Below are 70,160 nucleotides of genomic sequence, written 5' to 3'. Positions count from 1 at the left end.
AACTGCACTTTTCTGACCTCTGATCTCACTGGACGGTCCGCCAAACCTTTTTTTACATCTCTTGGGCTTATCCGAGAGTGTGGCGTTGTAGGGGAGGTGTCCCCGCACGCGTGCGTATGTCAGAAGTGTCGGCAGTGTCCGCCGGCGCCGGTCCAGTGTCCACCGTTGTCTGAAAACTGCACTTTTCTGACCTCTGACCTCACTGGACGGTCCGCCACACTTTTCTTTACACCTCTCGGGCTTATCCGAGAGTCTGGCGTTGTAGGGGAGGTGTCCCCGCACGCGTGCGTATGTCAGAAGTGTCGGCAGTGTCCGCCGGCGCCGGTCCAGTGTCCACCGTTGTCTGAAAACTGCACTTTTCTGACCTCTGACCTCACTGGACGGTCCGCCACACTTTTTTTTACATCTCTCGGGCTTATCCGAGAGTGTGGCGTTGTAGGGGAGGTGTCCCCGCACGCGTGCGTATGTCAGAAGTGTCGGCAGTGTCCGCCGGCACCGGTCCAGTGTCCACCGTTGTCTGAAAACTGCACTTTTATGACCTCTGACCTCACTGGACGGTCCGCCACACTTTTCTTTACACCTCTTGGGCTTATCCGAGAGTGTGGCGTTGTAGGGGAGGTGTCCCCGCACGCGTGCGTATGTCAGAAGTGTCGGCAGTGTCCGCCGGTGCTTGTCCAGTGTCCACTGTTGTCTGAAAACGGCACTTTTCTGACCTCTGACCTCACTGGACGGTCCGCCACACTTTTTTTTACACCTCTCGGGCTTATCCGAGAGTGTGGCGTTGTAGGGGAGGTGTCCCCGCACGCGTGCGTATGTCAGAAGTGTCGGCAGTGTCCGCCGGCGCCGGTCCAGTGTCCACCGTTGTCTGAAAACTGCACTTTTCTGACCTCTGACCTCACTGGACGGTCCGCCACACTTTTTTTTACATCTCTCGGGCTTATCCGAGAGTGTGGCGTTGTAGGGGAGGTGTCCCCGCACGCGTGCGTATGTCAGAAGTGTCGGCAGTGTCCGCCGGCGCCGGTCCAGTGTCCACCGTTGTCTGAAAACTGCACTTTTCTGACCTCTGACCTCACTGGACGGTCCGCCACACTTTTTTTTACACCTCTCGGGCTTATCCGAGAGTGTGGCGTTGTAGGGGAGGTGTCCCCGCACGCGTGCGTATGTCAGAAGTGTCGGCAGTGTCCGCCGGCGCCGGTCCAGTGTCCACCGTTGTCTGAAAACTGCACTTTTCTGACCTCTGACCTCACTGGACGGTCCGCCACACTTTTCTTTACACCTCTCGGGCTTATCCGAGAGTCTGGCGTTGTAGGGGAGGTGTCCCCGCACGCGTGCGTATGTCAGAAGTGTCGGCAGTGTCCGCCGGCGCCGGTCCAGTGTCCACCGTTGTCTGAAAACTGCACTTTTCTGACCTCTGACCTCACTGGACGGTCCGCCACACTTTTCTTTACACCTCTCGGGCTTATCCGAGAGTCTGGCGTTGTAGGGGAGGTGTCCCCGCACGCGTGCGTATATCAGAAGTGTCGGCAGTGTCCGCCCGCGCCGGTCCAGTGTCCACCGTTGTCTGAAAACTGCACTTTTCTGACCTCTGACCTCACTGGACGGTCCGCCACACTTTTCTTTACACCTCTCGGGCTTATCCGAGAGTCTGGCGTTGTAGGGGAGGTGTCCCCGCACGCGTGCGTATGTCAGAAGTGTCGGCAGTGTCCGCCGGCGCCGGTCCAGTGTCCACCGTTGTCTGAAAACTGCACTTTTCTGACCTCTGATCTCACTGGACGGTCCGCCAAACTTTTTTTTACATCTCTCGGGCTTATCCGAGAGTGTGGCGTTGTAGGGGAGGTGTCCCCGCACGCGTGCGTATGTCAGAAGTGTCGGCAGTGTCCGCCGGCGCCGGTCCAGTGTCCACCGTTGTCTGAAAACTGCACTTTTCTGACCTCTGACCTCACTGGACGGTCCGCCACACTTTTCTTTACACCTCTCGGGCTTATCCGAGAGTCTGGCGTTGTAGGGGAGGTGTCCCCGCACGCGTGCGTATGTCAGAAGTGTCGGCAGTGTCCGCCGGCGCCGGTCCAGTGTCCACCGTTGTCTGAAAACTGCACTTTTCTGACCTCTGATCTCACTGGACGGTCCGCCAAACTTTTTTTTACATCTCTCGGGCTTATCCGAGAGTGTGGCGTTGTAGGGGAGGTGTCCCCGCACGCGTGCGTATGTCAGAAGTGTCGGCAGTGTCCGCCGGCGCCGGTCCAGTGTCCACCGTTGTCTGAAAACTGCACTTTTCTGACCTCTGACCTCACTGGACGGTCCGCCACACTTTTTTTTACACCTCTCGGGCTTATCCGAGAGTCTGGCGTTGTAGGGGAGGTGTCCCCGCACGCGTGCGTATGTCAGAAGTGTCGGCAGTGTCCGCCGGCGCCGGTCCAGTGTCCACCGTTGTCTGAAAACTGCACTTTTCTGACCTCTGATCTCACTGGACGGTCCGCCAAACTTTTTTTTACATCTCTCGGGCTTATCCGAGAGTGTGGCGTTGTAGGGGAGGTGTCCCCGCACGCGTGCGTATGTCAGAAGTGTCGGCAGTGTCCGCCGGCGCCGGTCCAGTGTCCACCGTTGTCTGAAAACTGCACTTTTCTGACCTCTGACCTCACTGGACGGTCCGCCACACTTTTCTTTACACCTCTCGGGCTTATCCGAGAGTCTGGCGTTGTAGGGGAGGTGTCCCCGCACGCGTGCGTATGTCAGAAGTGTCGGCAGTGTCCGCCGGCGCCGGTCCAGTGTCCACCGTTGTCTGAAAACTGCACTTTTCTGACCTCTGATCTCACTGGACGGTCCGCCACACTTTTCTTTACACCTCTCGGGCTTATCCGAGAGTCTGGCGTTGTAGGGGAGGTGTCCCCGCACGCGTGCGTATGTCAGAAGTGTCGGTAGTGTCCGCCGGCGCCGGTCCAGTGTCCACCGTTGTCTGAAAACTGCACTTTTCTGACCTCTGACCTCACTGGACGGTCCGCCACACTTTTCTTTACACCTCTCGGGCTTATCCGAGAGTGTGGCGTTGTAGGGGAGGTGTCCCCGCACGCGTGCGTATGTCAGAAGTGTCGGCAGTGTCCGCCCGCGCCGGTCCAGTGTCCACCGTTGTCTGAAAACTGCACTTTTCTGACCTCTGACCTCACTGGACGGTCCGCCACACTTTTTTTTACATCTCTCGGGCTTATCCGAGAGTGTGGCGTTGTAGGGGAGGTGTCCCCGCACGCGTGCGTATGTCAGAAGTGTCGGCAGTGTCCGCCGGCGCCGGTCCAGTGTCCACCGTTGTCTGAAAACTGCACTTTTATGACCTCTGACCTCACTGGACGGTCCGCCACACTTTTCTTTACACCTCTTGGGCTTATCCGAGAGTGTGGCGTTGTAGGGGAGGTGTCCCCGCACGCGTGCGTATGTCAGAAGTGTCGGCAGTGTCCGCCGGCGCCGGTCCAGTGTCCACCGTTGTCTGAAAACTGCACTTTTCTGACCTCTGACCTCACTGGACGGTCCGCCACACTTTTCTTTACACCTCTCGGGCTTATCCGAGAGTGTGGCGTTGTAGGGGAGGTGTCCCCGCACGCGTGCGTATGTCAGAAGTGTCGGCAGTGTCCGCCGGCGCCGGTCCAGTGTCCACCGTTGTCTGAAAACTGCACTTTTCTGACCTCTGACCTCACTGGACGGTCCGCCACACTTTTCTTTACACCTCTCGGGCTTATCCGAGAGTCTGGCGTTGTAGGGGAGGTGTCCACGCACGCGTGCGTATGTCAGAAGTGTCGGCAGTGTCCGCCGGCGCCGGTCCAGTGTCCACCGTTGTCTGAAAACTGCACTTTTCTGACCTCTGACCTCACTGGACGGTCCGCCACACTTTTCTTTACACCTCTCGGGCTTATCCGAGAGTGTGGCGTTGTAGGGGAGGTGTCCCCGCACGCGTGCGTATGTCAGAAGTGTCGGCAGTGTCCGCCGGCGCCAGTCCAGTGTCCACCGTTGTCTGAAAACTGCACTTTTCTGACCTCTGACCTCACTGGACGGTCCGCCACACTTTTCTTTACACCTCTCGGGCTTATCCGAGAGTCTGGCGTTGTAGGGGAGGTGTCCCCGCACGCGTGCGTATGTCAGAAGTGTCGGCAGTGTCCGCCGGCGCCGGTCCAGTGTCCACCGTTGTCTGAAAACTGCACTTTTCTGACCTCTGATCTCACTGGACGGTCCGCCAAACTTTTTTTTACATCTCTCGGGCTTATCCGAGAGTGTGGCGTTGTAGGGGAGGTGTCCCCGCACGCGTGCGTATGTCAGAAGTGTCGGCAGTGTCCACCGGTGCCTGTCCAGTGTCCACTGTTGTCTGAAAACGGCACTTTTCTGACCTCTGAACTCACTGGACGGTCCGCCACACTTTTTTTTACACCTCTCGGGCTTATCCGAGAGTGTGGCGTTGTAGGGGAGGTGTCCCCGCACGCGTGCGTATGTCAGAAGTGTCGGCAGTGTCCGCCGGCGCCGGTCCAGTGTCCACCGTTGTCTGAAAACTGCACTTTTCTGACCTCTGATCTCACTGGACGGTCCGCCAAACTTTTTTTTACATCTCTCGGGCTTATCCGAGAGTGTGGCGTTGTAGGGGAGGTGTCCCCGCACGCGTGCGTATGTCAGAAGTGTCGGCAGTGTCCGCCGGCGCCGGTCCAGTGTCCACCGTTGTCTGAAAACTGCACTTTTCTGACCTCTGACCTCACTGGACGGTCCGCCACACTTTTCTTTACACCTCTCGGGCTTATCCGAGAGTCTGGCGTTGTAGGGGAGGTGTCCCCGCACGCGTGCGTATGTCAGAAGTGTCGGCAGTGTCCGCCGGCGCCGGTCCAGTGTCCACCGTTGTCTGAAAACTGCACTTTTCTGACCTCTGATCTCACTGGACGGTCCGCCAAACTTTTTTTTACATCTCTCGGGCTTATCCGAGAGTGTGGCGTTGTAGGGGAGGTGTCCCCGCACGCGTGCGTATGTCAGAAGTGTCGGCAGTGTCCGCCGGCGCCGGTCCAGTGTCCACCGTTGTCTGAAAACTGCACTTTTCTGACCTCTGACCTCACTGGACGGTCCGCCACACTTTTCTTTACACCTCTCGGGCTTATCCGAGAGTCTGGCGTTGTAGGGGAGGTGTCCCCGCACGCGTGCGTATGTCAGAAGTGTCGGCAGTGTCCGCCGGCGCCGGTCCAGTGTCCACCGTTGTCTGAAAACTGCACTTTTCTGACCTCTGATCTCACTGGACGGTCCGCCACACTTTTCTTTACACCTCTCGGGCTTATCCGAGAGTCTGGCGTTGTAGGGGAGGTGTCCCCGCACGCGTGCGTATGTCAGAAGTGTCGGTAGTGTCCGCCGGCGCCGGTCCAGTGTCCACCGTTGTCTGAAAACTGCACTTTTCTGACCTCTGACCTCACTGGACGGTCCGCCACACTTTTCTTTACACCTCTCGGGCTTATCCGAGAGTGTGGCGTTGTAGGGGAGGTGTCCCCGCACGCGTGCGTATGTCAGAAGTGTCGGCAGTGTCCGCCCGCGCCGGTCCAGTGTCCACCGTTGTCTGAAAACTGCACTTTTCTGACCTCTGACCTCACTGGACGGTCCGCCACACTTTTTTTTACATCTCTCGGGCTTATCCGAGAGTGTGGCGTTGTAGGGGAGGTGTCCCCGCACGCGTGCGTATGTCAGAAGTGTCGGCAGTGTCCGCCGGCGCCGGTCCAGTGTCCACCGTTGTCTGAAAACTGCACTTTTCTGACCTCTGATCTCACTGGACGGTCCGCCAAACTTTTTTTTACATCTCTCGGGCTTATCCGAGAGTGTGGCGTTGTAGGGGAGGTGTCCCCGCACGCGTGCGTATGTCAGAAGTGTCGGCAGTGTCCACCGGTGCCTGTCCAGTGTCCACTGTTGTCTGAAAACGGCATTTTTCTGACCTCTGACCTCACTGGACGGTCCGCCACACTTTTTTTTACACCTCTCGGGCTTATCCGAGAGTGTGGCGTTGTAGGGGAGGTGTCCCCGCACGCGTGCGTATGTCAAAAGTGTCGGCAGTGTCCGCCGGCGCCGGTCCAGTGTCCACCGTTGTCTGAAAACTGCACTTTTCTGACCTCTGACCTCACTGGACGGTCCGCCACACTTTTTTTTACACCTCTCGGGCTTATCCGAGAGTGTGGCGTTGTAGGGGAGGTGTCCCCGCACGCGTGCGTATGTCAAAAGTGTCGGCAGTGTCCGCCGGCGCCGGTCCAGTGTCCACCGTTGTCTGAAAACTGCACTTTTCTGACCTCTGACCTCACTGGACGGTCCGCCACACTTTTTTTTACATCTCTCGGGCTTATCCGAGAGTGTGGCGTTGTAGGGGAGGTGTCCCCGCACGCGTGCGTATGTCAGAAGTGTCGGCAGTGTCCGCCGGCGCCGGTCCAGTGTCCACCGTTGTCTGAAAACTGCACTTTTCTGACCTCTGACCTCACTGGACGGTCCGCCACACTTTTTTTTACACCTCTCGGGCTTATCCGAGAGTGTGGCGTTGTAGGGGAGGTGTCCCCGCACGCGTGCGTATGTCAGAAGTGTCGGCAGTGTCCGCCGGCGCCGGTCCAGTGTCCACCGTTGTCTGAAAACTGCACTTTTCTGACCTCTGACCTCACTGGACGGTCCGCCACACTTTTCTTTACACCTCTCGGGCTTATCTGAGAGTCTGGCGTTGTAGGGGAGGTGTCCCCGCACGCGTGCGTATGTCAGAAGTGTCGGCAGTGTCCGCCGGCGCCGGTCCAGTGTCCACCGTTGTCTGAAAACTGCACTTTTCTGACCTCTGACCTCACTGGACGGTCCGCCACACTTTTCTTTACACCTCTCGGGCTTATCCGAGAGTGTGGCGTTGTAGGGGAGGTGTCCCCGCACGCGTGCGTATGTCAGAAGTGTCGGCAGTGTCCGCCCGCGCCGGTCCAGTGTCCACCGTTGTCTGAAAACTGCACTTTTCTGACCTCTGACCTCACTGGACGGTCCGCCACACTTTTCTTTACACCTCTCGGGCTTATCCGAGAGTGTGGCGTTGTAGGGGAGGTGTCCCCGCACGCGTGCGTATGTCAGAAGTGTCGGCAGTGTCCGCCGGCGCCGGTCCAGTGTCCACCGTTGTCTGAAAACTGCACTTTTCTGACCTCTGACCTCACTGGACGGTCCGCCACACTTTTTTTTACATCTCTCGGGCTTATCCGAGAGTGTGGCGTTGTAGGGGAGGTGTCCCCGCACGCGTGCGTATGTCAGAAGTGTCGGCAGTGTCCGCCGGCGCCGGTCCAGTGTCCACCGTTGTCTGAAAACTCTGACCTCACTGGACGGTCCGCCACACTTTTTTTTACACCTCTCGGGCTTATCCGAGAGTGTGGCGTTGTAGGGGAGGTGTCCCCGCACGCGTGCGTATGTCAGAAGTGTCGGCAGTGTCCGCCGGCGCCGGTCCAGTGTCCACCGTTGTCTGAAAACTGCACTTTTCTGACCTCTGCTCTCACTGGACGGTCCGCCAAACTTTTTTTTACATCTCTCGGGCTTATCCGAGAGTGTGGCGTTATAGGGGAGGTGTCCCCGCACGCGTGCGTATGTCAGAAGTGTCGGCAGTGTCCGCCGGCGCCGGTCCAGTGTCCACCGTTGTCTGAAAACTGCACTTTTCTGACCTCTGACCTCACTGGACGGTCCGCCACACTTTTCTTTACACCTCTCGGGCTTATCCGAGAGTCTGGCGTTGTAGGGGAGGTGACCCCGCACGCGTGCGTATGTCAGAAGTGTCGGCAGTGTCCGCCGGCGCCGGTCCAGTGTCCACCGTTGTCTGAAAACTGCACTTTTCTGACCTCTGATCTCACTGGACGGTCCGCCAAACTTTTTTTTACATCTCTCGGGCTTATCCGAGAGTGTGGCGTTGTAGGGGAGGTGTCCCCGCACGCGTGCGTATGTCAGAAGTGTCGGCAGTGTCCGCCGGCGCCGGTCCAGTGTCCACCGTTGTCTGAAAACTGCACTTTTCTGACCTCTGACCTCACTGGACGGTCCGCCACACTTTTCTTTACACCTCTCGGGCTTATCCGAGAGTCTGGCGTTTTAGGGGAGGTGTCCCCGCACGCGTGCGTATGTCAGAAGTGTCGGCAGTGTCCGCCGGCGCCGGTCCAGTGTCCACCGTTGTCTGAAAACTGCACTTTTCTGACCTCTGATCTCACTGGACGGTCCGCCAAACTTTTTTTTACATCTCTCGGGCTTATCCGAGAGTGTGGCGTTGTAGGGGAGGTGTCCCCGCACGCGTGCGTATGTCAGAAGTGTCGGCAGTGTCCGCCGGCGCCGGTCCAGTGTCCACCGTTGTCTGAAAACTGCACTTTTCTGACCTCTGACCTCACTGGACGGTCCGCCACACTTTTCTTTACACCTCTCGGGCTTATCCGAGAGTCTGGCGTTGTAGGGGAGGTGTCCCCGCACGCGTGCGTATGTCAGAAGTGTCGGCAGTGTCCGCCGGCGCCGGTCCAGTGTCCACCGTTGTCTGAAAACTGCACTTTTCTGACCTCTGACCTCACTGGACGGTCCGCCACACTTTTCTTTACACCTCTCGGGCTTATCCGAGAGTCTGGCGTTGTAGGGGAGGTGTCCCCGCACGCGTGCGTATGTCAGAAGTGTCGGCAGTGTCCGCCGGCGCCGGTCCAGTGTCCACCGTTGTCTGAAAACTGCACTTTTCTGACCTCTGACCTCACTGGACGGTCCGCCACACTTTTCTTTACACCTCTCGGGCTTATCCGAGAGTGTGGCGTTGTAGGGGAGGTGTCCCCGCACGCGTGCGTATGTCAGAAGTGTCGGCAGTGTCCGCCCGCGCCGGTCCAGTGTCCACCGTTGTCTGAAAACTGCACTTTTCTGACCTCTGACCTCACTGGACGGTCCGCCACACTTTTCTTTACACCTCTCGGGCTTATCCGAGAGTGTGGCGTTGTAGGGGAGGTGTCCCCGCACGCGTGCGTATGTCAGAAGTGTCGGCAGTGTCCGCCGGCGCCGGTCCAGTGTCCACCGTTGTCTGAAAACTGCACTTTTCTGACCTCTGACCTCACTGGACGGTCCGCCACACTTTTTTTTACATCTCTCGGGCTTATCCGAGAGTGTGGCGTTGTAGGGGAGGTGTCCCCGCACGCGTGCGTATGTCAGAAGTGTCGGCAGTGTCCGCCGGCGCCGGTCCAGTGTCCACCGTTGTCTGAAAACTGCACTTTTCTGACCTCTGACCTCACTGGACGGTCCGCCACACTTTTTTTTACACCTCTCGGGCTTATCCGAGAGTGTGGCGTTGTAGGGGAGGTGTCCCCGCACGCGTGCGTATGTCAGAAGTGTCGGCAGTGTCCGCCGGCGCCGGTCCAGTGTCCACCGTTGTCTGAAAACTGCACTTTTCTGACCTCTGACCTCACTGGACGGTCCGCCACACTTTTCTTTACACCTCTCGGGCTTATCCGAGAGTCTGGCGTTGTAGGGGAGGTGTCCCCGCACGCGTGCGTATGTCAGAAGTGTCGGCAGTGTCCGCCGGCGCCGGTCCAGTGTCCACCGTTGTCTGAAAACTGCACTTTTCTGACCTCTGACCTCACTGGACTTTTCTTTACACCTCTCGGGCTTATCCGAGAGTGTGGCGTTGTAGGGGAGGTGTCCCCGCACGCGTGCGTATGTCAGAAGTGTCGGCACTGTCCGCCGGCGCCGGTCCAGTGTCCACCGTTGTCTGAAAACTGCACTTTTCTGACCTCTGATCTCACTGGACGGTCCGCCAAACTTTTTTTTACATCTCTCGGGCTTATCCGAGAGTGTGGCGTTGTAGGGGAGGTGTCCCCGCACGCGTGCGTATGTCAGAAGTGTCGGCAGTGTCCGCCGGCGCCGGTCCAGTGTCCACCGTTGTCTGAAAACTGCACTTTTCTGACCTCTGATCTCACTGGACGGTCCGCCAAACTTTTTTTTACATCTCTCGGGCTTATCCGAGAGTGTGGCGTTGTAGGGGAGGTGTCCCCGCACGCGTGCGTATATCAGAAGTGTCGGCAGTGTCCGCCGGCGCCGGTCCAGTGTCCACCGTTGTCTGAAAACTGCACTTTTCTGACCTCTGACCTCACTGGACGGTCCGCCACACTTTTCTTTACACCTCTCGGGCTTATCCGAGAGTCTGGCGTTGTAGGGGAGGTGTCCCCGCACGCGTGCGTATGTCAGAAGTGTCGGCAGTGTCCGCCGGCGCCGGTCCAGTGTCCACCGTTGTCTGAAAACTGCACTTTTCTGACCTCTGATCTCACTGGACGGTCCGCGAAACTTTTTTTTACATCTCTCTGGCTTATCCGAGAGTGTGGCGTTGTAGGGGAGGTGTCCCCGCACGCGTGCGTATGTCAGAAGTGTCGGCAGTGTCCGCCGGCGCCGGTCCAGTGTCCACCGTTGTCTGAAAACTGCACTTTTCTGACCTCTGATCTCACTGGACGGTCCGCCAAACTTTTTTTTACATCTCTCGGGCTTATCCGAGAGTGTGGCGTTGTAGGGGAGGTGTCCCCGCACGCGTGCGTATGTCAGAAGTGTCGGCAGTGTCCGCCGGCGCCGGTCCAGTGTCCACCGTTGTCTGAAAACTGCACTTTTCTGACCTCTGACCTCACTGGACGGTCCGCCACACTTTTCTTTACACCTCTCGGGCTTATCCGAGAGTGTGGCGTTGTAGGGGAGGTGTCCCCGCACGCGTGCGTATGTCAGAAGTGTCGGCAGTGTCCGCCGGCGCCGGTCCAGTGTCCACCGTTGTCTGAAAACTGCACTTTTCTGACCTCTGACCTCACTGGACGGTCCGCCACACTTTTCTTTACACCTCTCGGGCTTATCCGAGAGTGTGGCGTTGTAGGGGAGGTGTCCCCGCACGCGTGCGTATGTCAGAAGTGTCGGCAGTGTCCGCCGGCGCCGGTCCAGTGTCCACCGTTGTCTGAAAACTGTACTTTTCTGACCTCTGACCTCACTGGACGGTCCGCCACACTTTTCTTTACACCTCTCGGGCTTATCCGAGAGTGTGGCGTTGTAGGGGAGGTGTCCCCGCACGCGTGCGTATGTCAGAAGTGTCGGCAGTGTCCACCGGTGCCTGTCCAGTGTCCACTGTTGTCTGAAAACGGCACTTTTCTGACCTCTGACCTCACTGGACGGTCCGCCACACTTTTTTTTACACCTCTCGGGCTTATCCGAGAGTGTGGCGTTGTAGGGGAGGTGTCCCCGCACGCGTGCGTATGTCAGAAGTGTCGGCAGTGTCCGCCGGCGCCGGTCCAGTGTCCACCGTTGTCTGAAAACTGCACTTTTCTGACCTCTGCTCTCACTGGACGGTCCGCCAAACTTTTTTTTACATCTCTCGGGCTTATCCGAGAGTGTGGCGTTGTAGGGGAGGTGTCCCCGCACGCGTGCGTATGTCAGAAGTGTCGGCAGTGTCCGCCGGCGCCGGTCCAGTGTCCACCGTTGTCTGAAAACTGCACTTTTCTGACCTCTGACCTCACTGGACGGTCCGCCACACTTTTCTTTACACCTCTCGGGCTTATCCGAGAGTGTGGCGTTGTAGGGGAGGTGTCCCTGCACGCGTGCGTATGTCAGAAGTGTCGGCAGTGTCCGCCGGCGCCGGTCCAGTGTCCACCGTTGTCTGAAAACTGCACTTTTCTGACCTCTGACCTCACTGGACGGTCCGCCACACTTTTTTTTACATCTCTCGGGCTTATCCGAGAGTGTGGCGTTGTAGGGGAGGTGTCCCCGCACGCGTGCGTATGTCAGAAGTGTCGGCAGTGTCCGCCGGCGCCGGTCCAGTGTCCACCGTTGTCTGAAAACTGCACTTTTCTGACCTCTGACCTCACTGGACGGTCCGCCACACTTTTTTTTACACCTCTCGGGCTTATCCGAGAGTGTGGCGTTGTAGGGGAGGTGTCCCCGCACGCGTGCGTATGTCAGAAGTGTCGGCAGTGTCCGCCGGCGCCGGTCCAGTGTCCACCGTTGTCTGAAAACTGCACTTTTCTGACCTCTGACCTCACTGGACGGTCCGCCACACTTTTCTTTACACCTCTCGGGCTTATCCGAGAGTCTGGCGTTGTAGGGGAGGTGTCCCCGCACGCGTGCGTATGTCAGAAGTGTCGGCAGTGTCCGCCGGCGCCGGTCCAGTGTCCACCGTTGTCTGAAAACTGCACTTTTCTGACCTCTGACCTCACTGGACGGTCCGCCACACTTTTCTTTACACCTCTCGGGCTTATCCGAGAGTCTGGCGTTGTAGGGGAGGTGTCCCCGCACGCGTGCGTATGTCAGAAGTGTCGGCAGTGTCCGCCGGCGCCGGTCCAGTGTCCACCGTTGTCTGAAAACTGCACTTTTCTGACCTCTGATCTCACTGGACGGTCCGCGAAACTTTTTTTTACATCTCTCTGGCTTATCCGAGAGTGTGGCGTTGTAGGGGAGGTGTCCCCGCACGCGTGCGTATGTCAGAAGTGTCGGCAGTGTCCGCCGGCGCCGGTCCAGTGTCCACCGTTGTCTGAAAACTGCACTTTTCTGACCTCTGATCTCACTGGACGGTCCGCCAAACTTTTTTTTACATCTCTCGGGCTTATCCGAGAGTGTGGCGTTGTAGGGGAGGTGTCCCCGCACGCGTGCGTATGTCAGAAGTGTCGGCAGTGTCCGCCGGCGCCGGTCCAGTGTCCACCGTTGTCTGAAAACTGCACTTTTCTGACCTCTGACCTCACTGGACGGTCCGCCACACTTTTCTTTACACCTCTCGGGCTTATCCGAGAGTGTGGCGTTGTAGGGGAGGTGTCCCCGCACGCGTGCGTATGTCAGAAGTGTCGGCAGTGTCCGCCGGCGCCGGTCCAGTGTCCACCGTTGTCTGAAAACTGCACTTTTCTGACCTCTGACCTCACTGGACGGTCCGCCACACTTTTCTTTACACCTCTCGGGCTTATCCGAGAGTGTGGCGTTGTAGGGGAGGTGTCCCCGCACGCGTGCGTATGTCAGAAGTGTCGGCAGTGTCCGCCGGCGCCGGTCCAGTGTCCACCGTTGTCTGAAAACTGTACTTTTCTGACCTCTGACCTCACTGGACGGTCCGCCACACTTTTCTTTACACCTCTCGGGCTTATCCGAGAGTGTGGCGTTGTAGGGGAGGTGTCCCCGCACGCGTGCGTATGTCAGAAGTGTCGGCAGTGTCCGCCGGCGCCGGTCCAGTGTCCACCGTTGTCTGAAAACTGCACTTTTCTGACCTCTGACCTCACTGGACGGTCCGCCACACTTTTTTTTACATCTCTCGGGCTTATCCGAGAGTGTGGCGTTGTAGGGGAGGTGTCCCCGCACGCGTGCGTATGTCAGAAGTGTCGGCAGTGTCCGCCGGCGCCGGTCCAGTGTCCACCGTTGTCTGAAAACTGCACTTTTCTGACCTCTGACCTCACTGGACGGTCCGCCACACTTTTTTTTACACCTCTCGGGCTTATCCGAGAGTGTGGCGTTGTAGGGGAGGTGTCCCCGCACGCGTGCGTATGTCAGAAGTGTCGGCAGTGTCCGCCGGCGCCGGTCCAGTGTCCACCGTTGTCTGAAAACTGCACTTTTCTGACCTCTGACCTCACTGGACGGTCCGCCACACTTTTCTTTACACCTCTCGGGCTTATCCGAGAGTCTGGCGTTGTAGGGGAGGTGTCCCCGCACGCGTGCGTATGTCAGAAGTGTCGGCAGTGTCCGCCGGCGCCGGTCCAGTGTCCACCGTTGTCTGAAAACTGCACTTTTCTGACCTCTGACCTCACTGGACGGTCCGCCACACTTTTCTTTACACCTCTCGGGCTTATCCGAGAGTCTGGCGTTGTAGGGGAGGTGTCCCCGCACGCGTGCGTATGTCAGAAGTGTCGGCAGTGTCCGCCGGCGCCGGTCCAGTGTCCACCGTTGTCTGAAAACTGCACTTTTCTGACCTCTGATCTCACTGGACGGTCCGCGAAACTTTTTTTTACATCTCTCTGGCTTATCCGAGAGTGTGGCGTTGTAGGGGAGGTGTCCCCGCACGCGTGCGTATGTCAGAAGTGTCGGCAGTGTCCGCCGGCGCCGGTCCAGTGTCCACCGTTGTCTGAAAACTGCACTTTTCTGACCTCTGATCTCACTGGACGGTCCGCCAAACTTTTTTTTACATCTCTCGGGCTTATCCGAGAGTGTGGCGTTGTAGGGGAGGTGTCCCCGCACGCGTGCGTATGTCAGAAGTGTCGGCAGTGTCCGCCGGCGCCGGTCCAGTGTCCACCGTTGTCTGAAAACTGCACTTTTCTGACCTCTGACCTCACTGGACGGTCCGCCACACTTTTCTTTACACCTCTCGGGCTTATCCGAGAGTGTGGCGTTGTAGGGGAGGTGTCCCCGCACGCGTGCGTATGTCAGAAGTGTCGGCAGTGTCCGCCGGCGCCGGTCCAGTGTCCACCGTTGTCTGAAAACTGCACTTTTCTGACCTCTGACCTCACTGGACGGTCCGCCACACTTTTCTTTACACCTCTCGGGCTTATCCGAGAGTGTGGCGTTGTAGGGGAGGTGTCCCCGCACGCGTGCGTATGTCAGAAGTGTCGGCAGTGTCCGCCGGCGCCGGTCCAGTGTCCACCGTTGTCTGAAAACTGTACTTTTCTGACCTCTGACCTCACTGGACGGTCCGCCACACTTTTCTTTACACCTCTCGGGCTTATCCGAGAGTGTGGCGTTGTAGGGGAGGTGTCCCCGCACGCGTGCGTATGTCAGAAGTGTCGGCAGTGTCCACCGGTGCCTGTCCAGTGTCCACTGTTGTCTGAAAACGGCACTTTTCTGACCTCTGACCTCACTGGACGGTCCGCCACACTTTTTTTTACACCTCTCGGGCTTATCCGAGAGTGTGGCGTTGTAGGGGAGGTGTCCCCGCACGCGTGCGTATGTCAGAAGTGTCGGCAGTGTCCGCCGGCGCCGGTCCAGTGTCCACCGTTGTCTGAAAACTGCACTTTTCTGACCTCTGCTCTCACTGGACGGTCCGCCAAACTTTTTTTTACATCTCTCGGGCTTATCCGAGAGTGTGGCGTTGTAGGGGAGGTGTCCCCGCACGCGTGCGTATGTCAGAAGTGTCGGCAGTGTCCGCCGGCGCCGGTCCAGTGTCCACCGTTGTCTGAAAACTGCACTTTTCTGACCTCTGATCTCACTGGACGGTCCGCCAAACTTTTTTTTACATCTCTCGGGCTTATCCGAGAGTGTGGCGTTGTAGGGGAGGTGTCCCCGCACGCGTGCGTATGTCAGAAGTGTCGGCAGTGTCCGCCGGCGCCGGTCCAGTGTCCACCGTTGTCTGAAAACTGCACTTTTCTGACCTCTGACCTCACTGGACGGTCCGCCACACTTTTCTTTACACCTCTCGGGCTTATCCGAGAGTCTGGCGTTGTAGGGGAGGTGTCCCCGCACGCGTGCGTATGTCAGAAGTGTCGGCAGTGTCCGCCGGCGCCGGTCCAGTGTCCACCGTTGTCTGAAAACTGCACTTTTCTGACCTCTGACCTCACTGGACGGTCCGCCACACTTTTTTTTACATCTCTCGGGCTTATCCGAGAGTGTGGCGTTGTAGGGGAGGTGTCCCCGCACGCGTGCGTATGTCAGAAGTGTCGGCAGTGTCCGCCGGCGCCGGTCCAGTGTCCACCGTTGTCTGAAAACTGCACTTTTCTGACCTCTGACCTCACTGGACGGTCCGCCACACTTTTCTTTACACCTCTCGGGCTTATCCGAGAGTGTGGCGTTGTAGGGGAGGTGTCCCCGCACGCGTGCGTATGTCAGAAGTGTCGGCAGTGTCCGCCGGCGCCGGTCCAGTGTCCACCGTTGTCTGAAAACTGTACTTTTCTGACCTCTGACCTCACTGGACGGTCCGCCACACTTTTCTTTACACCTCTCGGGCTTATCCGAGAGTGTGGCGTTGTAGGGGAGGTGTCCCCGCACGCGTGCGTATGTCAGAAGTGTCGGCAGTGTCCACCGGTGCCTGTCCAGTGTCCACTGTTGTCTGAAAACGGCACTTTTCTGACCTCTGACCTCACTGGACGGTCCGCCACACTTTTTTTTACACCTCTCGGGCTTATCCGAGAGTGTGGCGTTGTAGGGGAGGTGTCCCCGCACGCGTGCGTATGTCAGAAGTGTCGGCAGTGTCCGCCGGCGCCGGTCCAGTGTCCACCGTTGTCTGAAAACTGCACTTTTCTGACCTCTGCTCTCACTGGACGGTCCGCCAAACTTTTTTTTACATCTCTCGGGCTTATCCGAGAGTGTGGCGTTGTAGGGGAGGTGTCCCCGCACGCGTGCGTATGTCAGAAGTGTCGGCAGTGTCCGCCGGCGCCGGTCCAGTGTCCACCGTTGTCTGAAAACTGCACTTTTCTGACCTCTGATCTCACTGGACGGTCCGCCAAACTTTTTTTTACATCTCTCGGGCTTATCCGAGAGTGTGGCGTTGTAGGGGAGGTGTCCCCGCACGCGTGCGTATGTCAGAAGTGTCGGCAGTGTCCGCCGGCGCCGGTCCAGTGTCCACCGTTGTCTGAAAACTGCACTTTTCTGACCTCTGACCTCACTGGACGGTCCGCCACACTTTTCTTTACACCTCTCGGGCTTATCCGAGAGTCTGGCGTTGTAGGGGAGGTGTCCCCGCACGCGTGCGTATGTCAGAAGTGTCGGCAGTGTCCGCCGGCGCCGGTCCAGTGTCCACCGTTGTCTGAAAACTGCACTTTTCTGACCTCTGACCTCACTGGACGGTCCGCCACACTTTTTTTTACATCTCTCGGGCTTATCCGAGAGTGTGGCGTTGTAGGGGAGGTGTCCCCGCACGCGTGCGTATGTCAGAAGTGTCGGCAGTGTCCGCCGGCGCCGGTCCAGTGTCCACCGTTGTCTGAAAACTCTGACCTCACTGGACGGTCCGCCACACTTTTCTTTACACCTCTCGGGCTTATCCGAGAGTGTGGCGTTGTAGGGGAGGTGTCCCCGCACGCGTGCGTATGTCAGAAGTGTCGGCAGTGTCCGCCCGCGCCGGTCCAGTGTCCACCGTTGTCTGAAAACTGCACTTTTCTGACCTCTGACCTCACTGGACGGTCCGCCACACTTTTTTTTACATCTCTCGGGCTTATCCGAGAGTGTGGCGTTGTAGGGGAGGTGTCCACGCACGCGTGCGTATGTCAGAAGTGTCGGCAGTGTCCGCCGGCGCCGGTCCAGTGTCCACCGTTGTCTGAAAACTGCACTTTTATGACCTCTGACCTCACTGGACGGTCCGCCACACTTTTCTTTACACCTCTTGGGCTTATCCGAGAGTTTGGCGTTGTAGGGGAGGTGTCCCCGCACGCGTGCGTATGTCAGAAGTGTCGGCAGTGTCCGCCGGCGCCGGTCCAGTGTCCACCGTTGTCTGAAAACTGCACTTTTCTGACCTCTGACCTCACTGGACGGTCCGCCACACTTTTCTTTACACCTCTCGGGCTTATCCGAGAGTGTGGCGTTGTAGGGGAGGTGTCCCCGCACGCGTGCGTATGTCAGAAGTGTCGGCAGTGTCCGCCGGCGCCGGTCCAGTGTCCACCGTTGTCTGAAAACTGCACTTTTCTGACCTCTGACCTCACTGGACGGTCCGCCACACTTTTCTTTACACCTCTCGGGCTTATCCGAGAGTCTGGCGTTGTAGGGGAGGTGTCCCCGCACGCGTGCGTATGTCAGAAGTGTCGGCAGTGTCCGCCGGCGCCGGTCCAGTGTCCACCGTTGTCTGAAAACTGCACTTTTCTGACCTCTGACCTCACTGGACGGTCCGCCACACTTTTCTTTACACCTCTCGGGCTTATCCGAGAGTGTGGCGTTGTAGGGGAGGTGTCCCCGCACGCGTGCGTATGTCAGAAGTGTCGGCAGTGTCCGCCCGCGCCGGTCCAGTGTCCACCGTTGTCTGAAAACTGCACTTTTCTGACCTCTGACCTCACTGGACGGTCCGCCACACTTTTCTTTACACCTCTCGGGCTTATCCGAGAGTCTGGCGTTGTAGGGGAGGTGTCCCCGCACGCGTGCGTATGTCAGAAGTGTCGGCAGTGTCCGCCGGCGCCGGTCCAGTGTCCACCGTTGTCTGAAAACTGCACTTTTCTGACCTCTGATCTCACTGGACGGTCCGCCAAACTTTTTTTTACACCTCTCGGGCTTATCCGAGAGTGTGGCGTTGTAGGGGAGGTGTCCCCGCACGCGTGCGTATGTCAGAAGTGTCGGCAGTGTCCGCCGGCGCCGGTCCAGTGTCCACCGTTGTCTGAAAACTGCACTTTTCTGACCTCTGACCTCACTGGACGGTCCGCCACACTTTTCTTTACACCTCTCGGGCTTATCCGAGAGTCTGGCGTTGTAGGGGAGGTGTCCCCGCACACGTGCGTATGTCAGAAGTGTCGGCAGTGTCCGCCGGCGCCGGTCCAGTGTCCACCGTTGTCTGAAAACTGCACTTTTCTGACCTCTGATCTCACTGGACGGTCCGCCAAACTTTTTTTTACATCTCTCGGGCTTATCCGAGAGTGTGGCGTTGTAGGGGAGGTGTCCCCGCACGCGTGCGTATGTCAGAAGTGTCGGCAGTGTCCGCCGGCGCCGGTCCAGTGTCCACCGTTGTCTGAAAACTGCACTTTTCTGACCTCTGACCTCACTGGACGGTCCGCCACACTTTTCTTTACACCTCTCGGGCTTATCCGAGAGTCTGGCATTGTAGGGGAGGTGTCCCTGCACGCGTGCGTATGTCAGAAGTGTCGGCAGTGTCCGCCGGCGCCGGTCCAGTGTCCACCGTTGTCTAAAAACTGCACTTTTCTGACCTCTGATCTCACTGGACGGTCCGCCAAACTTTTTTTTACATCTCTCGGGCTTATCCGAGAGTGTGGCGTTGTAGGGGAGGTGTCCCCGCACGCGTGCGTATGTCAGAAGTGTCGGCAGTGTCCGCCGGCGCCGGTCCAGTGTCCACCGTTGTCTGAAAACTGCACTTTTATGACCTCTGACCTCACTGGACGGTCCGCCACACTTTTCTTTACACCTCTTGGGCTTATCCGAGAGTGTGGCGTTGTAGGGGAGGTGTCCCCGCACGCGTGCGTATGTCAGAAGTGTCGGCAGTGTCCGCCGGCACCGGTCCAGTGTCCACCGTTGTCTGAAAACTGCACTTTTCTGACCTCTGACCTCACTGGACGGTCCGCCACACTTTTCTTTACACCTCTCGGGCTTATCCGAGAGTCTGGCGTTGTAGGGGAGGTGTCCCCGCACGCGTGCGTATGTCAGAAGTGTCGGCAGTGTCCGCCGGCGCCGGTCCAGTGTCCACCGTTGTCTGAAAACTGCACTTTTCTGACCTCTGACCTCACTGGACGGTCCGCCACACTTTTTTTTACATCTCTCGGGCTTATCCGAGAGTGTGGCGTTGTAGCGGAGGTGTCCCCGCACGCGTGCGTATGTCAGAAGTGTCGGCAGTGTCCGCCGGCGCCGGTCCAGTGTCCACCGTTGTCTGAAAACTGCACTTTTATGACCTCTGACCTCACTGGACGGTCCGCCACACTTTTCTTTACACCTCTTGGGCTAATCCGAGAGTGTGGCGTTGTAGGGGAGGTGTCCCCGCACGCGTGCGTATGTCAGAAGTGTCGGCAGTGTCCACCGGTGCCTGTCCAGTGTCCACTGTTGTCTGAAAACGGCACTTTTCTGACCTCTGACCTCACTGGACGGTCCGCCACACTTTTTTTTACACCTCTCGGGCTTATCCGAGAGTGTGGCGTTGTAGGGGAGGTGTCCCCGCACGCGTGCGTATGTCAGAAGTGTCGGCAGTGTCCGCCGGCGCCGGTCCAGTGTCCACCGTTGTCTGAAAACTGCACTTTTCTGACCTCTGACCTCACTGGACGGTCCGCCACACTTTTCTTTACACCTCTCGGGCTTATCCGAGAGTGTGGCGTTGTAGGGGAGGTGTCCCCGCACGCGTGCGTATGTCAGAAGTGTCGGCAGTGTCCGCCGGCGCCGGTCCAGTGTCCACCGTTGTCTGAAAACTGCACTTTTCTGACCTCTGACCTCACTGGACGGTCCGCCACACTTTTCTTTACACCTCTCGGGCTTATCCGAGAGTCTGGCGTTGTAGGGGAGGTGTCCCCGCACGCGTGCGTATGTCAGAAGTGTCGGCAGTGTCCGCCGGCGCCGGTCCAGTGTCCACCGTTGTCTGAAAACTGCACTTTTCTGACCTCTGACCTCACTGGACGGTCCGCCACACTTTTCTTTACACCTCTCGGGCTTATCCGAGAGTGTGGCGTTGTAGGGGAGGTGTCCCCGCACGCGTGCGTATGTCAGAAGTGTCGGCAGTGTCCGCCCGCGCCGGTCCAGTGTCCACCGTTGTCTGAAAACTGCACTTTTCTGACCTCTGACCTCACTGGACGGTCCGCCACACTTTTCTTTACACCTCTCGGGCTTATCCGAGAGTCTGGCGTTGTAGGGGAGGTGTCCCCGCACGCGTGCGTATGTCAGAAGTGTCGGCAGTGTCCGCCGGCGCCGGTCCAGTGTCCACCGTTGTCTGAAAACTGCACTTTTCTGACCTCTGATCTCACTGGACGGTCCGCCAAACTTTTTTTTACACCTCTCGGGCTTATCCGAGAGTGTGGCGTTGTAGGGGAGGTGTCCCCGCACGCGTGCGTATGTCAGAAGTGTCGGCAGTGTCCGCCGGCGCCGGTCCAGTGTCCACCGTTGTCTGAAAACTGCACTTTTCTGACCTCTGACCTCACTGGACGGTCCGCCACACTTTTCTTTACACCTCTCGGGCTTATCCGAGAGTCTGGCGTTGTAGGGGAGGTGTCCCCGCACACGTGCGTATGTCAGAAGTGTCGGCAGTGTCCGCCGGCGCCGGTCCAGTGTCCACCGTTGTCTGAAAACTGCACTTTTCTGACCTCTGATCTCACTGGACGGTCCGCCAAACTTTTTTTTACATCTCTCGGGCTTATCCGAGAGTGTGGCGTTGTAGGGGAGGTGTCCCCGCACGCGTGCGTATGTCAGAAGTGTCGGCAGTGTCCGCCGGCGCCGGTCCAGTGTCCACCGTTGTCTGAAAACTGCACTTTTCTGACCTCTGACCTCACTGGACGGTCCGCCACACTTTTCTTTACACCTCTCGGGCTTATCCGAGAGTCTGGCATTGTAGGGGAGGTGTCCCTGCACGCGTGCGTATGTCAGAAGTGTCGGCAGTGTCCGCCGGCGCCGGTCCAGTGTCCACCGTTGTCTAAAAACTGCACTTTTCTGACCTCTGATCTCACTGGACGGTCCGCCAAACTTTTTTTTACATCTCTCGGGCTTATCCGAGAGTGTGGCGTTGTAGGGGAGGTGTCCCCGCACGCGTGCGTATGTCAGAAGTGTCGGCAGTGTCCGCCGGCGCCGGTCCAGTGTCCACCGTTGTCTGAAAACTGCACTTTTATGACCTCTGACCTCACTGGACGGTCCGCCACACTTTTCTTTACACCTCTTGGGCTTATCCGAGAGTGTGGCGTTGTAGGGGAGGTGTCCCCGCACGCGTGCGTATGTCAGAAGTGTCGGCAGTGTCCGCCGGCACCGGTCCAGTGTCCACCGTTGTCTGAAAACTGCACTTTTCTGACCTCTGACCTCACTGGACGGTCCGCCACACTTTTCTTTACACCTCTCGGGCTTATCCGAGAGTCTGGCGTTGTAGGGGAGGTGTCCCCGCACGCGTGCGTATGTCAGAAGTGTCGGCAGTGTCCGCCGGCGCCGGTCCAGTGTCCACCGTTGTCTGAAAACTGCACTTTTCTGACCTCTGACCTCACTGGACGGTCCGCCACACTTTTTTTTACATCTCTCGGGCTTATCCGAGAGTGTGGCGTTGTAGCGGAGGTGTCCCCGCACGCGTGCGTATGTCAGAAGTGTCGGCAGTGTCCGCCGGCGCCGGTCCAGTGTCCACCGTTGTCTGAAAACTGCACTTTTATGACCTCTGACCTCACTGGACGGTCCGCCACACTTTTCTTTACACCTCTTGGGCTAATCCGAGAGTGTGGCGTTGTAGGGGAGGTGTCCCCGCACGCGTGCGTATGTCAGAAGTGTCGGCAGTGTCCACCGGTGCCTGTCCAGTGTCCACTGTTGTCTGAAAACGGCACTTTTCTGACCTCTGACCTCACTGGACGGTCCGCCACACTTTTTTTTACACCTCTCGGGCTTATCCGAGAGTGTGGCGTTGTAGGGGAGGTGTCCCCGCACGCGTGCGTATGTCAGAAGTGTCGGCAGTGTCCGCCGGCGCCGGTCCAGTGTCCACCGTTGTCTGAAAACTGCACTTTTCTGACCTCTGACCTCACTGGACGGTCCGCCACACTTTTCTTTACACCTCTCGGGCTTATCCGAGAGTGTGGCGTTGTAGGGGAGGTGTCCCCGCACGCGTGCGTATGTCAGAAGTGTCGGCAGTGTCCGCCGGCGCCGGTCCAGTGTCCACCGTTGTCTGAAAACTGCACTTTTCTGACCTCTGACCTCACTGGACGGTCCGCCACACTTTTCTTTACACCTCTCGGGCTTATCCGAGAGTCTGGCGTTGTAGGGGAGGTGTCCCCGCACGCGTGCGTATGTCAGAAGTGTCGGCAGTGTCCGCCGGCGCCGGTCCAGTGTCCACCGTTGTCTGAAAACTGCACTTTTCTGACCTCTGACCTCACTGGACGGTCCGCCACACTTTTCTTTACACCTCTCGGGCTTATCCGAGAGTGTGGCGTTGTAGGGGAGGTGTCCCCGCACGCGTGCGTATGTCAGAAGTGTCGGCAGTGTCCGCCCGCGCCGGTCCAGTGTCCACCGTTGTCTGAAAACTGCACTTTTCTGACCTCTGACCTCACTGGACGGTCCGCCACACTTTTCTTTACACCTCTCGGGCTTATCCGAGAGTCTGGCGTTGTAGGGGAGGTGTCCCCGCACGCGTGCGTATGTCAGAAGTGTCGGCAGTGTCCGCCGGCGCCGGTCCAGTGTCCACCGTTGTCTGAAAACTGCACTTTTCTGACCTCTGATCTCACTGGACGGTCCGCCAAACTTTTTTTTACACCTCTCGGGCTTATCCGAGAGTGTGGCGTTGTAGGGGAGGTGTCCCCGCACGCGTGCGTATGTCAGAAGTGTCGGCAGTGTCCGCCGGCGCCGGTCCAGTGTCCACCGTTGTCTGAAAACTGCACTTTTCTGACCTCTGACCTCACTGGACGGTCCGCCACACTTTTCTTTACACCTCTCGGGCTTATCCGAGAGTCTGGCGTTGTAGGGGAGGTGTCCCCGCACACGTGCGTATGTCAGAAGTGTCGGCAGTGTCCGCCGGCGCCGGTCCAGTGTCCACCGTTGTCTGAAAACTGCACTTTTCTGACCTCTGATCTCACTGGACGGTCCGCCAAACTTTTTTTTACATCTCTCGGGCTTATCCGAGAGTGTGGCGTTGTAGGGGAGGTGTCCCCGCACGCGTGCGTATGTCAGAAGTGTCGGCAGTGTCCGCCGGCGCCGGTCCAGTGTCCACCGTTGTCTGAAAACTGCACTTTTCTGACCTCTGACCTCACTGGACGGTCCGCCACACTTTTCTTTACACCTCTCGGGCTTATCCGAGAGTCTGGCATTGTAGGGGAGGTGTCCCTGCACGCGTGCGTATGTCAGAAGTGTCGGCAGTGTCCGCCGGCGCCGGTCCAGTGTCCACCGTTGTCTAAAAACTGCACTTTTCTGACCTCTGATCTCACTGGACGGTCCGCCAAACTTTTTTTTACATCTCTCGGGCTTATCCGAGAGTGTGGCGTTGTAGGGGAGGTGTCCCCGCACGCGTGCGTATGTCAGAAGTGTCGGCAGTGTCCGCCGGCGCCGGTCCAGTGTCCACCGTTGTCTGAAAACTGCACTTTTATGACCTCTGACCTCACTGGACGGTCCGCCACACTTTTCTTTACACCTCTTGGGCTTATCCGAGAGTGTGGCGTTGTAGGGGAGGTGTCCCCGCACGCGTGCGTATGTCAGAAGTGTCGGCAGTGTCCGCCGGCACCGGTCCAGTGTCCACCGTTGTCTGAAAACTGCACTTTTCTGACCTCTGACCTCACTGGACGGTCCGCCACACTTTTCTTTACACCTCTCGGGCTTATCCGAGAGTCTGGCGTTGTAGGGGAGGTGTCCCCGCACGCGTGCGTATGTCAGAAGTGTCGGCAGTGTCCGCCGGCGCCGGTCCAGTGTCCACCGTTGTCTGAAAACTGCACTTTTCTGACCTCTGACCTCACTGGACGGTCCGCCACACTTTTTTTTACATCTCTCGGGCTTATCCGAGAGTGTGGCGTTGTAGCGGAGGTGTCCCCGCACGCGTGCGTATGTCAGAAGTGTCGGCAGTGTCCGCCGGCGCCGGTCCAGTGTCCACCGTTGTCTGAAAACTGCACTTTTATGACCTCTGACCTCACTGGACGGTCCGCCACACTTTTCTTTACACCTCTTGGGCTAATCCGAGAGTGTGGCGTTGTAGGGGAGGTGTCCCCGCACGCGTGCGTATGTCAGAAGTGTCGGCAGTGTCCACCGGTGCCTGTCCAGTGTCCACTGTTGTCTGAAAACGGCACTTTTCTGACCTCTGACCTCACTGGACGGTCCGCCACACTTTTTTTTACACCTCTCGGGCTTATCCGAGAGTGTGGCGTTGTAGGGGAGGTGTCCCCGCACGCGTGCGTATGTCAGAAGTGTCGGCAGTGTCCGCCGGCGCCGGTCCAGTGTCCACCGTTGTCTGAAAACTGCACTTTTCTGACCTCTGACCTCACTGGACGGTCCGCCAAACTTTTTTTTACATCTCTCGGGCTTATCCGAGAGTGTGGCGTTGTAGGGGAGGTGTCCCCGCACGCGTGCGTATGTCAGAAGTGTCGGCAGTGTCCGCCGGCGCCGGTCCAGTGTCCACCGTTGTCTGAAAACTGCACTTTTCTGACCTCTGACCTCACTGGACGGTCCGCCACACTTTTCTTTACACCTCTCGGGCTTATCCGAGAGTCTGGCATTGTAGGGGAGGTGTCCCCGCACGCGTGCGTATGTCAGAAGTGTCGGCAGTGTCCGCCGGCGCCGGTCCAGTGTCCACCGTTGTCTGAAAACTGCACTTTTCTGACCTCTGATCTCACTGGACGGTCCGCCAAACTTTTTTTTACATCTCTCGGGCTTATCCGAGAGTGTGGCGTTGTAGGGGAGGTGTCCCCGCACGCGTGCGTATGTCAGAAGTGTCGGCAGTGTCCGCCGGCGCCGGTCCAGTGTCCACCGTTGTCTGAAAACTGCACTTTTCTGACCTCTGACCTCACTGGACGGTCCGCCACACTTTTCTTTACACCTCTCGGGCTTATCCGAGAGTCTGGCGTTGTAGGGGAGGTGTCCCCGCACGCGTGCGTATGTCAGAAGTGTCGGCAGTGTCCGCCGGCGCCGGTCCAGTGTCCACCGTTGTCTGAAAACTGCACTTTTCTGACCTCTGATCTCACTGGACGGTCCGCCACACTTTTCTTTACACCTCTCGGGCTTATCCGAGAGTCTGGCGTTGTAGGGGAGGTGTCCCCGCACGCGTGCGTATGTCAGAAGTGTCGGTAGTGTCCGCCGGCGCCGGTCCAGTGTCCACCGTTGTCTGAAAACTGCACTTTTCTGACCTCTGACCTCACTGGACGGTCCGCCACACTTTTCTTTACACCTCTCGGGCTTATCCGAGAGTGTGGCGTTGTAGGGGAGGTGTCCCCGCACGCGTGCGTATGTCAGAAGTGTCGGCAGTGTCCGCCCGCGCCGGTCCAGTGTCCACCGTTGTCTGAAAACTGCACTTTTCTGACCTCTGACCTCACTGGACGGTCCGCCACACTTTTTTTTACATCTCTCGGGCTTATCCGAGAGTGTGGCGTTGTAGGGGAGGTGTCCCCGCACGCGTGCGTATGTCAGAAGTGTCGGCAGTGTCCGCCGGCGCCGGTCCAGTGTCCACCGTTGTCTGAAAACTGCACTTTTATGACCTCTGACCTCACTGGACGGTCCGCCACACTTTTCTTTACACCTCTTGGGCTTATCCGAGAGTTTGGCGTTGTAGGGGAGGTGTCCCCGCACGCGTGCGTATGTCAGAAGTGTCGGCAGTGTCCGCCGGCGCCGGTCCAGTGTCCACCGTTGTCTGAAAACTGCACTTTTCTGACCTCTGACCTCACTGGACGGTCCGCCACACTTTTCTTTACACCTCTCGGGCTTATCCGAGAGTGTGGCGTTGTAGGGGAGGTGTCCCCGCACGCGTGCGTATGTCAGAAGTGTCGGCAGTGTCCGCCGGCGCCGGTCCAGTGTCCACCGTTGTCTGAAAACTGCACTTTTCTGACCTCTGACCTCACTGGACGGTCCGCCACACTTTTCTTTACACCTCTCGGGCTTATCCGAGAGTCTGGCGTTGTAGGGGAGGTGTCCCCGCACGCGTGCGTATGTCAGATGTGTCGGCAGTGTCCGCCGGCGCCGGTCCAGTGTCCACCGTTGTCTGAAAACTGCACTTTTCTGACCTCTGACCTCACTGGACGGTCCGCCACACTTTTCTTTACACCTCTCGGGCTTATCCGAGAGTGTGGCGTTGTAGGGGAGGTGTCCCCGCACGCGTGCGTATGTCAGAAGTGTCGGCAGTGTCCGCCCGCGCCGGTCCAGTGTCCACCGTTGTCTGAAAACTGCACTTTTCTGACCTCTGACCTCACTGGACGGTCCGCCACACTTTTCTTTACACCTCTCGGGCTTATCCGAGAGTCTGGCGTTGTAGGGGAGGTGTCCCCGCACGCGTGCGTATGTCAGAAGTGTCGGCAGTGTCCGCCGGCGCCGGTCCAGTGTCCACCGTTGTCTGAAAACTGCACTTTTCTGACCTCTGATCTCACTGGACGGTCCGCCAAACTTTTTTTTACACCTCTCGGGCTTATCCGAGAGTGTGGCGTTGTAGGGGAGGTGTCCCCGCACGCGTGCGTATGTCAGAAGTGTCGGCAGTGTCCGCCGGCGCCGGTCCAGTGTCCACCGTTGTCTGAAAACTGCACTTTTCTGACCTCTGACCTCACTGGACGGTCCGCCACACTTTTCTTTACACCTCTCGGGCTTATCCGAGAGTCTGGCGTTGTAGGGGAGGTGTCCCCGCACACGTGCGTATGTCAGAAGTGTCGGCAGTGTCCGCCGGCGCCGGTCCAGTGTCCACCGTTGTCTGAAAACTGCACTTTTCTGACCTCTGATCTCACTGGACGGTCCGCCAAACTTTTTTTTACATCTCTCGGGCTTATCCGAGAGTGTGGCGTTGTAGGGGAGGTGTCCCCGCACGCGTGCGTATGTCAGAAGTGTCGGCAGTGTCCGCCGGCGCCGGTCCAGTGTCCACCGTTGTCTGAAAACTGCACTTTTCTGACCTCTGACCTCACTGGACGGTCCGCCACACTTTTCTTTACACCTCTCGGGCTTATCCGAGAGTCTGGCATTGTAGGGGAGGTGTCCCCGCACGCGTGCGTATGTCAGAAGTGTCGGCAGTGTCCGCCGGCGCCGGTCCAGTGTCCACCGTTGTCTAAAAACTGCACTTTTCTGACCTCTGATCTCACTGGACGGTCCGCCAAACTTTTTTTTACATCTCTCGGGCTTATCCGAGAGTGTGGCGTTGTAGGGGAGGTGTCCCCGCACGCGTGCGTATGTCAGAAGTGTCGGCAGTGTCCGCCGGCGCCGGTCCAGTGTCCACCGTTGTCTGAAAACTGCACTTTTATGACCTCTGACCTCACTGGACGGTCCGCCACACTTTTCTTTACACCTCTTGGGCTTATCCGAGAGTGTGGCGTTGTAGGGGAGGTGTCCCCGCACGCGTGCGTATGTCAGAAGTGTCGGCAGTGTCCGCCGGCGCCGGTCCAGTGTCCACCGTTGTCTGAAAACTGCACTTTTCTGACCTCTGACCTCACTGGACGGTCCGCCACACTTTTCTTTACACCTCTCGGGCTTATCCGAGAGTCTGGCGTTGTAGGGGAGGTGTCCCCGCACGCGTGCGTATGTCAGAAGTGTCGGCAGTGTCCGCCGGCGCCGGTCCAGTGTCCACCGTTGTCTGAAAACTGCACTTTTCTGACCTCTGACCTCACTGGACGGTCCGCCACACTTTTTTTTACATCTCTCGGGCTTATCCGAGAGTGTGGCGTTGTAGCGGAGGTGTCCCCGCACGCGTGCGTATGTCAGAAGTGTCGGCAGTGTCCGCCGGCGCCGGTCCAGTGTCCACCGTTGTCTGAAAACTGCACTTTTATGACCTCTGACCTCACTGGACGGTCCGCCACACTTTTCTTTACACCTCTTGGGCTTATCCGAGAGTGTGGCGTTGTAGGGGAGGTGTCCCCGCACGCGTGCGTATGTCAGAAGTGTCGGCAGTGTCCACCGGTGCCTGTCCAGTGTCCACTGTTGTCTGAAAACGGCACTTTTCTGACCTCTGACCTCACTGGACGGTCCGCCACACTTTTTTTTACACCTCTCGGGCTTATCCGAGAGTGTGGCGTTGTAGGGGAGGTGTCCCCGCACGCGTGCGTATGTCAGAAGTGTCGGCAGTGTCCGCCGGCGCCGGTCCAGTGTCCACCGTTGTCTGAAAACTGCACTTTTCTGACCTCTGACCTCACTGGACGGTCCGCCACACTTTTTTTTACATCTCTCGGGCTTATCCGAGAGTGTGGCGTTGTAGGGGAGGTGTCCCCGCACGCGTGCGTATGTCAGAAGTGTCGGCAGTGTCCGCCGGCGCCGGTCCAGTGTCCACCGTTGTCTGAAAACTGCACTTTTCTGACCTCTGACCTCACTGGACGGTCCGCCACACTTTTCTTTACACCTCTCGGGCTTATCCGAGAGTCTGGCATTGTAGGGGAGGTGTCCCCGCACGCGTGCGTATGTCAGAAGTGTCGGCAGTGTCCGCCGGCGCCGGTCCAGTGTCCACCGTTGTCTGAAAACTGCACTTTTATGACCTCTGACCTCACTGGACGGTCCGCCACACTTTTCTTTACACCTCTTGGGCTTATCCGAGAGTGTGGCGTTGTAGGGGAGGTGTCCCCGCACGCGTGCGTATGTCAGAAGTGTCGGCAGTGTCCGCCGGCGCCGGTCCAGTGTCCACCGTTGTCTGAAAACTGCACTTTTATGACCTCTGACCTCACTGGACGGTCCGCCACACTTTTCTTTACACCTCTTGGGCTTATCCGAGAGTGTGGCGTTGTAGGGGAGGTGTCCCCGCACGCGTGCGTATGTCAGAAGTGTCGGCAGTGTCCACCGGTGCCTGTCCAGTGTCCACTGTTGTCTGAAAACGGCACTTTTCTGACCTCTGACCTCACTGGACGGTCCGCCACACTTTTTTTTACACCTCTCGGGCTTATCCGAGAGTGTGGCGTTGTAGGGGAGGTGTCCCCGCACGCGTGCGTATGTCAGAAGTGTCCGCCGGCGCCGGTCCAGTGTCCACCGTTGTCTGAAAACTGCACTTTTCTGACCTCTGATCTCACTGGACGGTCCGCCAAACTTTTTTTTACATCTCTCGGGCTTATCCGAGAGTGTGGCGTTGTAGGGGAGGTGTCCCCGCACGCGTGCGTATGTCAGAAGTGTCGGCAGTGTCCACCGGTGCCTGTCCAGTGTCCACTGTTGTCTGAAAACGGCACTTTTCTGACCTCTGACCTCACTGGACGGTCCGCCACACTTTTCTTTACACCTCTCGGGCTTATCCGAGAGTCTGGCATTGTAGGGGAGGTGTCCCCGCACGCGTGCGTATGTCAGAAGTGTCGGCAGTGTCCGCCGGCGCCGGTCCAGTGTCCACCGTTGTCTGAAAACTGCACTTTTCTGACCTCTGATCTCACTGGACGGTCCGCCAAACTTTTTTTTACACCTCTCGGGCTTATCCGAGAGTGTGGCGTTGTAGGGGAGGTGTCCCCGCACGCGTGCGTATGTCAGAAGTGTCGGCAGTGTCCGCCGGCGCCGGTCCAGTGTCCACCGTTGTCTGAAAACTGCACTTTTCTGACCTCTGACCTCACTGGACGGTCCGCCACACTTTTCTTTACACCTCTCGGGCTTATCCGAGAGTCTGGCGTTGTAGGGGAGGTGTCCCCGCACACGTGCGTATGTCAGAAGTGTCGGCAGTGTCCGCCGGCGCCGGTCCAGTGTCCACCGTTGTCTGAAAACTGCACTTTTCTGACCTCTGATCTCACTGGACGGTCCGCCAAACTTTTTTTTACATCTCTCGGGCTTATCCGAGAGTGTGGCGTTGTAGGGGAGGTGTCCCCGCACGCGTGCGTATGTCAGAAGTGTCGGCAGTGTCCGCCGGCGCCGGTCCAGTGTCCACCGTTGTCTGAAAACTGCACTTTTCTGACCTCTGACCTCACTGGACGGTCCGCCACACTTTTCTTTACACCTCTCGGGCTTATCCGAGAGTCTGGCATTGTAGGGGAGGTGTCCCCGCACGCGTGCGTATGTCAGAAGTGTCGGCAGTGTCCGCCGGCGCCGGTCCAGTGTCCACCGTTGTCTAAAAACTGCACTTTTCTGACCTCTGATCTCACTGGACGGTCCGCCAAACTTTTTTTTACATCTCTCGGGCTTATCCGAGAGTGTGGCGTTGTAGGGGAGGTGTCCCCGCACGCGTGCGTATGTCAGAAGTGTCGGCAGTGTCCGCCGGCGCCGGTCCAGTGTCCACCGTTGTCTGAAAACTGCACTTTTATGACCTCTGACCTCACTGGACGGTCCGCCACACTTTTCTTTACACCTCTTGGGCTTATCCGAGAGTGTGGCGTTGTAGGGGAGGTGTCCCCGCACGCGTGCGTATGTCAGAAGTGTCGGCAGTGTCCGCCGGCGCCGGTCCAGTGTCCACCGTTGTCTGAAAACTGCACTTTTCTGACCTCTGACCTCACTGGACGGTCCGCCACACTTTTCTTTACACCTCTCGGGCTTATCCGAGAGTCTGGCGTTGTAGGGGAGGTGTCCCCGCACGCGTGCGTATGTCAGAAGTGTCGGCAGTGTCCGCCGGCGCCGGTCCAGTGTCCACCGTTGTCTGAAAACTGCACTTTTCTGACCTCTGACCTCACTGGACGGTCCGCCACACTTTTTTTTACATCTCTCGGGCTTATCCGAGAGTGTGGCGTTGTAGCGGAGGTGTCCCCGCACGCGTGCGTATGTCAGAAGTGTCGGCAGTGTCCGCCGGCGCCGGTCCAGTGTCCACCGTTGTCTGAAAACTGCACTTTTATGACCTCTGACCTCACTGGACGGTCCGCCACACTTTTCTTTACACCTCTTGGGCTTATCCGAGAGTGTGGCGTTGTAGGGGAGGTGTCCCCGCACGCGTGCGTATGTCAGAAGTGTCGGCAGTGTCCACCGGTGCCTGTCCAGTGTCCACTGTTGTCTGAAAACGGCACTTTTCTGACCTCTGACCTCACTGGACGGTCCGCCACACTTTTTTTTACACCTCTCGGGCTTATCCGAGAGTGTGGCGTTGTAGGGGAGGTGTCCCCGCACGCGTGCGTATGTCAGAAGTGTCGGCAGTGTCCGCCGGCGCCGGTCCAGTGTCCACCGTTGTCTGAAAACTGCACTTTTCTGACCTCTGACCTCACTGGACGGTCCGCCACACTTTTTTTTACATCTCTCGGGCTTATCCGAGAGTGTGGCGTTGTAGGGGAGGTGTCCCCGCACGCGTGCGTATGTCAGAAGTGTCGGCAGTGTCCGCCGGCGCCGGTCCAGTGTCCACCGTTGTCTGAAAACTGCACTTTTCTGACCTCTGACCTCACTGGACGGTCCGCCACACTTTTCTTTACACCTCTCGGGCTTATCCGAGAGTCTGGCATTGTAGGGGAGGTGTCCCCGCACGCGTGCGTATGTCAGAAGTGTCGGCAGTGTCCGCCGGCGCCGGTCCAGTGTCCACCGTTGTCTGAAAACTGCACTTTTATGACCTCTGACCTCACTGGACGGTCCGCCACACTTTTCTTTACACCTCTTGGGCTTATCCGAGAGTGTGGCGTTGTAGGGGAGGTGTCCCCGCACGCGTGCGTATGTCAGAAGTGTCGGCAGTGTCCGCCGGCGCCGGTCCAGTGTCCACCGTTGTCTGAAAACTGCACTTTTATGACCTCTGACCTCACTGGACGGTCCGCCACACTTTTCTTTACACCTCTTGGGCTTATCCGAGAGTGTGGCGTTGTAGGGGAGGTGTCCCCGCACGCGTGCGTATGTCAGAAGTGTCGGCAGTGTCCACCGGTGCCTGTCCAGTGTCCACTGTTGTCTGAAAACGGCACTTTTCTGACCTCTGACCTCACTGGACGGTCCGCCACACTTTTTTTTACACCTCTCGGGCTTATCCGAGAGTGTGGCGTTGTAGGGGAGGTGTCCCCGCACGCGTGCGTATGTCAGAAGTGTCCGCCGGCGCCGGTCCAGTGTCCACCGTTGTCTGAAAACTGCACTTTTCTGACCTCTGATCTCACTGGACGGTCCGCCAAACTTTTTTTTACATCTCTCGGGCTTATCCGAGAGTGTGGCGTTGTAGGGGAGGTGTCCCCGCACGCGTGCGTATGTCAGAAGTGTCGGCAGTGTCCACCGGTGCCTGTCCAGTGTCCACTGTTGTCTGAAAACGGCACTTTTCTGACCTCTGACCTCACTGGACGGTCCGCCACACTTTTCTTTACACCTCTCGGGCTTATCCGAGAGTCTGGCATTGTAGGGGAGGTGTCCCCGCACGCGTGCGTATGTCAGAAGTGTCGGCAGTGTCCGCCGGCGCCGGTCCAGTGTCCACCGTTGTCTGAAAACTGCACTTTTCTGACCTCTGATCTCACTGGACGGTCCGCCAAACTTTTTTTTACATCTCTCGGGCTTATCCGAGAGTGTGGCGTTGTAGGGGAGGTGTCCCCGCACGCGTGCGTATGTCAGAAGTGTCGGCAGTGTCCGCCGGCGCCGGTCCAGTGTCCACCGTTGTCTGAAAACTGCACTTTTCTGACCTCTGACCTCACTGGACGGTCCGCCACACTTTTCTTTACACCTCTCGGGCTTATCCGAGAGTCTGGCTTTGTTGGGATGTGTCCCCGCACGCGTGCGTATGTCAGAAGTGTCGGCAGTGTCCGCCGGCGCCGGTCCAGTGTCCACCGTTGTCTGAAAACTGCACTTTTCTGACCTCTGATCTCACTGGACGGTCCGCCACACTTTTCTTTACACCTCTCGGGCTTATCCGAGAGTCTGGCGTTGTAGGGGAGGTGTCCCCGCACGCGTGCGTATGTCAGAAGTGTCGGTAGTGTCCGCCGGCGCCGGTCCAGTGTCCACCGTTGTCTGAAAACTGCACTTTTCTGACCTCTGACCTCACTGGACGGTCCGCCACACTTTTCTTTACACCTCTCGGGCTTATCCGAGAGTGTGGCGTTGTAGGGGAGGTGTCCCCGCACGCGTGCGTATGTCAGAAGTGTCGGCAGTGTCCGCCCGCGCCGGTCCAGTGTCCACCGTTGTCTGAAAACTGCACTTTTCTGACCTCTGACCTCACTGGACGGTCCGCCACACTTTTTTTTACATCTCTCGGGCTTATCCGAGAGTGTGGCGTTGTAGGGGAGGTGTCCCCGCACGCGTGCGTATGTCAGAAGTGTCGGCAGTGTCCGCCGGCGCCGGTCCAGTGTCCACCGTTGTCTGAAAACTGCACTTTTATGACCTCTGACCTCACTGGACGGTCCGCCACACTTTTCTTTACACCTCTTGGGCTTATCCGAGAGTTTGGCGTTGTAGGGGAGGTGTCCCCGCACGCGTGCGTATGTCAGAAGTGTCGGCAGTGTCCGCCGGCGCCGGTCCAGTGTCCACCGTTGTCTGAAAACTGCACTTTTCTGACCTCTGACCTCACTGGACGGTCCGCCACACTTTTCTTTACACCTCTCGGGCTTATCCGAGAGTGTGGCGTTGTAGGGGAGGTGTCCCCGCACGCGTGCGTATGTCAGAAGTGTCGGCAGTGTCCGCCGGCGCCGGTCCAGTGTCCACCGTTGTCTGAAAACTGCACTTTTCTGACCTCTGACCTCACTGGACGGTCCGCCACACTTTTCTTTACACCTCTCGGGCTTATCCGAGAGTCTGGCGTTGTAGGGGAGGTGTCCCCGCACGCGTGCGTATGTCAGATGTGTCGGCAGTGTCCGCCGGCGCCGGTCCAGTGTCCACCGTTGTCTGAAAACTGCACTTTTCTGACCTCTGACCTCACTGGACGGTCCGCCACACTTTTCTTTACACCTCTCGGGCTTATCCGAGAGTGTGGCGTTGTAGGGGAGGTGTCCCCGCACGCGTGCGTATGTCAGAAGTGTCGGCAGTGTCCGCCCGCGCCGGTCCAGTGTCCACCGTTGTCTGAAAACTGCACTTTTCTGACCTCTGACCTCACTGGACGGTCCGCCACACTTTTCTTTACACCTCTCGGGCTTATCCGAGAGTCTGGCGTTGTAGGGGAGGTGTCCCCGCACGCGTGCGTATGTCAGAAGTGTCGGCAGTGTCCGCCGGCGCCGGTCCAGTGTCCACCGTTGTCTGAAAACTGCACTTTTCTGACCTCTGATCTCACTGGACGGTCCGCCAAACTTTTTTTTACACCTCTCGGGCTTATCCGAGAGTATGGCGTTGTAGGGGAGGTGTCCCCGCACGCGTGCGTATGTCAGAAGTGTCGGCAGTGTCCGCCGGCGCCGGTCCAGTGTCCACCGTTGTCTGAAAACTGCACTTTTCTGACCTCTGACCTCACTGGACGGTCCGCCACACTTTTCTTTACACCTCTCGGGCTTATCCGAGAGTCTGGCGTTGTAGGGGAGGTGTCCCCGCACACGTGCGTATGTCAGAAGTGTCGGCAGTGTCCGCCGGCGCCGGTCCAGTGTCCACCGTTGTCTGAAAACTGCACTTTTCTGACCTCTGATCTCACTGGACGGTCCGCCAAACTTTTTTTTACATCTCTCGGGCTTATCCGAGAGTGTGGCGTTGTAGGGGAGGTGTCCCCGCACGCGTGCGTATGTCAGAAGTGTCGGCAGTGTCCGCCGGCGCCGGTCCAGTGTCCACCGTTGTCTGAAAACTGCACTTTTCTGACCTCTGACCTCACTGGACGGTCCGCCACACTTTTCTTTACACCTCTCGGGCTTATCCGAGAGTCTGGCATTGTAGGGGAGGTGTCCCCGCACGCGTGCGTATGTCAGAAGTGTCGGCAGTGTCCGCCGGCGCCGGTCCAGTGTCCACCGTTGTCTAAAAACTGCACTTTTCTGACCTCTGATCTCACTGGACGGTCCGCCAAACTTTTTTTTACATCTCTCGGGCTTATCCGAGAGTGTGGCGTTGTAGGGGAGGTGTCCCCGCACGCGTGCGTATGTCAGAAGTGTCGGCAGTGTCCGCCGGCGCCGGTCCAGTGTCCACCGTTGTCTGAAAACTGCACTTTTATGACCTCTGACCTCACTGGACGGTCCGCCACACTTTTCTTTACACCTCTTGGGCTTATCCGAGAGTGTGGCGTTGTAGGGGAGGTGTCCCCGCACGCGTGCGTATGTCAGAAGTGTCGGCAGTGTCCGCCGGCGCCGGTCCAGTGTCCACCGTTGTCTGAAAACTGCACTTTTCTGACCTCTGACCTCACTGGACGGTCCGCCACACTTTTCTTTACACCTCTCGGGCTTATCCGAGAGTCTGGCGTTGTAGGGGAGGTGTCCCCGCACGCGTGCGTATGTCAGAAGTGTCGGCAGTGTCCGCCGGCGCCGGTCCAGTGTCCACCGTTGTCTGAAAACTGCACTTTTCTGACCTCTGACCTCACTGGACGGTCCGCCACACTTTTTTTTACATCTCTCGGGCTTATCCGAGAGTGTGGCGTTGTAGCGGAGGTGTCCCCGCACGCGTGCGTATGTCAGAAGTGTCGGCAGTGTCCGCCGGCGCCGGTCCAGTGTCCACCGTTGTCTGAAAACTGCACTTTTATGACCTCTGACCTCACTGGACGGTCCGCCACACTTTTCTTTACACCTCTTGGGCTTATCCGAGAGTGTGGCGTTGTAGGGGAGGTGTCCCCGCACGCGTGCGTATGTCAGAAGTGTCGGCAGTGTCCACCGGTGCCTGTCCAGTGTCCACTGTTGTCTGAAAACGGCACTTTTCTGACCTCTGACCTCACTGGACGGTCCGCCACACTTTTTTTTACACCTCTCGGGATTATCCGAGAGTGTGGCGTTGTAGGGGAGGTGTCCCCGCACGCGTGCGTATGTCAGAAGTGTCGGCAGTGTCCGCCGGCGCCGGTCCAGTGTCCACCGTTGTCTGAAAACTGCACTTTTCTGACCTCTGACCTCACTGGACGGTCCGCCACACTTTTTTTTACATCTCTCGGGCTTATCCGAGAGTGTGGCGTTGTAGGGGAGGTGTCCCCGCACGCGTGCGTATGTCAGAAGTGTCGGCAGTGTCCGCCGGCGCCGGTCCAGTGTCCACCGTTGTCTGAAAACTGCACTTTTCTGACCTCTGACCTCACTGGACGGTCCGCCACACTTTTCTTTACACCTCTCGGGCTTATCCGAGAGTCTGGCATTGTAGGGGAGGTGTCCCCGCACGCGTGCGTATGTCAGAAGTGTCGGCAGTGTCCGCCGGCGCCGGTCCAGTGTCCACCGTTGTCTGAAAACTGCACTTTTATGACCTCTGACCTCACTGGACGGTCCGCCACACTTTTCTTTACACCTCTTGGGCTTATCCGAGAGTGTGGCGTTGTAGGGGAGGTGTCCCCGCACGCGTGCGTATGTCAGAAGTGTCGGCAGTGTCCGCCGGCGCCGGTCCAGTGTCCACCGTTGTCTGAAAACTGCACTTTTATGACCTCTGACCTCACTGGACGGTCCGCCACACTTTTCTTTACACCTCTTGGGCTTATCCGAGAGTGTGGCGTTGTAGGGGAGGTGTCCCCGCACGCGTGCGTATGTCAGAAGTGTCGGCAGTGTCCACCGGTGCCTGTCCAGTGTCCACTGTTGTCTGAAAACGGCACTTTTCTGACCTCTGACCTCACTGGACGGTCCGCCACACTTTTTTTTACACCTCTCGGGCTTATCCGAGAGTGTGGCGTTGTAGGGGAGGTGTCCCCGCACGCGTGCGTATGTCAGAAGTGTCGGCAGTGTCCGCCGGCGCCGGTCCAGTGTCCACCGTTGTCTGAAAACTGCACTTTTCTGACCTCTGACCTCACTGGACGGTCCGCCACACTTTTTTTTACATCTCTCGGGCTTATCCGAGAGTGTGGCGTCGTAGGGGAGGTGTCCCCGCACGCGTGCGTATGTCAGAAGTGTCGGCAGTGTCCGCCGGCGCCGGTCCAGTGTCCACCGTTGTCTGAAAACTGCACTTTTCTGACCTCTGACCTCACTGGACGGTCCGCCACACTTTTTTTTACATCTCTCGGGCTTATCCGAGAGTGTGGCGTCGTAGGGGAGGTGTCCCCGCACGCGTGCGTATGTCAGAAGTGTCGGCAGTGTCCGCCGGCGCCGGTCCAGTGTCCACCGTTGTCTGAAAACTGCACTTTTCTGACCTCTGACCTCACTGGACGGTCCGCCACACTTTTCTTTACACCTCTCGGGCTTATCCGAGAGTCTGGCATTGTAGGGGAGGTGTCCCCGCACGCGTGCGTATGTCAGAAGTGTCGGCAGTGTCCGCCGGCGCCGGTCCAGTGTCCACCGTTGTCTGAAAACTGCACTTTTCTGACCTCTGATCTCACTGGACGGTCCGCCAAACTTTTTTTTACATCTCTCGGGCTTATCCGAGAGTGTGGCGTTGTAGGGGAGGTGTCCCCGCACGCGTGCGTATGTCAGAAGTGTCGGCAGTGTCCGCCGGCGCCGGTCCAGTGTCCACCGTTGTCTGAAAACTGCACTTTTCTGACCTCTGACCTCACTGGACGGTCCGCCACACTTTTCTTTACACCTCTCGGGCTTATCCGAGAGTCTGGCGTTGTAGGGGAGGTGTCCCCGCACGCGTGCGTATGTCAGAAGTGTCGGCAGTGTCCGCCGGCGCCGGTCCAGTGTCCACCGTTGTCTGAAAACTGCACTTTTCTGACCTCTGACCTCACTGGACGGTCCGCCACACTTTTTTTTACATCTCTCGGGCTTATCCGAGAGTGTGGCGTTGTAGGGGAGGTGTCCCCGCACGCGTGCGTATGTCAGAAGTGTCGGCAGTGTCCGCCGGCGCCGGTCCAGTGTCCACCGTTGTCTGAAAACTGCACTTTTATGACCTCTGACCTCACTGGACGGTCCGCCACACTTTTCTTTACACCTCTTGGGCTTATCCGAGAGTGTGGCGTTGTAGGGGAGGTGTCCCCGCACGCGTGCGTATGTCAGAAGTGTCGGCAGTGTCCGCCGGCGCCGGTCCAGTGTCCACCGTTGTCTGAAAACTGCACTTTTATGACCTCTGACCTCACTGGACGGTCCGCCACACTTTTCTTTACACCTCTTGGGCTTATCCGAGAGTGTGGCGTTGTAGGGGAGGTGTCCCCGCACGCGTGCGTATGTCAGAAGTGTCGGCAGTGTCCACCGGTGCCTGTCCAGTGTCCACTGTTGTCTGAAAACGGCACTTTTCTGACCTCTGACCTCACTGGACGGTCCGCCACACTTTTTTTTACACCTCTCGGGCTTATCCGAGAGTGTGGCGTTGTAGGGGAGGTGTCCCCGCACGCGTGCGTATGTCAGAAGAAGTCACAATACCAGAGGGAGCGTTAACAACAATTTGGTACCACCCACCCATAAATCAAACATGGGCAAATTCTCCTTCTACAGCACTGCCACCCAGGATTGGAATAGTCTAACTCCATCCCTCAAAAAATGCAGTTCGCTGGGCTCATTTAAAAGAGCCTTAAAAAATCACCTTTCAGGAGGCCAAAGGTGGAGGTAGTACCATTTTCCCGTTAGACAGCAGACCCCCCCCCCCCCTGTTCTTGTACATATTATTTTTTTCCCCTCTTTTTTATTTTTTTTGTTGTACATAGTGTTATATATTGTTTTTGGCTGTTTATTTTGTAATGATATTTGAACTGTGGTGCCACTATATATGCCTATGAATTAAATACCAAGGCCCTCATTGGAAACAAGTCCGCAAGGACTTTTATGAACGGACCTGTTAGACAAAGTATTTTAAATGTAACTGTGCTGTTTTACATTTTTTGCCTAATAAAATATTCAATTCAATTCAAATTCAATTCAAAAAATTCAAAAAAGAAGTGTCGGCAGTGTCCGCCGGCGCCGGTCCAGTGTCCACCGTTGTCTGAAAACTGCACTTTTCTGACCTCTGACCTCACTGGACGGTCCGCCACACTTTTTTTTACATCTCTCGGGCTTATCCGAGAGTGTGGCGTTGTAGGGGAGGTGTCCCCGCACGCGTGCGTATGTCAGAAGTGTCGGCAGTGTCCGCCGGCGCCGGTCCAGTGTCCACCGTTGTCTGAAAACTGCACTTTTCTGACCTCTGACCTCACTGGACGGTCCGCCACACTTTTCTTTACACCTCTCGGGCTTATCCGAGAGTCTGGCATTGTAGGGGAGGTGTCCCCGCACGCGTGCGTATGTCAGAAGTGTCGGCAGTGTCCGCCGGCGCCGGTCCAGTGTCCACCGTTGTCTGAAAACTGCACTTTTCTGACCTCTGATCTCACTGGACGGTCCGCCAAACTTTTTTTTACATCTCTCAGGCTTATCCGAGAGTGTGGCATTGTAGGGGAGGTGTCCCCGCACGCGTGCGTATGTCAGAAGTGTCGGCAGTGTCCGCCGGCGCCGGTCCAGTGTCCACCGTTGTCTGAAAACTGCACTTTTCTGACCTCTGACCTCACTGGACGGTCCGCCACACTTTTCTTTACACCTCTCGGGCTTATCCGAGAGTCTGGCGTTGTAGGGGAGGTGTCCCCGCACGCGTGTGTATGTCAGAAGTGTCGGCAGTGTCCGCCGGCGCCGGTCCAGTGTCCACCGTTGTCTGAAAACTGCACTTTTCTGACCTCTGACCTCACTGGACGGTCCGCCACACTTTTTTTTACATCTCTCGGGCTTATCCGAGAGTGTGGCGTTGTAGGGGAGGTGTCCCCGCACGCGTGCGTATGTCAGAAGTGTCGGCAGTGTCCGCCGGCGCCGGTCCAGTGTCCACCGTTGTCTGAAAACTGCACTTTTATGACCTCTGACCTCACTGGACGGTCCGCCACACTTTTCTTTACACCTCTTGGGCTTATCCGAGAGTGTGGCGTTGTAGGGGAGGTGTCCCCGCATGCGTGCGTATGTCAGAAGTGTCGGCAGTGTCCACCGGTGCCTGTCCAGTGTCCACTGTTGTCTGAAAACGGCACTTTTCTGACCTCTGACCTCACTGGACGGTCCGCCACACTTTTTTTTACACCTCTCGGGCTTATCCGAGAGTGTGGCGTTGTAGGGGAGGTGTCCCCGCACGCGTGCGTATGTCAGAAGTGTCGGCAGTGTCCGCCGGCGCCGGTCCAGTGTCCACCGTTGTCTGAAAACTGCACTTTTCTGACCTCTGACCTCACTGGACGGTCCGCCACACTTTTTTTTACATCTCTCGGGCTTATCCGAGAGTGTGGCGTTGTAGGGGAGGTGTCCCCGCACGCGTGCGTATGTCAGAAGTGTCGGCAGTGTCCGCCGGCACCGGTCCAGTGTCCACCGTTGTCTGAAAACTGCACTTTTCTGACCTCTGACCTCACTGGACGGTCCGCCACACTTTTTTTTACATCTCTCGGGCTTATCCGAGAGTGTGGCGTTGTAGGGGAGGTGTCCCCGCACGCGTGCGTATGTCAGAAGTGTCGGCAGTGTCCGCCGGCGCCGGTCCAGTGTCCACCGTTGTCTGAAAACTGCACTTTTCTGACCTCTGACCTCACTGGACGGTCCGCCACACTTTTCTTTACACCTCTCGGGCTTATCCGAGAGTCTGGCATTGTAGGGGAGGTGTCCCCGCACGCGTGCGTATGTCAGAAGTGTCGGCAGTGTCCGCCGGCGCCGGTCCAGTGTCCACCGTTGTCTGAAAACTGCACTTTTCTGACCTCTGATCTCACTGGACGGTCCGCCAAACTTTTTTTTACATCTCTCGGGCTTATCCGAGAGTGTGGCGTTGTAGGGGAGGTGTCCCCGCACGCGTGCGTATGTCAGAAGTGTCGGCAGTGTCCGCCGGCGCCGGTCCAGTGTCCACCGTTGTCTGAAAACTGCACTTTTCTAACCTCTGACCTCACTGGACGGTCCGCCACACTTTTCTTTACACCTCTCGGGCTTATCCGAGAGTCTGGCGTTGTAGGGGAGGTGTCCCCGCACGCGTGCGTATGTCAGAAGTGTCGGCAGTGTCCGCCGGCGCCGGTCCAGTGTCCACCGTTGTCTGAAAACTGCACTTTTCTGACCTCTGACCTCACTGGACGGTCCGCCACACTTTTTTTTACATCTCTCGGGCTTATCCGAGAGTGTGGCGTTGTAGGGGAGGTGTCCACGCACGCGTGCGTATGTCAGAAGTGTCGGCAGTGTCCGCCGGCGCCGGTCCAGTGTCCACCGTTGTCTGAAAACTGCACTTTTATGACCTCTGACCTCACTGGACGGTCCGCCACACTTTTCTTTACACCTCTTGGGCTTATCCGAGAGTGTGGCGTTGTAGGGGAGGTGTCCCCGCACGCGTGCGTATGTCAGAAGTGTCGGCAGTGTCCGCCGGCGCCGGTCCAGTGTCCACCGTTGTCTGAAAACTGCACTTTTATGACCTCTGACCTCACTGGACGGTCCGCCACACTTTTCTTTACACCTCTTGGGCTTATCCGAGAGTCTGGCGTTGTAGGGGAGGTGTCCCCGCACGCGTGCGTATGTCAGAAGTGTCGGCAGTGTCCACCGGTGCCTGTCCAGTGTCCACTGTTGTCTGAAAACGGCACTTTTCTGACCTCTGACCTCACTGGACGGTCCGCCACACTTTTTTTTACACCTCTCGGGCTTATCCGAGAGTGTGGCGTTGTAGGGGAGGTGTCCCCGCACGCGTGCGTATGTCAGAAGTGTCGGCAGTGTCCGCCGGCGCCGGTCCAGTGTCCACCGTTGTCTGAAAACTGCACTTTTCTGACCTCTGACCTCACTGGACGGTCCGCCACACTTTTTTTTACATCTCTCGGGCTTATCCGAGAGTGTGGCGTTGTAGGGGAGGTGTCCCCGCACGCGTGCGTATGTCAGAAGTGTCGGCAGTGTCCGCCGGCGCCGGTCCAGTGTCCACCGTTGTCTGAAAACTGCACTTTTCTGACCTCTGACCTCACTGGACGGTCCGCCACACTTTTCTTTACACCTCTCGGGCTTATCCGAGAGTCTGGCATTGTAGGGGAGGTGTCCCCGCACGCGTGCGTATGTCAGAAGTGTCGGCAGTGTCCGCCGGCGCCGGTCCAGTGTCCACCGTTGTCTGAAAACTGCACTTTTCTGACCTCTGATCTCACTGGACGGTCCGCCAAACTTTTTTTTACATCTCTCGGGCTTATCCGAGAGTGTGGCGTTGTAGGGGAGGTGTCCCCGCACGCGTGCGTATGTCAGAAGTGTCGGCAGTGTCCGCCGGCGCCGGTCCAGTGTCCACCGTTGTCTGAAAACTGCACTTTTCTGACCTCTGACCTCACTGGACGGTCCGCCACACTTTTTTTTACATCTCTCGGGCTTATCCGAGAGTGTGGCGTTGTAGGGGAGGTGTCCCCGCACGCGTGCGTATGTCAGAAGTGTCGGCAGTGTCCGCCGGCGCCGGTCCAGTGTCCACCGTTGTCTGAAAACTGCACTTTTATGACCTCTGACCTCACTGGACGGTCCGCCACACTTTTCTTTACACCTCTTGGGCTTATCCGAGAGTGTGGCGTTGTAGGGGAGGTGTCCCCGCACGCGTGCGTATGTCAGAAGTGTCGGCAGTGTCCGCCGGCGCCGGTCCAGTGTCCACCGTTGTCTGAAAACTGCACTTTTATGACCTCTGACCTCACTGGACGGTCCGCCACACTTTTCTTTACACCTCTTGGGCTTATCCGAGAGTGTGGCGTTGTAGGGGAGGTGTCCCCGCACGCGTGCGTATGTCAGAAGTGTCGGCAGTGTCCACCGGTGCCTGTCCAGTGTCCACTGTTGTCTGAAAACGGCACTTTTCTGACCTCTGACCTCACTGGACGGTCCGCCACACTTTTTTTTACACCTCTCGGGCTTATCCGAGAGTGTGGCGTTGTAGGGGAGGTGTCCCCGCACGCGTGCGTATGTCAGAAGTGTCGGCAGTGTCCGCCGGCGCCGGTCCAGTGTCCACCGTTGTCTGAAAACTGCACTTTTCTGACCTCTGACCTCACTGGACGGTCCGCCACACTTTTTTTTACATCTCTCGGGCTTATCCGAGAGTGTGGCGTTGTAGGGGAGGTGTCCCCGCACGCGTGCGTATGTCAGAAGTGTCGGCAGTGTCCGCCGGCGCCGGTCCAGTGTCCACCGTTGTCTGAAAACTGCACTTTTCTGACCTCTGATCTCACTGGACGGTCCGCAAAACTTTTTTTTACATCTCTCGGGCTTATCCGAGAGTGTGGCGTTGTAGGGGAGGTGTCCCCGCACGCGTGCGTATGTCAGAAGTGTCGGCAGTGTCCGCCGGCGCCGGTCCAGTGTCCACCGTTGTCTGAAAACTGCACTTTTCTGACCTCTGACCTCACTGGACGGTCCGCCACACTTTTCTTTACACCTCTCGGGCTTATCCGAGAGTCTGGCGTTGTAGGGGAGGTGTCCCCGCACGCGTGCGTATGTCAGAAGTGTCGGCAGTGTCCGCCGGCGCCGGTCCAGTGTCCACCGTTGTCTGAAAACTGCACTTTTCTGACCTCTGACCTCACTGGACGGTCCGCCACACTTTCTTTTACATCTCTCGGGCTTATCCGAGAGTGTGGCGTTGTAGCGGAGGTGTCCCCGCACGCGTGCGTATGTCAGAAGTGTCGGCAGTGTCCGCCGGCGCCGGTCCAGTGTCCACCGTTGTCTGAAAACTGCACTTTTATGACCTCTGACCTCACTGGACGGTCCGCCACACTTTTCTTTACACCTCTTGGGCTTATCCGAGAGTGTGGCGTTGTAGGGGAGGTGTCCCCGCACGCGTGCGTATGTCAGAAGTGTCGGCAGTGTCCACCGGTGCCTGTCCAGTGTCCACTGTTGTCTGAAAACGGCACTTTTCTGACCTCTGACCTCACTGGACGGTCCGCCACACTTTTTTTTACACCTCTCGGGCTTATCCGAGAGTGTGGCGTTGTAGGGGAGGTGTCCCCGCACGCGTGCGTATGTCAAAAGTGTCGGCAGTGTCCGCCGGCGCCGGTCCAGTGTCCACCGTTGTCTGAAAACTGCACTTTTCTGACCTCTGACCTCACTGGACGGTCCGCCACACTTTTTTTTACATCTCTCGGGCTTATCCGAGAGTGTGGCGTTGTAGGGGAGGTGTCCCCGCACGCGTGCGTATGTCAGAAGTGTCGGCAGTGTCCGCCGGCGCCGGTCCAGTGTCCACCGTTGTCTGAAAACTGCACTTTTCTGACCTCTGACCTCACTGGACGGTCCGCCACACTTTTTTTTACATCTCTCGGGCTTATCCGAGAGTGTGGCGTTGTAGCGGAGGTGTCCCCGCACGCGTGCGTATGTCAGAAGTGTCGGCAGTGTCCGCCGGCGCCGGTCCAGTGTCCACCGTTGTCTGAAAACTGCACTTTTATGACCTCTGACCTCACTGGACGGTCCGCCACACTTTTCTTTACACCTCTTGGGCTTATCCGAGAGTGTGGCGTTGTAGGGGAGGTGTCCCCGCACGCGTGCGTATGTCAGAAGTGTCGGCAGTGTCCACCGGTGCCTGTCCAGTGTCCACTGTTGTCTGAAAACGGCACTTTTCTGACCTCTGACCTCACTGGACGGTCCGCCACACTTTTTTTTACACCTCTCGGGCTTATCCGAGAGTCTGGCGTTGTAGGGGAGGTGTCCCCGCACGCGTGCGTATGTCAGAAGTGTCGGCAGTGTCCGCCGGCGCCGGTCCAGTGTCCACCGTTGTCTGAAAACTGCACTTTTCTGACCTCTGACCTCACTGGACGGTCCGCCACACTTTTTTTTACATCTCTCGGGCTTATCCGAGAGTGTGGCGTTGTAGGGGAGGTGTCCCCGCACGCGTGCGTATGTCAGAAGTGTCGGCAGTGTCCGCCGGCGCCGGTCCAGTGTCCACCGTTGTCTGAAAACTGCACTTTTCTGACCTCTGACCTCACTGGACGGTCCGCCACACTTTTCTTTACACCTCTCGGGCTTATCCGAGAGTCTGGCATTGTAGGGGAGGTGTCCCCGCACGCGTGCGTATGTCAGAAGTGTCGGCAGTGTCCGCTGGCGCCGGTCCAGTGTCCACCGTTGTCTGAAAACTGCACTTTTCTGACCTCTGATCTCACTGGACGGTCCGCCAAACTTTTTTTTACATCTCTCGGGCTTATCCGAGAGTGTGGCGTTGTAGGGGAGGTGTCCCCGCACGCGTGCTTATGTCAGAAGTGTCGGCAGTGTCCGCCGGCGCCGGTCCAGTGTCCACCGTTGTCTGAAAACTGCACTTTTCTGACCTCTGACCTCACTGGACGGTCCGCCACACTTTTCTTTACACCTCTCGGGCTTATCCGAGAGTCTGGCGTTGTAGGGGAGGTGTCCCCGCACGCGTGCGTATGTCAGAAGTGTCGGCAGTGTCCGCCGGCGCCGGTCCAGTGTCCACCGTTGTCTGAAAACTGCACTTTTATGACCTCTGACCTCACTGGACGGTCCGCCACACTTTTCTTTACACCTCTTGGGCTTATCCGAGAGTGTGGCGTTGTAGGGGAGGTGTCCCCGCACGCGTGCGTATGTCAGAAGTGTCGGCAGTGTCCGCCGGCGCCGGTCCAGTGTCCACCGTTGTCTGAAAACTGCACTTTTATGACCTCTGACCTCACTGGACGGTCCGCCACACTTTTCTTTACACCTCTTGGGCTTATCCGAGAGTGTGGCGTTGTAGGGGAGGTGTCCCCGCACGCGTGCGTATGTCAGAAGTGTCGGCAGTGTCCACCGGTGCCTGTCCAGTGTCCACTGTTGTCTGAAAACGGCACTTTTCTGACCTCTGACCTCACTGGACGGTCCGCCACACTTTTTTTTACACCTCTCGGGCTTATCCGAGAGTGTGGCGTTGTAGGGGAGGTGTCCCCGCATGCGTGCGTATGTCAGAAGTGTCGGCAGTGTCCGCCGGCGCCGGTCCAGTGTCCACCGTTGTCTGAAAACTGCACTTTTCTGACCTCTGACCTCACTGGACGGTCCGCCACACTTTTTTTTACATCTATCGGGCTTATCCGAGAGTGTGGCGTTGTAGGGGAGGTGTCCCCGCACGCGTGCGTATGTCAGAAGTGTCGGCAGTGTCCGCCGGCGCCGGTCCAGTGTCCACCGTTGTCTGAAAACTGCACTTTTCTGACCTCTGACCTCACTGGACGGTCCGCCACACTTTTCTTTACACCTCTTGGGCTTATCCGAGAGTGTGGCGTTGTAGGGGAGGTGTCCCCGCACGCGTGCGTATGTCAGAAGTGTCGGCAGTGTCCGCCGGCGCCGGTCCAGTGTCCACCGTTGTCTGAAAACTGCACTTTTCTGACCTCTGACCTCACTGGACGGTCCGCCACACTTTTCTTTACACCTCTCGGGCTTATCCGAGAGTCTGGCGTTGTAGGGGAGGTGTCCCCGCACGCGTGCGTATGTCAGAAGTGTCGGCAGTGTCCGCCGGCGCCGGTCCAGTGTCCACCGTTGTCTGAAAACTGCACTTTTCTGACCTCTGACCTCACTGGACGGTCCGCCACACTTTTCTTTACACCTCTCGGGCTTATCCGAGAGTCTGGCATTGTAGGGGAGGTGTCCCCGCACGCGTGCGTATGTCAGAAGTGTCGGCAGTGTCCGCCGGCGCCGGTCCAGTGCCCACCGTTGTCTGAAAACTGCACTTTTCTGACCTCTGATCTCACTGGACGGTCCGCCAAACTTTTTTTTACATCTCTCGGGCTTATCCGAGAGTGTGGCGTTGTAGGGGAGGTGTCCCCGCACGCGTGCGTATGTCAGAAGTGTCGGCAGTGTCCGCCGGCGCCGGTCCAGTGTCCACCGTTGTCTGAAAACTGCACTTTTCTGACCTCTGACCTCACTGGACGGTCCGCCACACTTTTCTTTACACCTCTCGGGCTTATCCGAGAGTCTGGCGTTGTAGGGGAGGTGTCCCCGCACGCGTGCGTATGTCAGAAGTGTCGGCAGTGTCCGCCGGCGCCGGTCCAGTGTCCACCGTTGTCTGAAAACTGCACTTTTCTGACCTCTGACCTCACTGGACGGTCCGCCACACTTTTTTTTACATCTCTCGGGCTTATCCGAGAGTGTGGCGTTGTAGCGGAGGTGTCCCCGCACGCGTGCGTATGTCAGAAGTGTCGGCAGTGTCCGCCGGCGCCGGTCCAGTGTCCACCGTTGTCTGAAAACTGCACTTTTATGACCTCTGACCTCACTGGACGGTCCGCCACACTTTTCTTTACACCTCTTGGGCTTATCCGAGAGTCTGGCGTTGTAGGGGAGGTGTCCCCGCACGCGTGCGTATGTCAGAAGTGTCGGCAGTGTCCGCCGGCGCCGGTCCAGTGTCCACCGTTGTCTGAAAACTGCACTTTTCTGACCTCTGACCTCACTGGACGGTCCGCCACACTTTTTTTTACATCTCTCGGGCTTATCCGAGAGTGTGGCGTTGTAGCGGAGGTGTCCCCGCACGCGTGCGTATGTCAGAAGTGTCGGCAGTGTCCGCCGGCGCCGGTCCAGTGTCCACCGTTGTCTGAAAACTGCACTTTTATGTCCTCTGACCTCACTGGACGGTCCGCCACACTTTTCTTTACACCTCTTGGGCTTATCCGAGAGTGTGGCGTTGTAGGGGAGGTGTCCCCGCACGCGTGCGTATGTCAGAAGTGTCGGCAGTGTCCACCGGTGCCTGTCCAGTGTCCACTGTTGTCTGAAAACGGCACTTTTCTGACCTCTGACCTCACTGGACGGTCCGCCACACTTTTTTTTACATCTCTCGGGCTTATCCGAGAGTGTGGCGTTGTAGGGGAGGTGTCCCCGCACGCGTGCGTATGTCAGAAGTGTCGGCAGTGTCCGCCGGCGCCGGTCCAGTGTCCACCGTTGTCTGAAAACTGCACTTTTCTGACCTCTGACCTCACTGGACGGTCCGCCACACTTTTCTTTACACCTCTCGGGCTTATCCGAGAGTCTGGCATTGTAGGGGAGGTGTCCCCGCACGCGTGCGTATGTCAGAAGTGTCGGCAGTGTCCGCCGGCGCCGGTCCAGTGTCCACCGTTGTCTGAAAACTGCACTTTTCTGACCTCTGATCTCACTGGACGGTCCGCCAAACTTTTTTTTACATCTCTCGGGCTTATCCGAGAGTGTGGCGTTGTAGGGGAGGTGTCCCCGCACGCGTGCGTATGTCAGAAGTGTCGGCAGTGTCCGCCGGCGCCGGTCCAGTGTCCACCGTTGTCTGAAAACTGCACTTTTATGACCTCTGACCTCACTGGACGGTCCGCCACACTTTTCTTTACACCTCTTGGGCTTATCCGAGAGTGTGGCGTTGTAGGGGAGGTGTCCCCGCATGCGTGCGTATGTCAGAAGTGTCGGCAGTGTCCACCGGTGCCTGTCCAGTGTCCACTGTTGTCTGAAAACGGCACTTTTCTGACCTCTGACCTCACTGGACGGTCCGCCACACTTTTTTTTACACCTCTCGGGCTTATCCGAGAGTGTGGCGTTGTAGGGGAGGTGTCCCCGCACGCGTGCGTATGTCAGAAGTGTCGGCAGTGTCCGCCGGCGCCGGTCCAGTGTCCACCGTTGTCTGAAAACTGCACTTTTCTGACCTCTGACCTCACTGGACGGTCCGCCACACTTTTTTTTACATCTCTCGGGCTTATCCGAGAGTGTGGCGTTGTAGGGGAGGTGTCCCCGCACGCGTGCGTATGTCAGAAGTGTCGGCAGTGTCCGCCGGCGCCGGTCCAGTGTCCACCGTTGTCTGAAAACTGCACTTTTCTGACCTCTGACCTCACTGGACGGTCCGCCACACTTTTCTTTACACCTCTCGGGCTTATCCGAGAGTCTGGCGTTGTAGGGGAGGTGTCCCCGCACGCGTGCGTATGTCAGAAGTGTCGGCAGTGTCCACCGGTGCCTGTCCAGTGTCCACTGTTGTCTGAAAACGGCACTTTTCTGACCTCTGACCTCACTGGACGGTCCGCCACACTTTTTTTTACACCTCTCGGGCTTATCCGAGAGTGTGGCGTTGTAGGGGAGGTGTCCCCGCACGCGTGCGTATGTCAGAAGTGTCGGCAGTGTCCGCCCGCGCCGGTCCAGTGTCCACCGTTGTCTGAAAACTGCACTTTTCTGACCTCTGATCTCACTGGACGGTCCGCCAAACTTTTTTTTACATCTCTCGGGCTTATCCGAGAGTGTGGCGTTGTAGGGGAGGTGTCCCCGCACGCGTGCGTATGTCAGAAGTGTCGGCAGTGTCCGCCGGCGCCGGTCCAGTGTCCACCGTTGTCTGAAAACTGCACTTTTCTGACCTCTGACCTCACTGGACGGTCCGCCACACTTTTCTTTACACCTCTCGGGCTTATCCGAGAGTGTGGCGTTGTAGGGGAGGTGTCCCCGCACGCGTGCGTTTGTCAGAAGTGTCGGCAGTGTCCGCCGGCGCCGGTCCAGTGTCCACCGTTGTCTGAAAACTGCACTTTTCTGACCTCTGACCTCACTGGACGGTCCGCCACACTTTTCTTTACACCTCTCGGGCTTATCCGAGAGTGTGGCGTTGTAGGGGAGGTGTCCCCGCACGCGTGCGTTTGTCAGAAGTGTCGGCAGTGTCCGCCGGCGCCGGTCCAGTGTCCACCGTTGTCTGAAAACTGCACTTTTCTGACCTCTGACCTCACTGGACGGTCCGCCACACTTTTCTTTACACCTCTCGGGCTTATCCGAGAGTGTGGCGTTGTAGGGGAGGTGTCCCCGCACGCGTGCGTATGTCAGAAGTGTCGGCAGTGTCCGCCCGCGCCGGTCCAGTGTCCACCGTTGTCTGAAAACTGCACTTTTCTGACCTCTGATCTCACTGGACGGTCCGCCAAACTTTTTTTTACATCTCTCGGGCTTATCCGAGAGTGTGGCGTTGTAGGGGAGGTGTCCCCGCACGCGTGCGTATGTCAGAAGTGTCGGCAGTGTCCGCCGGCGCCGGTCCAGTGTCCACCGTTGTCTGAAAACTGCACTTTTCTGACCTCTGACCTCACTGGACGGTCCGCCACACTTTTCTTTACACCTCTCGGGCTTATCCGAGAGTGTGGCGTTGTAGGGGAGGTGTCCCCGCACGCGTGCGTTTGTCAGAAGAGTCGGCAGTGTCCGCCGGCGCCGGTCCAGTGTCCACCGTTGTCTGAAAACTTCACTTTTCTGACCTCTGACCTCACTGGACGGTCCGCCACACTTTTCTTTACACCTCTCGGGCTTATCCGAGAGTGTGGCGTTGTAGGGGAGGTGTCCCCGCACGCGTGCGTATGTCAGAAGTGTCGGCAGTGTCCGCCGGCGCCGGTCCAGTGTCCACCGTTGTCTGAAAACTGCACTTTTCTGACCTCTGACCTCACTGGACGGTCCGCCACACTTTTCTTTACACCTCTCGGGCTTATCCGAGAGTCTGGCGTTGTAGGGGAGGTGTCCCCGCACGCGTGCGTATGTCAGAAGTGTCGGCAGTGTCCGCCGGCGCCGGTCCAGTGTCCACCGTTGTCTGAAAACTGCACTTTTCTGACCTCTGACCTCACTGGACGGTCCGCCACACTTTTCTTTACACCTCTCGGGCTTATCCGAGAGTGTGGCGTTGTAGGGGAGGTGTCCCCGCACGCGTGCGTATGTCAGAAGTGTCGGCAGTGTCCGCCCGCGCCGGTCCAGTGTCCACCGTTGTCTGAAAACTGCACTTTTCTGACCTCTGATCTCACTGGACGGTCCGCCAAACTTTTTTTTACATCTCTCGGGCTTATCCGAGAGTGTGGCGTTGTAGGGGAGGTGTCCCCGCACGCGTGCGTATGTCAGAAGTGTCGGCAGTGTCCGCCGGCGCCGGTCCAGTGTCCACCGTTGTCTGAAAACTACACTTTTCTGACCTCTGACCTCACTGGACGGTCCGCCACACTTTTCTTTACACCTCTCGGGCTTATCCGAGAGTGTGGCGTTGTAGGGGAGGTGTCCCCGCACGCGTGCGTATGTCAGAAGTGTCGGCAGTGTCCGCCCGCGCCGGTCCAGTGTCCACCGTTGTCTGAAAACTGCACTTTTCTGACCTCTGATCTCACTGGACGGTCCGCCAAACTTTTTTTTACATCTCTCGGGCTTATCCGAGAGTGTGGCGTTGTAGGGGAGGTGTCCCCGCACGCGTGCGTATGTCAGAAGTGTCGGCAGTGTCCGCCGGCGCCGGTCCAGTGTCCACCGTTGTCTGAAAACTGCACTTTTCTGACCTCTGACCTCACTGGACGGTCCGCCACACTTTTCTTTACACCTCTCGGGCTTATCCGAGAGTGTGGCGTTGTAGGGGAGGTGTCCCCGCACGCGTGCGTTTGTCAGAAGTGTCGGCAGTGTCCGCCGGCGCCGGTCCAGTGTCCACCGTTGTCTGAAAACTGCACTTTTCTGACCTCTGACCTCACTGGACGGTCCGCCACACTTTTCTTTACACCTCTCGGGCTTATCCGAGAGTGTGGCGTTGTAGGGGAGGTGTCCCCGCACGCGTGCGTTTGTCAGAAGTGTCGGCAGTGTCCGCCGGCGCCGGTCCAGTGTCCACCGTTGTCTGAAAACTGCACTTTTCTGACCTCTGACCTCACTGGACGGTCCGCCACACTTTTCTTTACACCTCTCGGGCTTATCCGAGAGTGTGGCGTTGTAGGGGAGGTGTCCCCGCACGCGTGCGTATGTCAGAAGTGTCGGCAGTGTCCGCCCGCGCCGGTCCAGTGTCCACCGTTGTCTGAAAACTGCACTTTTCTGACCTCTGATCTCACTGGACGGTCCGCCAAACTTTTTTTTACATCTCTCGGGCTTATCCGAGAGTGTGGCGTTGTAGGGGAGGTGTCCCCGCACACGTGCGTATGTCAGAAGTGTCGGCAGTGTCCGCCGGCGCCGGTCCAGTGTCCACCGTTGTCTGAAAACTGCACTTTTCTGACCTCTGACCTCACTGGACGGTCCGCCACACTTTTCTTTACACCTCTCGGGCTTATCCGAGAGTGTGGCGTTGTAGGGGAGGTGTCCCCGCACGCGTGCGTATGTCAGAAGTGTCGGCAGTGTCCGCCGGCGCCGGTCCAGTGTCCACCGTTGTCTGAAAACTGCACTTTTCTGACCTCTGACCTCACTGGACGGTCCGCCACACTTTTCTTTACACCTCTCGGGCTTATCCGAGAGTGTGGCGTTGTAGGGGAGGTGTCCCCGCACGCGTGCGTATGTCAGAAGTGTCGGCAGTGTCCGCCGGCGCCGGTCCAGTGTCCACCGTTGTCTGAAAACTGTACTTTTCTGACCTCTGACCTCACTGGACGGTCCGCCACACTTTTCTTTACACCTCTCGGGCTTATCCGAGAGTGTGGCGTTGTAGGGGAGGTGTCCCCGCACGCGTGCGTATGTCAGAAGTGTCGGCAGTGTCCACCGGTGCCTGTCCAGTGTCCACTGTTGTCTGAAAACGGCACTTTTCTGACCTCTGACCTCACTGGACGGTCCGCCACACTTTTTTTTACACCTCTCGGGCTTATCCGAGAGTGTGGCGTTGTAGGGGAGGTGTCCCCGCACGCGTGCGTATGTCAGAAGTGTCGGCAGTGTCCGCCGGCGCCGGTCCAGTGTCCACCGTTGTCTGAAAACTGCACTTTTCTGACCTCTGATCTCACTGGACGGTCCGCCAAACTTTTTTTTACATCTCTCGGGCTTATCCGAGAGTGTGGCGTTGTAGGGGAGGTGTCCCCGCACGCGTGCGTATGTCAGAAGTGTCGGCAGTGTCCGCCGGCGCCGGTCCAGTGTCCACCGTTGTCTGAAAACTGCACTTTTCTGACCTCTGACCTCACTGGACGGTCCGCCACACTTTTCTTTACACCTCTCGGGCTTATCCGAGAGTCTGGCGTTGTAGGGGAGGTGTCCCCGCACGCGTGCGTATGTCAGAAGTGTCGGCAGTGTCCGCCGGCGCCGGTCCAGTGTCCACCGTTGTCTGAAAACTGCACTTTTCTGACCTCTGATCTCACTGGACGGTCCGCCAAACTTTTTTTTACATCTCTCGGGCTTATCCGAGAGTGTGGCGTTGTAGGGGAGGTGTCCCCGCACGCGTGCGTATGTCAGAAGTGTCGGCAGTGTCCGCCGGCGCCGGTCCAGTGTCCACCGTTGTCTGAAAACTGCACTTTTCTGACCTCTGATCTCACTGGACGGTCCGCCAAACTTTTTTTTACATCTCTCGGGCTTATCCGAGAGTGTGGCGTTGTAGGGGAGGTGTCCCCGCACGCGTGCGTATGTCAGAAGTGTCGGCAGTGTCCGCCGGCGCCGGTCCAGTGTCCACCGTTGTCTGAAAACTGCACTTTTCTGACCTCTGACCTCACTGGACGGTCCGCCACACTTTTCTTTACACCTCTCGGGCTTATCCGAGAGTCTGGCATTGTAGGGGAGGTGTCCCCGCACGCGTGCGTATGTCAGAAGTGTCGGCAGTGTCCGCTGGCGCCGGTCCAGTGTCCACCGTTGTCTGAAAACTGCACTTTTCTGACCTCTGATCTCACTGGACGGTCCGCCAAACTTTTTTTTACATCTCTCGGGCTTATCCGAGAGTGTGGCGTTGTAGGGGAGGTGTCCCCGCACGCGTGCTTATGTCAGAAGTGTCGGCAGTGTCCGCCGGCGCCGGTCCAGTGTCCACCGTTGTCTGAAAACTGCACTTTTCTGACCTCTGACCTCACTGGACGGTCCGCCACACTTTTCTTTACACCTCTCGGGCTTATCCGAGAGTCTGGCGTTGTAGGGGAGGTGTCCCCGCACGCGTGCGTATGTCAGAAGTGTCGGCAGTGTCCGCCGGCGCCGGTCCAGTGTCCACCGTTGTCTGAAAACTGCACTTTTCTGACCTCTGACCTCACTGGACGGTCCGCCACACTTTTTTTTACATCTCTCGGGCTTATCCGAGAGTGTGGCGTTGTAGGGGAGGTGTCCCCGCACGCGTGCGTATGTCAGAAGTGTCGGCAGTGTCCGCCGGCGCCGGTCCAGTGTCCACCGTTGTCTGAAAACTGCACTTTTATGACCTCTGACCTCACTGGACGGTCCGCCACACTTTTCTTTACACCTCTTGGGCTTATCCGAGAGTGTGGCGTTGTAGGGGAGGTGTCCCCGCACGCGTGCGTATGTCAGAAGTGTCGGCAGTGTCCGCCGGCGCCGGTCCAGTGTCCACCGTTGTCTGAAAACTGCACTTTTATGACCTCTGACCTCACTGGACGGTCCGCCACACTTTTCTTTACACCTCTTGGGCTTATCCGAGAGTGTGGCGTTGTAGGGGAGGTGTCCCCGCACGCGTGCGTATGTCAGAAGTGTCGGCAGTGTCCACCGGTGCCTGTCCAGTGTCCACTGTTGTCTGAAAACGGCACTTTTCTGACCTCTGACCTCACTGGACGGTCCGCCACACTTTTTTTTACACCTCTCGGGCTTATCCGAGAGTGTGGCGTTGTAGGGGAGGTGTCCCCGCATGCGTGCGTATGTCAGAAGTGTCGGCAGTGTCCGCCGGCGCCGGTCCAGTGTCCACCGTTGTCTGAAAACTGCACTTTTCTGACCTCTGACCTCACTGGACGGTCCGCCACACTTTTTTTTACATCTATCGGGCTTATCCGAGAGTGTGGCGTTGTAGGGGAGGTGTCCCCGCACGCGTGCGTATGTCAGAAGTGTCGGCAGTGTCCGCCGGCGCCGGTCCAGTGTCCACCGTTGTCTGAAAACTGCACTTTTCTGACCTCTGACCTCACTGGACGGTCCGCCACACTTTTCTTTACACCTCTTGGGCTTATCCGAGAGTGTGGCGTTGTAGGGGAGGTGTCCCCGCACGCGTGCGTATGTCAGAAGTGTCGGCAGTGTCCGCCGGCGCCGGTCCAGTGTCCACCGTTGTCTGAAAACTGCACTTTTCTGACCTCTGACCTCACTGGACGGTCCGCCACACTTTTCTTTACACCTCTCGGGCTTATCCGAGAGTCTGGCGTTGTAGGGGAGGTGTCCCCGCACGCGTGCGTATGTCAGAAGTGTCGGCAGTGTCCGCCGGCGCCGGTCCAGTGTCCACCGTTGTCTGAAAACTGCACTTTTCTGACCTCTGACCTCACTGGACGGTCCGCCACACTTTTCTTTACACCTCTCGGGCTTATCCGAGAGTCTGGCATTGTAGGGGAGGTGTCCCCGCACGCGTGCGTATGTCAGAAGTGTCGGCAGTGTCCGCCGGCGCCGGTCCAGTGCCCACCGTTGTCTGAAAACTGCACTTTTCTGACCTCTGATCTCACTGGACGGTCCGCCAAACTTTTTTTTACATCTCTCGGGCTTATCCGAGAGTGTGGCGTTGTAGGGGAGGTGTCCCCGCACGCGTGCGTATGTCAGAAGTGTCGGCAGTGTCCGCCGGCGCCGGTCCAGTGTCCACCGTTGTCTGAAAACTGCACTTTTCTGACCTCTGACCTCACTGGACGGTCCGCCACACTTTTCTTTACACCTCTCGGGCTTATCCGAGAGTCTGGCGTTGTAGGGGAGGTGTCCCCGCACGCGTGCGTATGTCAGAAGTGTCGGCAGTGTCCGCCGGCGCCGGTCCAGTGTCCACCGTTGTCTGAAAACTGCACTTTTCTGACCTCTGACCTCACTGGACGGTCCGCCACACTTTTTTTTACATCTCTCGGGCTTATCCGAGAGTGTGGCGTTGTAGCGGAGGTGTCCCCGCACGCGTGCGTATGTCAGAAGTGTCGGCAGTGTCCGCCGGCGCCGGTCCAGTGTCCACCGTTGTCTGAAAACTGCACTTTTATGACCTCTGACCTCACTGGACGGTCCGCCACACTTTTCTTTACACCTCTTGGGCTTATCCGAGAGTCTGGCGTTGTAGGGGAGGTGTCCCCGCACGCGTGCGTATGTCAGAAGTGTCGGCAGTGTCCGCCGGCGCCGGTCCAGTGTCCACCGTTGTCTGAAAACTGCACTTTTCTGACCTCTGACCTCACTGGACGGTCCGCCACACTTTTTTTTACATCTCTCGGGCTTATCCGAGAGTGTGGCGTTGTAGCGGAGGTGTCCCCGCACGCGTGCGTATGTCAGAAGTGTCGGCAGTGTCCGCCGGCGCCGGTCCAGTGTCCACCGTTGTCTGAAAACTGCACTTTTATGACCTCTGACCTCACTGGACGGTCCGCCACACTTTTCTTTACACCTCTTGGGCTTATCCGAGAGTGTGGCGTTGTAGGGGAGGTGTCCCCGCACGCGTGCGTATGTCAGAAGTGTCGGCAGTGTCCACCGGTGCCTGTCCAGTGTCCACTGTTGTCTGAAAACGGCACTTTTCTGACCTCTGACCTCACTGGACGGTCCGCCACACTTTTTTTTACATCTCTCGGGCTTATCCGAGAGTGTGGCGTTGTAGGGGAGGTGTCCCCGCACGCGTGCGTATGTCAGAAGTGTCGGCAGTGTCCGCCGGCGCCGGTCCAGTGTCCACCGTTGTCTGAAAACTGCACTTTTCTGACCTCTGACCTCACTGGACGGTCCGCCACACTTTTCTTTACACCTCTCGGGCTTATCCGAGAGTCTGGCATTGTAGGGGAGGTGTCCCCGCACGCGTGCGTATGTCAGAAGTGTCGGCAGTGTCCGCCGGCGCCGGTCCAGTGTCCACCGTTGTCTGAAAACTGCACTTTTCTGACCTCTGATCTCACTGGACGGTCCGCCAAACTTTTTTTTACATCTCTCGGGCTTATCCGAGAGTCTTGCGTTGTAGGGGAGGTGTCCCCGCACGCGTGTGTATGTCAGAAGTGTCGGCAGTGTCCGCCGGCGCCGGTCCAGTGTCCACCGTTGTCTGAAAACTGCACTTTTCTGACCTCTGACCTCACTGGACGGTCCGCCACACTTTTTTTTACATCTCTCGGGCTTATCCGAGAGTGTGGCGTTGTAGGGGAGGTGTCCCCGCACGCGTGCGTATGTCAGAAGTGTCGGCAGTGTCCGCCGGCGCCGGTCCAGTGTCCACCGTTGTCTGAAAACTGCACTTTTATGACCTCTGACCTCACTGGACGGTCCGCCACACTTTTCTTTACACCTCTTGGGCTTATCCGAGAGTGTGGCGTTGTAGGGGAGGTGTCCCCGCATGCGTGCGTATGTCAGAAGTGTCGGCAGTGTCCACCGGTGCCTGTCCAGTGTCCACTGTTGTCTGAAAACGGCACTTTTCTGACCTCTGACCTCACTGGACGGTCCGCCACACTTTTTTTTACACCTCTCGGGCTTATCCGAGAGTGTGGCGTTGTAGGGGAGGTGTCCCCGCACGCGTGCGTATGTCAGAAGTGTCGGCAGTGTCCGCCGGCGCCGGTCCAGTGTCCACCGTTGTCTGAAAACTGCACTTTTCTGACCTCTGACCTCACTGGACGGTCCGCCACACTTTTTTTTACATCTCTCGGGCTTATCCGAGAGTGTGGCGTTGTAGGGGAGGTGTCCCCGCACGCGTGCGTATGTCAGAAGTGTCGGCAGTGTCCGCCGGCGCCGGTCCAGTGTCCACCGTTGTCTGAAAACTGCACTTTTCTGACCTCTGACCTCACTGGACGGTCCGCCACACTTTTCTTTACACCTCTCGGGCTTATCCGAGAGTCTGGCGTTGTAGGGGAGGTGTCCCCGCACGCGTGCGTATGTCAGAAGTGTCGGCAGTGTCCACCGGTGCCTGTCCAGTGTCCACTGTTGTCTGAAAACGGCACTTTTCTGACCTCTGACCTCACTGGACGGTCCGCCACACTTTTTTTTACACCTCTCGGGCTTATCCGAGAGTGTGGCGTTGTAGGGGAGGTGTCCCCGCACGCGTGCGTATGTCAGAAGTGTCGGCAGTGTCCGCCCGCGCCGGTCCAGTGTCCACCGTTGTCTGAAAACTGCACTTTTCTGACCTCTGATCTCACTGGACGGTCCGCCAAACTTTTTTTTACATCTCTCGGGCTTATCCGAGAGTGTGGCGTTGTAGGGGAGGTGTCCCCGCACGCGTGCGTATGTCAGAAGTGTCGGCAGTGTCCGCCGGCGCCGGTCCAGTGTCCACCGTTGTCTGAAAACTGCACTTTTCTGACCTCTGACCTCACTGGACGGTCCGCCACACTTTTCTTTACACCTCTCGGGCTTATCCGAGAGTGTGGCGTTGTAGGGGAGGTGTCCCCGCACGCGTGCGTTTGTCAGAAGTGTCGGCAGTGTCCGCCGGCGCCGGTCCAGTGTCCACCGTTGTCTGAAAACTGCACTTTTCTGACCTCTGACCTCACTGGACGGTCCGCCACACTTTTCTTTACACCTCTCGGGCTTATCCGAGAGTGTGGCGTTGTAGGGGAGGTGTCCCCGCACGCGTGCGTTTGTCAGAAGTGTCGGCAGTGTCCGCCGGCGCCGGTCCAGTGTCCACCGTTGTCTGAAAACTGCACTTTTCTGACCTCTGACCTCACTGGACGGTCCGCCACACTTTTCTTTACACCTCTCGGGCTTATCCGAGAGTGTGGCGTTGTAGGGGAGGTGTCCCCGCACGCGTGCGTATGTCAGAAGTGTCGGCAGTGTCCGCCCGCGCCGGTCCAGTGTCCACCGTTGTCTGAAAACTGCACTTTTCTGACCTCTGATCTCACTGGACGGTCCGCCAAACTTTTTTTTACATCTCTCGGGCTTATCCGAGAGTGTGGCGTTGTAGGGGAGGTGTCCCCGCACGCGTGCGTATGTCAGAAGTGTCGGCAGTGTCCGCCGGCGCCGGTCCAGTGTCCACCGTTGTCTGAAAACTGCACTTTTCTGACCTCTGACCTCACTGGACGGTCCGCCACACTTTTCTTTACACCTCTCGGGCTTATCCGAGAGTGTGGCGTTGTAGGGGAGGTGTCCCCGCACGCGTGCGTTTGTCAGAAGAGTCGGCAGTGTCCGCCGGCGCCGGTCCAGTGTCCACCGTTGTCTGAAAACTGCACTTTTCTGACCTCTGACCTCACTGGACGGTCCGCCACACTTTTCTTTACACCTCTCGGGCTTATCCGAGAGTGTGGCGTTGTAGGGGAGGTGTCCCCGCACGCGTGCGTATGTCAGAAGTGTCGGCAGTGTCCGCCGGCGCCGGTCCAGTGTCCACCGTTGTCTGAAAACTGCACTTTTCTGACCTCTGACCTCACTGGACGGTCCGCCACACTTTTCTTTACACCTCTCGGGCTTATCCGAGAGTCTGGCGTTGTAGGGGAGGTGTCCCCGCACGCGTGCGTATGTCAGAAGTGTCGGCAGTGTCCGCCGGCGCCGGTCCAGTGTCCACCGTTGTCTGAAAACTGCACTTTTCTGACCTCTGACCTCACTGGACGGTCCGCCACACTTTTCTTTACACCTCTCGGGCTTATCCGAGAGTGTGGCGTTGTAGGGGAGGTGTCCCCGCACGCGTGCGTATGTCAGAAGTGTCGGCAGTGTCCGCCCGCGCCGGTCCAGTGTCCACCGTTGTCTGAAAACTGCACTTTTCTGACCTCTGATCTCACTGGACGGTCCGCCAAACTTTTTTTTACATCTCTCGGGCTTATCCGAGAGTGTGGCGTTGTAGGGGAGGTGTCCCCGCACGCGTGCGTATGTCAGAAGTGTCGGCAGTGTCCGCCGGCGCCGGTCCAGTGTCCACCGTTGTCTGAAAACTACACTTTTCTGACCTCTGACCTCACTGGACGGTCCGCCACACTTTTCTTTACACCTCTCGGGCTTATCCGAGAGTGTGGCGTTGTAGGGGAGGTGTCCCCGCACGCGTGCGTATGTCAGAAGTGTCGGCAGTGTCCGCCCGCGCCGGTCCAGTGTCCACCGTTGTCTGAAAACTGCACTTTTCTGACCTCTGATCTCACTGGACGGTCCGCCAAACTTTTTTTTACATCTCTCGGGCTTATCCGAGAGTGTGGCGTTGTAGGGGAGGTGTCCCCGCACGCGTGCGTATGTCAGAAGTGTCGGCAGTGTCCGCCGGCGCCGGTCCAGTGTCCACCGTTGTCTGAAAACTGCACTTTTCTGACCTCTGACCTCACTGGACGGTCCGCCACACTTTTCTTTACACCTCTCGGGCTTATCCGAGAGTGTGGCGTTGTAGGGGAGGTGTCCCCGCACGCGTGCGTTTGTCAGAAGTGTCGGCAGTGTCCGCCGGCGCCGGTCCAGTGTCCACCGTTGTCTGAAAACTGCACTTTTCTGACCTCTGACCTCACTGGACGGTCCGCCACACTTTTCTTTACACCTCTCGGGCTTATCCGAGAGTGTGGCGTTGTAGGGGAGGTGTCCCCGCACGCGTGCGTTTGTCAGAAGTGTCGGCAGTGTCCGCCGGCGCCGGTCCAGTGTCCACCGTTGTCTGAAAACTGCACTTTTCTGACCTCTGACCTCACTGGACGGTCCGCCACACTTTTCTTTACACCTCTCGGGCTTATCCGAGAGTGTGGCGTTGTAGGGGAGGTGTCCCCGCACGCGTGCGTATGTCAGAAGTGTCGGCAGTGTCCGCCCGCGCCGGTCCAGTGTCCACCGTTGTCTGAAAACTGCACTTTTCTGACCTCTGATCTCACTGGACGGTCCGCCAAACTTTTTTTTACATCTCTCGGGCTTATCCGAGAGTGTGGCGTTGTAGGGGAGGTGTCCCCGCACACGTGCGTATGTCAGAAGTGTCGGCAGTGTCCGCCGGCGCCGGTCCAGTGTCCACCGTTGTCTGAAAACTGCACTTTTCTGACCTCTGACCTCACTGGACGGTCCGCCACACTTTTCTTTACACCTCTCGGGCTTATCCGAGAGTGTGGCGTTGTAGGGGAGGTGTCCCCGCACGCGTGCGTATGTCAGAAGTGTCGGCAGTGTCCGCCGGCGCCGGTCCAGTGTCCACCGTTGTCTGAAAACTGCACTTTTCTGACCTCTGACCTCACTGGACGGTCCGCCACACTTTTCTTTACACCTCTCGGGCTTATCCGAGAGTGTGGCGTTGTAGGGGAGGTGTCCCCGCACGCGTGCGTATGTCAGAAGTGTCGGCAGTGTCCGCCGGCGCCGGTCCAGTGTCCACCGTTGTCTGAAAACTGTACTTTTCTGACCTCTGACCTCACTGGACGGTCCGCCACACTTTTCTTTACACCTCTCGGGCTTATCCGAGAGTGTGGCGTTGTAGGGGAGGTGTCCCCGCACGCGTGCGTATGTCAGAAGTGTCGGCAGTGTCCACCGGTGCCTGTCCAGTGTCCACTGTTGTCTGAAAACGGCACTTTTCTGACCTCTGACCTCACTGGACGGTCCGCCACACTTTTCTTTACACCTCTCGGGCTTATCCGAGAGTGTGGCGTTGTAGGGGAGGTGTCCCCGCACGCGTGCGTATGTCAGAAGTGTCGGCAGTGTCCACCGGTGCCTGTCCAGTGTCCACCGTTGTCTGAAAACTGCACTTTTCTGACCTCTGATCTCACTGGACGGTCCGCCAAACTTTTTTTTACATCTCTCGGGCTTATCCGAGAGTGTGGCGTTGTAGGGGAGGTGTCCCCGCACGCGTGCGTATGTCAGAAGTGTCGGCAGTGTCCGCCGGCGCCGGTCCAGTGTCCACCGTTGTCTGAAAACTGCACTTTTCTGACCTCTGACCTCACTGGACGGTCCGCCACACTTTTCTTTACACCTCTCGGGCTTATCCGAGAGTCTGGCGTTGTAGGGGAGGTGTCCCCGCACGCGTGCGTATGTCAGAAGTGTCGGCAGTGTCCGCCGGCGCCGGTCCAGTGTCCACCGTTGTCTGAAAACTGCACTTTTCTGACCTCTGATCTCACTGGACGGTCCGCCAAACTTTTTTTTACATCTCTCGGGCTTATCCGAGAGTGTGGCGTTGTAGGGGAGGTGTCCCCGCACGCGTGCGTATGTCAGAAGTGTCGGCAGTGTCCGCCGGCGCCGGTCCAGTGTCCACCGTTGTCTGAAAACTGCACTTTTCTGACCTCTGATCTCACTGGACGGTCCGCCAAACTTTTTTTTACATCTCTCGGGCTTAACCGAGAGTCTTGCGTTGTAGGGGAGGTGTCCCCGCACGCGTGTGTATGTCAGAAGTGTCGGCAGTGTCCGCCGGCGCCGGTCCAGTGTCCACCGTTGTCTGAAAACTGCACTTTTCTGACCTCTGACCTCACTGGACGGTCCGCCACACTTTTTTTTACATCTCTCGGGCTTATCCGAGAGTGTGGCGTTGTAGGGGAGGTGTCCCCGCACGCGTGCGTATGTCAGAAGTGTCGGCAGTGTCCGCCGGCGCCGGTCCAGTGTCCACCGTTGTCTGAAAACTGCACTTTTATGACCTCTGACCTCACTGGACGGTCCGCCACACTTTTCTTTACACCTCTTGGGCTTATCCGAGAGTGTGGCGTTGTAGGGGAGGTGTCCCCGCATGCGTGCGTATGTCAGAAGTGTCGGCAGTGTCCACCGGTGCCTGTCCAGTGTCCACTGTTGTCTGAAAACGGCACTTTTCTGACCTCTGACCTCACTGGACGGTCCGCCACACTTTTTTTTACACCTCTCGGGCTTATCCGAGAGTGTGGCGTTGTAGGGGAGGTGTCCCCGCACGCGTGCGTATGTCAGAAGTGTCGGCAGTGTCCGCCGGCGCCGGTCCAGTGTCCACCGTTGTCTGAAAACTGCACTTTTCTGACCTCTGACCTCACTGGACGGTCCGCCACACTTTTTTTTACATCTCTCGGGCTTATCCGAGAGTGTGGCGTTGTAGGGGAGGTGTCCCCGCACGCGTGCGTATGTCAGAAGTGTCGGCAGTGTCCGCCGGCGCCGGTCCAGTGTCCACCGTTGTCTGAAAACTGCACTTTTCTGACCTCTGACCTCACTGGACGGTCCGCCACACTTTTCTTTACACCTCTCGGGCTTATCCGAGAGTCTGGCGTTGTAGGGGAGGTGTCCCCGCACGCGTGCGTATGTCAGAAGTGTCGGCAGTGTCCACCGGTGCCTGTCCAGTGTCCACTGTTGTCTGAAAACGGCACTTTTCTGACCTCTGACCTCACTGGACGGTCCGCCACACTTTTTTTTACACCTCTCGGGCTTATCCGAGAGTGTGGCGTTGTAGGGGAGGTGTCCCCGCACGCGTGCGTATGTCAGAAGTGTCGGCAGTGTCCGCCCGCGCCGGTCCAGTGTCCACCGTTGTCTGAAAACTGCACTTTTCTGACCTCTGATCTCACTGGACGGTCCGCCAAACTTTTTTTTACATCTCTCGGGCTTATCCGAGAGTGTGGCGTTGTAGGGGAGGTGTCCCCGCACGCGTGCGTATGTCAGAAGTGTCGGCAGTGTCCGCCGGCGCCGGTCCAGTGTCCACCGTTGTCTGAAAACTGCACTTTTCTGACCTCTGACCTCACTGGACGGTCCGCCACACTTTTCTTTACACCTCTCGGGCTTATCCGAGAGTGTGGCGTTGTAGGGGAGGTGTCCCCGCACGCGTGCGTTTGTCAGAAGTGTCGGCAGTGTCCGCCGGCGCCGGTCCAGTGTCCACCGTTGTCTGAAAACTGCACTTTTCTGACCTCTGACCTCACTGGACGGTCCGCCACACTTTTCTTTACACCTCTCGGGCTTATCCGAGAGTGTGGCGTTGTAGGGGAGGTGTCCCCGCACGCGTGCGTTTGTCAGAAGTGTCGGCAGTGTCCGCCGGCGCCGGTCCAGTGTCCACCGTTGTCTGAAAACTGCACTTTTCTGACCTCTGACCTCACTGGACGGTCCGCCACACTTTTCTTTACACCTCTCGGGCTTATCCGAGAGTGTGGCGTTGTAGGGGAGGTGTCCCCGCACGCGTGCGTATGTCAGAAGTGTCGGCAGTGTCCGCCCGCGCCGGTCCAGTGTCCACCGTTGTCTGAAAACTGCACTTTTCTGACCTCTGATCTCACTGGACGGTCCGCCAAACTTTTTTTTACATCTCTCGGGCTTATCCGAGAGTGTGGCGTTGTAGGGGAGGTGTCCCCGCACGCGTGCGTATGTCAGAAGTGTCGGCAGTGTCCGCCGGCGCCGGTCCAGTGTCCACCGTTGTCTGAAAACTGCACTTTTCTGACCTCTGACCTCACTGGACGGTCCGCCACACTTTTCTTTACACCTCTCGGGCTTATCCGAGAGTGTGGCGTTGTAGGGGAGGTGTCCCCGCACGCGTGCGTTTGTCAGAAGAGTCGGCAGTGTCCGCCGGCGCCGGTCCAGTGTCCACCGTTGTCTGAAAACTGCACTTTTCTGACCTCTGACCTCACTGGACGGTCCGCCACACTTTTCTTTACACCTCTCGGGCTTATCCGAGAGTGTGGCGTTGTAGGGGAGGTGTCCCCGCACGCGTGCGTATGTCAGAAGTGTCGGCAGTGTCCGCCGGCGCCGGTCCAGTGTCCACCGTTGTCTGAAAACTGCACTTTTCTGACCTCTGACCTCACTGGACGGTCCGCCACACTTTTCTTTACACCTCTCGGGCTTATCCGAGAGTCTGGCGTTGTAGGGGAGGTGTCCCCGCACGCGTGCGTATGTCAGAAGTGTCGGCAGTGTCCGCCGGCGCCGGTCCAGTGTCCACCGTTGTCTGAAAACTGCACTTTTCTGACCTCTGACCTCACTGGACGGTCCGCCACACTTTTCTTTACACCTCTCGGGCTTATCCGAGAGTGTGGCGTTGTAGGGGAGGTGTCCCCGCACGCGTGCGTATGTCAGAAGTGTCGGCAGTGTCCGCCCGCGCCGGTCCAGTGTCCACCGTTGTCTGAAAACTGCACTTTTCTGACCTCTGATCTCACTGGACGGTCCGCCAAACTTTTTTTTACATCTCTCGGGCTTATCCGAGAGTGTGGCGTTGTAGGGGAGGTGTCCCCGCACGCGTGCGTATGTCAGAAGTGTCGGCAGTGTCCGCCGGCGCCGGTCCAGTGTCCACCGTTGTCTGAAAACTACACTTTTCTGACCTCTGACCTCACTGGACGGTCCGCCACACTTTTCTTTACACCTCTCGGGCTTATCCGAGAGTGTGGCGTTGTAGGGGAGGTGTCCCCGCACGCGTGCGTATGTCAGAAGTGTCGGCAGTGTCCGCCCGCGCCGGTCCAGTGTCCACCGTTGTCTGAAAACTGCACTTTTCTGACCTCTGATCTCACTGGACGGTCCGCCAAACTTTTTTTTACATCTCTCGGGCTTATCCGAGAGTGTGGCGTTGTAGGGGAGGTGTCCCCGCACGCGTGCGTATGTCAGAAGTGTCGGCAGTGTCCGCCGGCGCCGGTCCAGTGTCCACCGTTGTCTGAAAACTGCACTTTTCTGACCTCTGACCTCACTGGACGGTCCGCCACACTTTTCTTTACACCTCTCGGGCTTATCCGAGAGTGTGGCGTTGTAGGGGAGGTGTCCCCGCACGCGTGCGTTTGTCAGAAGTGTCGGCAGTGTCCGCCGGCGCCGGTCCAGTGTCCACCGTTGTCTGAAAACTGCACTTTTCTGACCTCTGACCTCACTGGACGGTCCGCCACACTTTTCTTTACACCTCTCGGGCTTATCCGAGAGTGTGGCGTTGTAGGGGAGGTGTCCCCGCACGCGTGCGTTTGTCAGAAGTGTCGGCAGTGTCCGCCGGCGCCGGTCCAGTGTCCACCGTTGTCTGAAAACTGCACTTTTCTGACCTCTGACCTCACTGGACGGTCCGCCACACTTTTCTTTACACCTCTCGGGCTTATCCGAGAGTGTGGCGTTGTAGGGGAGGTGTCCCCGCACGCGTGCGTATGTCAGAAGTGTCGGCAGTGTCCGCCCGCGCCGGTCCAGTGTCCACCGTTGTCTGAAAACTGCACTTTTCTGACCTCTGATCTCACTGGACGGTCCGCCAAACTTTTTTTTACATCTCTCGGGCTTATCCGAGAGTGTGGCGTTGTAGGGGAGGTGTCCCCGCACACGTGCGTATGTCAGAAGTGTCGGCAGTGTCCGCCGGCGCCGGTCCAGTGTCCACCGTTGTCTGAAAACTGCACTTTTCTGACCTCTGACCTCACTGGACGGTCCGCCACACTTTTCTTTACACCTCTCGGGCTTATCCGAGAGTGTGGCGTTGTAGGGGAGGTGTCCCCGCACGCGTGCGTATGTCAGAAGTGTCGGCAGTGTCCGCCGGCGCCGGTCCAGTGTCCACCGTTGTCTGAAAACTGCACTTTTCTGACCTCTGACCTCACTGGACGGTCCGCCACACTTTTCTTTACACCTCTCGGGCTTATCCGAGAGTGTGGCGTTGTAGGGGAGGTGTCCCCGCACGCGTGCGTATGTCAGAAGTGTCGGCAGTGTCCGCCGGCGCCGGTCCAGTGTCCACCGTTGTCTGAAAACTGTACTTTTCTGACCTCTGACCTCACTGGACGGTCCGCCACACTTTTCTTTACACCTCTCGGGCTTATCCGAGAGTGTGGCGTTGTAGGGGAGGTGTCCCCGCACGCGTGCGTATGTCAGAAGTGTCGGCAGTGTCCACCGGTGCCTGTCCAGTGTCCACTGTTGTCTGAAAACGGCACTTTTCTGACCTCTGACCTCACTGGACGGTCCGCCACACTTTTCTTTACACCTCTCGGGCTTATCCGAGAGTGTGGCGTTGTAGGGGAGGTGTCCCCGCACGCGTGCGTATGTCAGAAGTGTCGGCAGTGTCCACCGGTGCCTGTCCAGTGTCCACCGTTGTCTGAAAACTGCACTTTTCTGACCTCTGATCTCACTGGACGGTCCGCCAAACTTTTTTTTACATCTCTCGGGCTTATCCGAGAGTGTGGCGTTGTAGGGGAGGTGTCCCCGCACGCGTGCGTATGTCAGAAGTGTCGGCAGTGTCCGCCGGCGCCGGTCCAGTGTCCACCGTTGTCTGAAAACTGCACTTTTCTGACCTCTGACCTCACTGGACGGTCCGCCACACTTTTCTTTACACCTCTCGGGCTTATCCGAGAGTCTGGCGTTGTAGGGGAGGTGTCCCCGCACGCGTGCGTATGTCAGAAGTGTCGGCAGTGTCCGCCGGCGCCGGTCCAGTGTCCACCGTTGTCTGAAAACTGCACTTTTCTGACCTCTGATCTCACTGGACGGTCCGCCAAACTTTTTTTTACATCTCTCGGGCTTATCCGAGAGTGTGGCGTTGTAGGGGAGGTGTCCCCGCACGCGTGCGTATGTCAGAAGTGTCGGCAGTGTCCGCCGGCGCCGGTCCAGTGTCCACCGTTGTCTGAAAACTGCACTTTTCTGACCTCTGATCTCACTGGACGGTCCGCCAAACTTTTTTTTACATCTCTCGGGCTTATCCGAGAGTGTGGCGTTGTAGGGGAGGTGTCCCCGCACGCGTGCGTATGTCAGAAGTTTCGGCAGTGTCCGCCGGCGCCGGTCCAGTGTCCACCGTTGTCTGAAAACTGCACTTTTCTGACCTCTGACCTCACTGGACGGTCCGCCACACTTTTCTTTACACCTCTCGGGCTTATCCGAGAGTGTGGCGTTGTAGGGGAGGTGTCCCCGCACGCGTGCGTATGTCAGAAGTGTCGGCAGTGTCCGCCGGCGCCGGTCCAGTGTCCACCGTTGTCTGAAAACTGCACTTTTCTGACCTCTGACCTCACTGGACGGTCCGCCACACTTTTCTTTACACCTCTCGGGCTTATCCGAGAGTGTGGCGTTGTAGGGGAGGTGTCCCCGCACGCGTGCGTATGTCAGAAGTGTCGGCAGTGTCCGCCGGCGCCGGTCCAGTGTCCACCGTTGTCTGAAAACTGTACTTTTCTGACCTCTGACCTCACTGGACGGTCCGCCACACTTTTCTTTACACCTCTCGGGCTTATCCGAGAGTGTGGCGTTGTAGGGGAGGTGTCCCCGCACGCGTGCGTATGTCAGAAGTGTCGGCAGTGTCCACCGGTGCCTGTCCAGTGTCCACTGTTGTCTGAAAACGGCACTTTTCTGACCTCTGACCTCACTGGACGGTCCGCCACACTTTTTTTTACACCTCTCGGGCTTATCCGAGAGTGTGGCGTTGTAGGGGAGGTGTCCCCGCACGCGTGCGTATGTCAGAAGTGTCGGCAGTGTCCGCCGGCGCCGGTCCAGTGTCCACCGTTGTCTGAAAACTGCACTTTTCTGACCTCTGATCTCACTGGACGGTCCGCCAAACTTTTTTTTACATCTCTCGGGCTTATCCGAGAGTGTGGCGTTGTAGGGGAGGTGTCCCCGCACGCGTGCGTATGTCAGAAGTGTCGGCAGTGTCCGCCGGCGCCGGTCCAGTGTCCACCGTTGTCTGAAAACTGCACTTTTCTGACCTCTGACCTCACTGGACGGTCCGCCACACTTTTCTTTACACCTCTCGGGCTTATCCGAGAGTGTGGCGTTGTAGGGGAGGTGTCCCCGCACGCGTGCGTATGTCAGAAGTGTCGGCAGTGTCCGCCGGCGCCGGTCCAGTGTCCACCGTTGTCTGAAAACTGCACTTTTCTGACCTCTGACCTCACTGGACGGTCCGCCACACTTTTCTTTACACCTCTCGGGCTTATCCGAGAGTCTGGCGTTGTAGGGGAGGTGTCCCCGCACGCGTGCGTATGTCAGAAGTGTCGGCAGTGTCCGCCGGCGCCGGTCCAGTGTCCACCGTTGTCTGAAAACTGCACTTTTCTGACCTCTGATCTCACTGGACGGACCGCCAAACTTTTTTTTACATCTCTCGGGCTTATCCGAGAGTGTGGCGTTGTAGGGGAGGTGTCCCCGCACGCGTGCGTATGTCAGAAGTGTCGGCAGTGTCCGCCGGCGCCGGTCCAGTGTCCACCGTTGTCTGAAAACTGCACTTTTCTGACCTCTGACCTCACTGGACGGTCCGCCACACTTTTCTTTACACCTCTCGGGCTTATCCGAGAGTGTGGCGTTGTAGGGGAGGTGTCCCCGCACGCGTGCGTATGTCAGAAGTGTCGGCAGTGTCCGCCGGCGCCGGTCCAGTGTCCACCGTTGTCTGAAAACTGCACTTTTCTGACCTCTGATCTCACTGGACGGTCCGCCAAACTTTTTTTTACATCTCTCGGGCTTATCCGAGAGTGTGGCGTTGTAGGGGAGGTGTCCCCGCACGCGTGCGTATGTCAGAAGTGTCGGCAGTGTCCGCCGGCGCCGGTCCAGTGTCCACCGTTGTCTGAAAACTGCACTTTTCTGACCTCCGACCTCACTGGACGGTCCGCCACACTTTTCTTTACACCTCTCGGGCTTATCCGAGAGTCTGGCGTTGTAGGGGAGGTGTCCCCGCACGCGTGCGTATGTCAGAAGTGTCGGCAGTGTCCGCCGGCGCCGGTCCAGTGTCCACCGTTGTCTGAAAACTGCACTTTTCTGACCTCTGACCTCACTGGACGGTCCGCCACACTTTTCTTTACACCTCTCGGGCTTATCCGAGAGTGTGGCGTTGTAGGGGAGGTGTCCCCGCACGCGTGCGTATGTCAGAAGTGTCGGCAGTGTCCGCCGGCGCCGGTCCAGTGTCCACCGTTGTCTGAAAACTGCACTTTTCTGACCTCTGACCTCACTGGACGGTCCGCCACACTTTTTTTTACATCTCTCGGGCTTATCCGAGAGTGTGGCGTTGTAGGGGAGGTGTCCCCGCACGCGTGCGTATGTCAGAAGTGTCGGCAGTGTCCGCCGGCGCCGGTCCAGTGTCCACCGTTGTCTGAAAACTGCACTTTTCTGACCTCTGACCTCACTGGACGGTCCGCCACACTTTTCTTTACACCTCTCGGGCTTATCCGAGAGTCTGGCGTTGTAGGGGAGGTGTCCCCGCACGCGTGCGTATGTCAGAAGTGTCGGCAGTGTCCACCGGTGCCTGTCCAGTGTCCACTGTTGTCTGAAAACGGCACTTTTCTGACCTCTGACCTCACTGGACGGTCCGCCACACTTTTTTTTACACCTCTCGGGCTTATCCGAGAGTGTGGCGTTGTAGGGGAGGTGTCCCCGCACGCGTGCGTATGTCAGAAGTGTCGGCAGTGTCCGCCCGCGCCGGTCCAGTGTCCACCGTTGTCTGAAAACTGCACTTTTCTGACCTCTGATCTCACTGGACGGTCCGCCAAACTTTTTTTTACATCTCTCGGGCTTATCCGAGAGTGTGGCGTTGTAGGGGAGGTGTCCCCGCACGCGTGCGTATGTCAGAAGTGTCGGCAGTGTCCGCCGGCGCCGGTCCAGTGTCCACCGTTGTCTGAAAACTGCACTTTTCTGACCTCTGACCTCACTGGACGGTCCGCCACACTTTTCTTTACACCTCTCGGGCTTATCCGAGAGTGTGGCGTTGTAGGGGAG

Source organism: Gymnoscopelus braueri (genome assembly GCF_963280865.1).
Source record: "Gymnoscopelus braueri genome assembly, chromosome: 22".
Lineage (NCBI taxonomy): Eukaryota > Metazoa > Chordata > Actinopteri > Myctophiformes > Myctophidae > Gymnoscopelus > Gymnoscopelus braueri.
This window is presented reverse-complemented; position numbering follows the sequence as displayed.